Source organism: Rutidosis leptorrhynchoides, chromosome 6, assembly GCF_046630445.1.
Source record: "Rutidosis leptorrhynchoides isolate AG116_Rl617_1_P2 chromosome 6, CSIRO_AGI_Rlap_v1, whole genome shotgun sequence".
NCBI classification, from domain to species: domain Eukaryota; kingdom Viridiplantae; phylum Streptophyta; class Magnoliopsida; order Asterales; family Asteraceae; genus Rutidosis; species Rutidosis leptorrhynchoides.
This window is the reverse complement of record NC_092338.1, coordinates 363,571,267-363,643,355: the sequence shown is the minus strand read 5'-3', so window position 1 is coordinate 363,643,355 and position 72,089 is coordinate 363,571,267. Positions and strand designations below refer to the sequence as shown.

At 32.0% G+C, this 72,089-nt stretch overlaps 1 long non-coding RNA gene across 1 annotated transcript; it reads right to left on the bottom strand.

Moving 5' to 3' along the window:
* Positions 1 to 30,849: 30,849 nt before the first annotated feature.
* On the bottom strand, positions 30,850 to 31,689 carry LOC139852210 (uncharacterized). Its single transcript, XR_011760965.1, has 3 exons — positions 31,471 to 31,689; positions 31,289 to 31,374; positions 30,850 to 30,957 (listed from the first exon to the last, which is right to left on the bottom strand). It is a non-coding gene; the product is annotated as an uncharacterized lncRNA (long non-coding RNA).
* Positions 31,690 to 72,089: the final 40,400 nt, after the last annotated feature.

Genomic DNA, 72,089 nt, shown 5'->3' with positions numbered 1-72,089 from the left:
TAATATTTTGGGATGAGAATACATGCAGTTTTATAAATGTTTTACGAAATAGACACAAGTAAATGAAACTACATTATATGGGTGAATGATCGAAGCCGAATATGCCCCTTTTTGCTTGGTAACCTAAGAATTAGTAAACCGATCTACTAATTGACGCGAATCCTAAAGATAGATCTATTGGGCCTAACGAACCTCATCCAAAGTACCGGATGCTTTAGTACTTCGATGTTGTTTTTATCATGTTCGAAGGATTTCCCGGAATGATAGGGGATATTCTTATATGCATCTTGTTAATGTCGATTACCAGGTATTCACTATATGAATGATTTTTATCTCTATGTATGGGATGTATATTGAAATATGAAATCTTGTGGTCTATTATTATGATTTGATAATATATAGGGTAAACCTATAACTCACCAACATTTTTGTTGACGTTTTAAGCATGTTTATTCTCAGGTGATTATTAAGAGCTTTCGCTGTTGCAAACTAAAATAAGGACAAGATTTGGAGTCCATGCTTGTATGATATTATGTAAAAACTGCATTCAAGAAACTTATTTTTTTGATGTAATGTATTCTTATTGTAAACCATTATGTAATGGTCGTCTGTAAACGGTATATTTTAGATTATCATTATTTGATAATCTACGTAATTCTTTTTAAACCTTTATAGACAAAATAAAGGTTATGGTTATTTTAAAAATAAATGCAGTCTTTGAAAAACGTCTCATATAGAGGTCAAAACCTCGCGACGAAATCAATTAATATGGAATGTTTATAATCAATATGAACGGTACATTTCAGTTGGTATCCGAGCGTTGGTCTTAGAGAACCAGAAATTTGCATTAGTGTGTCTTATCGAGTTTGTTAGGATGCATTAGCGACTCTGGACTTCGACCGTGTTTTTCTTCAAAAACGATTGCTTAACATTTTTTTGTTGAAAACTATATATTATTAACATGTAAATATTATGTGATATATTAATCTCTTAACGTGTTTGATATTGAGTGATAGATGTCTACCACTAGTACAAATCCCATCGATTCACCTAATAATAATGAAGAGTCGAATATATTTTGGGAAGATTCACAAATTCTCGAAGAGGAACCGGAAGAAGAGGAACCGGAAGAAGAGGAACCGGAAGAGGAGGAACCAGAAGAAGAGGAACCGGAAGAGGAGGAACCAGAAGAAGAAGAGGTTCCGGTGGAAGAAATATTGATACCTATAGTAAATCGATTAAATAAAAGAAAATCCTCAACCAACGGATCAAAGTTAATAATTATCAATAGTGTTTCCACCGAGGAAACAAAATATTGGGAAGATTACCAATTTTCCGATGAATCGGATCCCGATGAGGATTCCGATGATGTTATAGAAATTACCTTGACCCAATTTAATAAAGCGAAAGAAAATAATAAGGGAAAAGGTCTAAAAATAGAGAAACCCGATTCCAACCCCGATGAACTTTATATGTATCGACAACATCCGTATTTCCTAAAATGTAACAATCACCCGGGAACCTCTAAACCACCAGGTTTCTCTAAACCATTGTGGAAAACGACGGCTCGTATTAGAGGAACACCATATATTCCTAGAAAATTAGAAAACGAACCAAGTTCGAAGAAGAAGAAACCAGTGATTCAGATTAGAGGGTTGTAATCATGTTGTATATTATATGTATTGTAGTGTGCTTGTACTTTTATGTTCTATGTAAAAATTGCTTGTATTGTTTGTTAATTATCTTTTACGAATCTAATCCTTGTCTATTTTACAGTATAAAAACAAAATGGATGTTAAGGGTAGACAACCGAATATTTTAGAAGACCTACCAGAGGATATGATTGAGAAAATCTTGTCTAGAGTCGGTCAGAATTCATCAGCACATTTAGTTATGGCAAAATTAACTTGTCAAACATTTGAAAGACTTTCCAGAAATGCCTTAGTTTATAAAAGGCTTTCCTTTGATAGGTGGGGTATATCACATTAGGGAGACCGTAAGTTACGCCGTGTTTTCTTTAAAGCATTAAATGCGGGGAACCCAAATGCAATTTTAAGCTACGGGTTAAGAACCTATTTTGACTCAACATATCCCAACATAGGATTTCGTGAATTAGAAAGAGCTTCTAACATGCAACATAAAGAAGCATGTTATGCTTACGGGTTAGTGATGTTCGCTTCTTACCAAAGTGAGAAAAAGAACATCGGATTGCAGCTTTTAAATAAGACCTTCCCACAAGTGACGGATTCAGTAGTTGGGGTGAGAAACAAGGTTTTTAGATTATTACGGGGCTGTTGGACATTACGAAACCCTCGTCCTTTTGACAACATTACAACATGCTGCCTAGCCAATGGTCATAACGGTTATTTTCCACAAGACCAAGGATGGGAAGTCGTCTTAGTAAAACCAGAATGCATGACTTGTTTCTGGACTTATGAATTACGTGTCTTTATTTCCTTTGCTGAACAACTTGCGTATTAACTAGATTTATCTTCAAAACTGTCCTGTATCAAAGTGTACTATATTTCATGTTATATGTAATATAGCGAAGTTGTAAGTTTGAAGAATATTTGTATGTGATATATTATTATAATTAGTTTTTCATATGGAATTGTAGTAGTTGAATTGTATATTAGCTACTAAGTATGAACTTAACGGGTAGGTAGTACCCGAATTTAAACTTATAAAACGCTAATATGAAGAAAAAGCTTTTATAAATGAGTTCATATTATGCTACGAAATACTATTGACTTCTCTTAATATTCTATATGATTAACTCGATTCAGTTGGCTATTTTGAAGGAAATGGCACCGACTACTCGACACACCTTGAATATGAGCGATACCGCTAATGGCGCAAGAAATCGTGTAGGATGCTCCTACAAAGAATTCACTGCCTGCAAACCTTTGGAATTTGATGGAACTGAAGGACCAATTGGATTGAAACAGTGGACCGAGAAAGTCGAATCGGTGTTTGCCATAAGTAAGTGTACTGGAGAGGACAAAGTTAAGTACGCTATGCATACCTTCACAGGTACTGCGTTAACATGGTGGAACACCTATCTTGAACAGGTAGGACAAAATGCTGCTTACGCACTACCGTGGTCGGCATTCAAGCAATTGATGAACGAGCAGTACCGTCCTAGAAACGAAGTCAATAAACTCAAGGCAGAACTTAGAGAGTTACAAACACAAGGGTTCGACGTTACCACATATGAACGACGATTCACAGAGTTGTGCCTATTGTGTCCGGGAGCATTCGAAGATGAAGAAGAGAAGATCGACGCATTTGTAAAAGGGTTACCAGTAAGGATTCAAGAAGATGTGAGTTCACACGAGCCCGCTTCTATACATAAGGCAAGTCGAATGGCTCATAAACTCATAAATTAGATTGAGGGAAGAATTAAAGAGCAGGCAGCCGAAGAAGCCAACACAAAACAACTCAAGAGGAAGTGGGAGGAAAACGGTGACAAGAGTCACCAGTACAACAACAACAACAACAACAACAACAATTACAATCACAATCGCAACAACTATCCCAACAACCGAAACAACAATCGCAACAATAACTGCAATCCTAACAATAACTACCACAAACATCCCAACAACAACAACAACAACTACAACAACCGTTTCAACAACAATAACAATCCCAACAACAACCTCAATAACAACAACGGCAAAAAAAACCAAAAACAGCCATGTCATAGGTGTGAAGAAAATCATCAGGGGTTTTGCACAACATTTTGCAACAGGTGTAAAAGAAATGGTCATAGCGCGACAAAGTGTGAGGTCTACGGACCAAAGTTTAACAGAACTAAAGGAACAAATAATGTCGGAACAAGTAATACCGAAATGAATAGTGTCGGAGCAAGTAATACCAACTCTGTTTGTTATAAATGTGGAAAACTGGGCCACATTATTAGAAATTGCCCGAATTAGGGGAATACTAATGGGCAGGGCCGTGGAAGAGTTTTCAATATTAATGCGGCAGAAGCACAGGAAGACCCAGAGTTTGTTACGGGTACGTTTCTTATTGACGATAAATCTGCTTATGTTTTATTTGATTCGGGTGCGGATAGAAGCTATATGAGTAGAGAATTTTGTGCTAAATTAAGTTGTCCATTGATGCCTTTGGATAATAAATTTTTACTCGAATTAGCAAATGGTAAATTAATTTCAGCGGATAATATATGTCGGGATAGAGAAATTAAACTAGGTGATGAAACGTTTAAGATTGATTTAATACCAGTCGAGTTAGGGAATTTTGATGTAATAATTGGCATGGACTGGTTGAAGAAGGTGAGAGCAGAGGTCGTTTGTTACAAAAACGCGATTCGCATTATGCGTGAAAAAGGAAAACCTTTAATGGTGTACGGAGAAAAGAACAACGCAAAATTAAATCTTATTAGTAGTTTGAAGGCGCAAAAACTGATAAGAAAAGGTTGTTACGTCATTCTAGCACACATCAAGGAAGTTAAACCTGAAGAAAAGAACATCAGTGATGTTCCCGTCGCAAAAGAATTTCCCGATGTATTTTCGAAAGAATTACCGGGATTACCCCCACATCGATCCGTTGAATTTCAAATAGACCTTGTACCAGGAGCTGCACCAATAGCTCGTGCTCCATACAGACTCGCACCCGGTGAAATGAAAGAATTACAAAGTCAGTTACTGGAACTTTTAGAGCGTGGTTTCATTCGACCAAGCACATCACCATGAGGAGCTCCTGTTCTGTTTGTCAAGAAGAAAGATGGTACATTCAGGTTGTGTATCGACTACCGAGAGTTGAACAAACTTACCATTAAGAACCGTTACCCACTACCGAGAATCGACGACTTATTAGATCAATTACAAGGCTCGTCAATTTATTCAAAGATTGATTTACGTTCTGGGTATCATCAAATGCGGGTGAAGGAGGATGATATTCCAAAGACCGCTTTTAGGACGCGTTACGGTCATTATGAGTTTATGGTTATGCCGTTTGGATTGACTAACACACCAGCTGTGTTCATGGACCTCATGAACCGAGTGTATGGGCCATATCTTGACAAGTTTGTCATTGTTTTCATCGATGACATACTTATTTACTCGAAGAATGATCAAGAGCACGAAGAACATTTGAGAAAAGTGCTAGAGTTGCTGAGTAAAGAAAAATTGTACGCTAAGTTTTCAAAGTGTGCATTTTGGTTGGAAGAAGTTCAATTCCTCGGTCATATAGTGAACAAAAAAGGTATTCAGGTGGATCCAGCAAAGATTGAAACCGTTGAAAAGTGGGAAACCCCGAAAACTCCGAAACACATACGCCAATTTTTAGGGCTAGCTGGTTATTACAGGAGATTCATCCAAGATTTTTCCAAAATAGAAAAACCCTTGACTGCATTAACGCATAAAGGGAGGAAATTTGAATGGAAGAATGAACAAGAAAAAGCGTTTCAATTGTTAAAGAAAAAGTTAACTACGACACCTATATTGTCATTACCTGAAGGGAATGATGATTTTGTGATATATTGTGATGCCTCAAAGCAAGGTCTCGGTTGTGTATTAATGCAACGAACGAAGGTAATTGCTTATGCGTCAAGACAATTGAAGATTCACGAGCAGAATTATACGACGCATGATTTGGAATTAGGCGCGGTTGTTTTTGCATTAAAGACTTGGAGGCACTACTTATATGGGGTCAAAAGTATTATATATACCGACCACAAAAGTCTTCAACACATATTTAATCAGAAACAACTGAACATGAGGCAGCGCAGGTGGATTGAATTGTTGAATGATTACGACTTTGAGATTCGTTACCACCCGGGGAAGGCAAATGTGGTAGCCGACGCCTTGAGTAGAAAGGATAGAGAACCCATTCGTGTAAAATCTATGAATATAATAATTCACACTAACCTTACTACTCAAATAAAGGAGGCGCAACAAGGAGTTTTAAAAGAGGGAAACTTAAAGGATGAAATAACCATAGGATCGGAGAAGCATCTTAATATTCGGGAAGACGGAACCCGGTACAGGGCTGAAAGAATTTGGGTACCAAAATTTGGAGATATGAGAGAAATGGTACTTAGAGAAGCTCATAAAACCAGATACTCAATACATCCTAGAACGGGGAAGATGTACAAGGATCTCAAGAAACATTTTTGGTGGCCAGGTATGAAATCCGATGTTGCTAAATACGTAGGAGAATGTTTGACGTGTTCTAAAGTCAAAGCTGAGCATCAGAAACCATCAGGTCTACTTCAACAACCCGAAATCCCGGAATGGAAATGGGAAAACATTACCATGAATTTCATCACTAAATTGCCAAGGAATGCAAGTGGTTTTGATACTATTTGGGTAATAGTTGATCGTCTCACCAATTCAGCACACTTCCTATCAATAAGAGAAGATGACAAGATGGAGAAGTTAGCACGACTGTATTTGAAGGAAGTCGTCTCCACACATGGAATACCAATCTCTATTATCACTGATAGGGATGGCAGATTTATTTCAAGATTCTGGCAGACATTACAGCAAGCATTAGGAACTCGTCTAGACATGGGTACTGCCTATCATCCACAAACTGATGGGCAGAGCGAAAGGACGATACAAACGCTTGAAGACATGCTACGAGCATGTGTAATTGATTTCGGAAATAGTTGGGATCGACATCTACCGTTAGCAGAATTTTTCTACAACAACAGCTACCATTCAAGCATTGAGATGGCGCCGTTTGAAGCACTTTATGGTAGAAAGTGCAGGTCTCCGATTTGTTGGAGTGAAGTGGGGGATAGACAGATTACGGGTCCGGAGATAATACAAGAAACTACCGAGAAGATCATCCAAATTCAACAACGATTGAAAACCGCCCAAAGTCGACAATAGAGCTACGCTGACATTAAAAGAAAAGATATAGAATTTAAAATTGGCAATATGGTCATGCTTAAAGTTTCACCTTGGAAAGGCGTTGTTCGATTTGGTAAACGAGGGAAACTAAATCCAAGGTATATTGGACCATTCAAGATTATTGAACGTGTCGGACCAGTAGCTTACCGACTTGAGTTACCCCAACCACTCGCAGCTGTACATAACACTTTTCATGTCTCGAATTTGAAGAAATGTTTTGCTAAAGAAGATCTCACTATTCCGTTAGACGAAATTCAAATCAACGAAAAACTTCAATTTATTGAAGAACCCATCGAAATAATGGATCGTGAGGTTAAAAGACTTAAGCAAAACAAGATACCAATTGTTAAGGTTCGATGGAATGCTCGTAGAGGGCTCGAGTTCACCTGGGAGCATGAAGATCAGATGAAGAAGAAATACCCGCACCTATTTCCAGAAGATTCGTCAACACCTTCAACAACTTGAAATTTCGGGACGAAATTTATTTAACGGGTAGGTACTGTAGTGACCCAAACTTTTCCATAATTATATATTAAATGAAAACTATATTTGCATGATTAAGTGTTTCAACATGTTAAGCAATCAAACTTGTTAAGACTTGATTAATTGAAATAGGTTTCATATAGACAATTGACCACCCAAGTTGACCGGTGATTCACGAACGTTAAAACTTGTAAAAACTATATGATGTCATATATATGGATATATATATATATATATATATATATATATATATATATATATATATATATATATATATATATATATATATATATATATATATATATATATATATATATATATATATATATATATATATATATATATATATATATATATAGTTAACATGATATTATGATAAGTAAAAATATCATTAAGTATATTAACAATGAACTACATATGTAAAAACAAGACTATTAACTTAATGATTTCGAAACGAGGCATATATGTAACGATTATCGTTGTAACGACATTTAATTGTATATATATCATATTAATATATATTAATACATCATAATATCATGATAATGTAATAATTTAACATCTCTTTAGATATAATAAACAATGGGTTAACAACATTTAACATGATCGTTAACCTAAAGGTTTCAAAACAACACTTACATGTAACGACTAACGATGACTTAACGACTCAGTTAAAATGTATATACATGTAGTGTTTTAATATGTATTCATACACTTTTGAAAGACTTCAAGACACTTATCAAAATACTTCTACTTAACAATACAGTATGCACCCGTATTCATACTCGTACAATACACAGCTTTTAGATGTATGTACTATTGGTATATACACTCCAATGATCAGCTCTTAGCAGCCCATGTGAGTCACCTAACATATGTAGGAACCATTATTTGGCAACTAGCATAAAATGTCTCATAAAATTACAAAAATATTAGTAATCATTCATGACTTATTTAAATGTAAACAAAATTACACATCCTTTATATCTAATCCATATACCAACGACCAAAAACACCTACAAACACTTTCATTCTTCAATTTTCTTCATCTAATTGATCTCTCTTAAGTTCTATCTTCAAGTTTTAAGTGTTCTTCATAAATTCTATAAGTTCTAGTTTCATAAAATCAAGAATACTTCCACATTTGCTAGCTTACTTCCAATCTTGCAAATCCATTTTGAGTGATCATCCAACCTCAAGAAATCTTTCTTATTTACAGTAATATATCTTTCTAATATAAGGTAATACTCATATTCAAACTTTGATTCAATTTCTATAACTATAACAATCTTATTTCGAGTGATGATCTTACTTGAACTTGTTTTCGTGTCATGATTTTTCTTCAAGAACTTTCAAGCTATCCAAGGATCCTTTGAAGCTAGATCCATTTGTATCTTTTCCAGTAGGTTTATCCACAAAACTTTAGGTAGTAATGATGTTCATAACATCATTCGATTCATACATATAAAGCTATCTTATTCGAAGGTTTAAACTTGATATCACTAGAACATAGTTTAGTTAATTCTAAACTTGTATGCAAACAAAAGTTAATCCTTCTTACTTGACTTTTAAAATCAACTAGACACATGTTCTATATCTATATGATATGCTAACTTAATGATTTAAAACCTAGAAACACGAAAAACACCGTAAAACCGGATATACGCTGTCGTAGTAACATCGCGGGCTGTTTTGGGTTAGTTAATTAAAAACTATGATAAACTTTGATTTAAAAGTTGTTCTTCTGGAAAAATGATTTTTTTTATGAAGATGAAACTATATCCAAAAATCATGGTTAAACTCAAAGTGTAAGTATGTTTTTCAAAATAGTCATCAAGACGTCGTTCTTTCGACTGAAATGACTACCTCTTACAAAAACGACTTGTAACTTATATTTCCAACTATAAACCTATACTATTTCTGGTTAGATTCATAAAATAGAGTTCAATAGAATCTCATAGCAATTTGATTCACTCAAAACGGATTTAAAACGAAGAAGTTATGGGTAAAACAAGATTGTATATATTTTTTAATTGTTGTAGCTACGGGAAATATTGTAACAATTCTATACAAATCATATCCTAGCTAACTTATATTGTATTATATATGTATTCTAATATATTATGTAATCTTGGGATACCATAGACATGTATGCAAATGTTTTGACATATCATATCGACCCATGTATATATATTATTTGGAACAACCATAGACACTCTATATGCAGTAATGTTGGAGTTAGCTATACAGGGTTGAGGTTGATTCCAAAAATATATATACTTTGAGTTATGACCTAGCCTGAGACGTGTATACACTGGGTCGTGGATTGATTCAAGATAATATATATCGATTTATTTCTGTACATCTAATTGTGGACAACTAGTTGTAGGTTACTAACGAGGACAGCTGACTTAATAAACTTAAAACATAAAAATGTATTAAAAATATTGTAAATATATTTTGAACATACTTTGATATATATGTACATATTTGTTATAGGTTCGTGAATCGACCAGTGGCCAAGTCTTACTTCCCGACGAAGTAAAAATCTGTGAAAGTGAGTTATAGTCCCACTTTTAAAATCTAATATTTTGGGATGAGAATACATGCAGTTTTACAAATGTTTTACGAAATAGACACAAGTAAATGAAACTACATTATATGGGTGAATGATCGAAGCCGAATATGCCCCTTTTTGCTTGGTAACCTAAGAATTAGTAAACCGATCTACTAATTGACGCGAATCCTAAAGATATATCTATTGGGCCTAACGAACCCCATCCAAAAGTACCGGATGCTTTAGTACTTCGATGTTGTTTTTATCATGTCCGAAGGATTTCCCGGAATGATAAGGGATATTCTTATATGAATCTTGTTAATGTCAGTTACCAGGTGTTCACTATATGAATGATTTTTATCTCTATGTATGAGATGTATATTGAAATATGAAATCTTGTGATCTATTATTATGATTTGATAATATATAGGTTAAACCTATAACTCACCAACATTTTTGTTGACGTTTTAAGCATGTTTATTCTCAGGTGATTATTAAGAGCTTCCGCTGTTGCATACTAAAATAAGGACAAGATTTGAAGTCCATGCTTGTATGATATTATGTAAAAACTGCATTCAAGAAACTTATTTTTTTGATGTAATATATTCTTATTGTAAACCATTATGTAATGGTCGTGTGTAAACGGTATATTTTAGATTATCATTATTTGATAATCTACGTAATGCTTTTTAAACCTTTATAGATAAAATAAAGGTTATGGTTGTTTTAAAAATGAATGCAGTCTTTGAAAAACGTCTCATATAGAGGTCAAAACCTCGCGATGAAATCAATTAATATGGAACATTTATAATCAATATGAACGGGACATTTCATCAACGGTCACAACGGTTATTTTCCACAAAACCAAGGATGGGAAATAGTCTTAGTAAAACCAGAATGCATGACTTGTTTCTGGACTTATGAATTACTTGTCTTTATTTCCTTTGCTGAACGACTTGCGTATTAATTAGAATTACTTTTATAGCTGCCGTGTAGCAAAGTTATTATGTGTTATATTTCATCCTATATGTATAATAAGTGGTATTGTATGTTTGTAAAATATTGTATAAAAGTTTGAACGCAAAATATTATTGTAATAAGTTTTTCATATAGAAGCATAGTAGTTGAGTTGTATAGTAGCTACTAAGTATGAACTTAATGGGTAGGTACTACCCGAATTAAAATTATAAAATGCTAATATTAAGAAAAAGTATTTATAAATAAGTTCATATTATGCTACAAAATACTATTGACTACTCTTAAATTCTATATGATTAACTCAATTCTTTTGACTATTTTTGAAGGAAATGGCACCGATGACTCATCAGAACTTGAACATGAGTGAGGAAGACTTCCATGTTTTCCTTGCTGCGAACATAGCCGCAGTGCAGGCTGAAATGTCCCGTTCATATTGATTATAAATGTTCCATATTAATTGATTTCGTTGCGAGATTTTGACCTCTATATGAGACGTTTTTCAAAGACTGCATTCATTTTTAAAACAAACCATAACCTTTATTTTATCGACAAGGTTAAAAAGTCACCACCAAGATTATCCAGAAATGATAATCTAAAATATCACACTCACACACTACCAATACATATTGGTTTACAATATTAATATGTTACAACAAAGTAAATCTCGAATGCAATTTTAAACAATATTATACAAGCATGCTGACACCAAATCTTGTCCATATTTTAGCATGCAACAATGAAAGCTCTTAATAATCACCTGAGAATAAACATGCTTTAAACGTCAACAAAAATGTTGGTGAGTTATAGGTTTAACCTATATATTTATCAAATCGTAATAATAGACCACAAGATTTCATATTTCAATATACATCCCATACATAGAGATAAAAATCATTCATATGGTGAACACCTGGTAACCGACCTTAACAAGATGCATATAGAATATCCCCTATCATTCCGGGACTCCCTTCGGACATGATGAATTCGAAGTACTAAAGCATCCGGTACTTTGGATGGGGCTTGTTGGGCTCAATAGATATATCTTTAGGATTCGCGTCAATTAGGGTGTCTGTTCCCTAATTCTTAGATTACCAGACTAAAAAGGGGCATATTCGGTTTAATAATCCAGCCATAGAATGTAGTTTCATTTACTTATGTCTATTTTGTAAAACATTTATAACACTTCATGTATTTTCATCCCAAAATATTAGATTTTAAAAGTGGGACTATAACTCACTTTCACAGATTTTTACTTCGTCGGGAAGTAAGACTTGGCCACTGGTCGATTCACGAATCTATAACAAATATGTACATATATATATCAAAGTATGTTCAAAATATATTTACAACATTTTTAATACGTTTTGCTGTTTAAGTTTATTAAGTCAGCTGTCCTCGTTAGTAACCTACAACTAGTTGTCCACAGTTAGATGTACAGAAAATAAAGCAATATATATTATCTCGAATCAATCCATGACCTCATGTATACTAGCCTCAGGCTAGATCACAACTCAAAGTATATATAATATTTTGGAATCAACCTCAACCCTGTATAGCTAACTCCAACATTAATGCATATAGAGTATCTATGGTTGTTCCGAAATATATATATAGATGGGTCGATATGATATGTCAAAACATTGTATTCGTGTCTATGGTATCTCAAGATTACATAATATATTAGAATACATGTATAATACAATATAAGTTAGCTAGGATATGATTAATATAGATTTGTTACCAATTTTCACGTAGCTACAACAAGAAAAATTATCCAATCTTGTTTTACCCATAACTTCTTCGTTTTAAATCCTTTTTGAGTGATTCAAGTTGCTATGATTTCATATTGAACTTAAGTTTATGAATCTAAACATAAAAAGTATAAGTTTATAGTCGTAAATACAGGTTACAAGTCATTTTTGTAAAGGTAGTCATTTCAGTCGAAAGAACGACGTCTAGATGACCATTTTGGAAAACATACTTCCACCTTGAGTTTAGCCATGATTTTTGGATATAGTTTCATGTTCATAAGAAAAATCATTTTCCCAGAATAACAGCTTTTAAATCAAAGTTTATCATATTTTTTAATTATCCAAACCAAAACAGCCCCCGATTTTACTACGACGGCGTATATCCGATTTTACGGTGTTCTTCGTGTTTCCAAGTTTTAAATCATTAAGTTAGCATATCATATAGATATAGAACATGTGTCTAGTTAATTTTAAAAGTTAAGTTATAAGGATTAACTTTGTTTGCGAACAAGTTTAGAATATACTAAACTATGTTCTAGTGATTACAAGTTTAAATCTTCGAATAAGATAGTTATATATATATGAATCGAATGATGTTATGAACATCATTACTACCTCAAGTTTAGTAGGTAAACCTACTGGAAGTGACAAGAAATGATCTAGCTTCAAAGGATCTTGGATGGCTTGAAAGTTCTTGAAGTAGGATCATGACACAAAAACAAGTTCAAGTAAGATTTTTACTCGAATTAAGATAGTTTATAGTTATAGAAATCGAATCAAAGTTTGAATATGAATATTACCTTGAATAAGAAAGATAACCTAATGTAAATAACTAAGGTTTTTTGATCTTAGATGATTACTTGGAATGGATTAGAAAGCTTGGAAGTAAACTAGTAAACTTGAAAGGATTTTTGAAGTGTTCTTGAAGTGTTCTTCCTATGATGATTATAGCTTGATTCTTGAGGTAATTTTTGATGAAGATGATGATCAGTTTACTGGAAAAAAAATTTCATAAGTGTGTGTAGGTGTTGAGAGAGAGTTAGAAAGATAATTGGAAGTGAAATAGATTGATTGGTGAGTGGTGAATGATGAGTGGTGAGTGGGGTTAAAAGGAGTTCTAGTTAGTTGACTAGTTCATGGTAGAAGTTAAATTTGATTAGTCATGCATGACATAATCAAGAGTGGAATCCCATGCTAGTTCCTATTGGTATATACTCACAGTAAGTACGTCTAGAAGCTGTGTATAATACGGATACGAATACTGAATGACTACGAGTAGAATGGTTGATGAAAATGAATGATGATGTAATTGTAAGAATTTTTGTTAAGTAGAAGTACTTTGAAAAGTGTCTTGAATTCTTTCGAAAGTGTATGAATACATATTAAAACACTACATGTATATACATTTTAACTGAGTCGTTAAGTCATTGTTAGTCGTTACATGTAAGTGTTGTTTTGAAACCTTTAGGTTAACGATCTTGTTAAATGTTGTTAACCCATTGCTTATTATATCTAAATAAATGTTAAATTATTACATTATAATGATATTATGATATATTAGTATATCTTAGTATGATATATATACAGTTAAATATTGTTACAACGATAATCGTTACATATATGTCTCGTTTCGAAATCATTAAGTTAGTAGTCTTGTTTTTACATATGTAGTTCATTGTTAATACACTTAATGACATGTTTACTTATCATTTATCATGATTAACATAGTGTATCAATATCTTAATATGATTCATATGTATTTAGTAAGACGTTGTTATAACGATAATCGTTATATATATCGATTTCGAGTTTCTTAACTCAATAGTCTCATTTTTATGTATATAACTCATTGTTAAAATACCTAATGAGATACTTACTTATCATAATATCATGTTAACTATATATATAACCATATATATGTCATCATATAGTTTTTACAAGTTTTAAAGTTCGTGAATCACCGGTCAACTTGGGTGGTCAATTGTCTATATAAAACCTATTTCAATTAATCAAGTCTTAACAAGTTTGATTGCTTAACATGTTGGAAACACTTAATCATGTAAATATCAATTTTATTTAATATATATAAACATGGAAAAGTTTGGGTCACTACACAGGCCGCAATGTAAAATAACAACAATAACTCTGGTTCTAGCAGTGGAACAAATTCCACAAGAAATCGTGTAGGATGTTCCTATAAAGAATTCACTGCCTGCAAACCTTTGAAATTTAATGGAACCGAGGGTCCAATCGGATTGAAACGGTGGACCGAGAAGGTTGAATAAGTGTTTGCCATAAGTAAATGTACTGAAGAAGACAAAGTAAAGTACGCTACGCATACCTTCACATGTACGGCGTTAACATGGTGGAATACCTATCTCGAGCAGGTAGGACAAGATGCTGCTTACGCACTACCGTGGTCAGCATTCAAGCAATTGATGAACGAGCAGTATCGTCCCAGAAATGAGGTCAATAAGCTCAAGGTAGAGCTTAGAGGATTACGAACGCAATGTTTCGATATCACTACGTACGAACAATGATTCACAGAGTTGTGCCTATTGTGTCCCAGAACGTTCGAAGACGAAGAAGAGAAGATCGACGCATTTGTAAAAGGGTTACCGGAAAGGATTCAAGAAGATGTGAGTTCACACGAGCCCGCCTCCATACAAAAGGCAAGTCGAATGGCTCACAAACTAGTGAATCAGATCGAAGGAAGGATTAAAGAGCAGTCAGCCGAAGAGGCTAACATGAAACAAGTCAAGAGAAAGTGGGAAGAAACCAATGACAAGAGTCACCAATACAACAACAACAACAATCACAACCACAATCGCAATAACTATCCCAACAACCGCAACATCAACCGCAACAACAACTTCAACAAATGTCCCAACAACAACTACAATAACCGTCCCAACAACAATAACAACAACAACAACAACAATAATAATAATAATCCCAACAACAATCTCAATAACAACAATGGCAACAAAAACCAAAAACAGTCATGCCAAAGGTGTGAAGAGCATCACCCGGGGTTCTGCACAACATTTTGCAACAGGTGTAAAAGAAATGGTCATAGCACGACGAAGTGCGAGATCTATGGACCAATGCATAACAGAACTAAAAGAACAAATAATGTCGGAACAAATAACACCGCCATAGTTTGTTTTGGATGTGGAAAACTGGGCCACTTTAGTAGAAATTGCCTGAATCAGGGGAATACTAATCGGCAGGGCCGCGGAAGAGTTTTCAATATTAATACGGCAGAAGCACAGGAAGACCCGGAGCTTGTTAAGGGTACGTTTCTTATTGACAATAAATCTGCTTATGTTTTATTTGATTCAGGTGCGGATAGAAGCTATATGAGTAGAGATTTTTGTGCTAAACTAAGTTGCCTACTGACACCCATGGATAATAAATTTTTACTCGAATTAGCAAACGGTAAATTAATTACAGCAGATAATATATGTCAGAATCGAGAAATTAAACTGGTTAACGAAACATTTAAGATTGACTTAATACCAGTAGAGTTAGGGAGTTTTGATGTGATAATCGGTCTGGAGTGGTTGAAAGAAGTGAAAGCAGAGATCGTTTGTTACAAAAATGCAATTCGCATTATACGAGAAAAAGGAAAACCCTTAATGGTGTACGGAGAAAAGAGCAACGCGAAGTTAAATCTTATTAGTAACCCAAAGGCACAAAAACTAACAAGAAAAGGTTGCTATGATGTGCTAGCACACATCGAGAAAGTCACTTCCGAAGAAAAGAACATCAATGATGTTCCCGTCGCAAAAGAATTTCCCGATGTATTTCCGAAAGAATTACCGGGACTACCTCCACACCGATCCGTTGAATTTCAAATAGACCTTGTACCAGGAGCTGCACCAATAGCTCGTGCTCCATACAGACTCGCACCCAGCGAAATGAAGGAACTTCAGAGCCAATTACAAGAACTTTTAGAGCGTGGTTTCATTCGACCAAGCACATCACCATGGGGAGCTCCTGTTTTGTTTGTCATGAAGAAGGATGGTACATTTAGGTTATGTATCGACTACCGAGAGTTGAACAAACTTATCATCAAGAACCGTTATACACTACCGAGAATCGACGATTTATTTGATCAGCTTCAAGGTTCGTCATTGTACTCGAAGATTGATTTACGTTCTAGTTATCATCAGATGCGAGTGAAGGAGGATGATATTCCAAAAACTGCTTTTAGGACGTGTTACGGTCATTACGAGTTTATGGTTATGCCGTTTGGGTTGACTAACGCACCAGCTGTGTTCATGGACCTTATGAACCGAGTGTGTGGACCATACCTTGACAAGTTTGTCATTGTTTTCATCGATGACATACTTATTTACTCAAAGAATGATCAAGAACACGAAGAACATTTGAGAAAAGTGCTAGATTTTTTGAGGAAAGAAAAACTGTACGCTAAGTTTTCAAAGTGTGCATTTTGGTTGGAAGAAGTTCAATTCCTCGGACACATAGTGAACAAAGAAGGTATTCAGGTGGATCCAGCAAAGATTGAAACCGTTGAAAAGTGGGAAACCCCGGAAACCCCGAAGCATATACGCCAATTTTTAGGACTGACTGGTTACTACAGAAGATTCATCCAAGATTTTTCCAAAATAGCAAAACCTTTGACTGCATTAACGCATAAAGGGAAGAAATTTGAATGGAAGGATGAGCAGGAGAAAGCGTTTCAATTGTTGAAGAAAAAGTTAACTACGGCACCTATATTGTCATTGCCTGAAGGGAATAATGATTTTGTGACATATTGTGACGCCTCAAAGCAAGGCCTCGGCTGTGTATTAATGCAACGAACGAAGGTAATTGCTTATGCGTCCAGACAATTAAAGATTCATGAGCAAAATTATACGACTCACGATTTGGAATTGGGCGCTGTTGTTTTTGCATTAAAGACTTGGAGGCATTACTTATATGGGGTAAAAAGTATTATATATACCGACCACAAAAGTCTCCAACATATATTTAATCAGAAACAACTGAACATGAGACAGCGTAGGTGGATTGAACTATTGAATGATTACGACTTTGAGATTCGTTACCACTCGGGGAAGGTAAATGTGGTAGCCGACGCCTTGAGCAGAAAGGATAGAGAACCTATACGAGTAAAAGCTATGAACATAATTATTCATACTAACCTTACTACTCAAATAAAGGAGGTGCAACAGGGAGTTTTAAAAGAGGGAAGTTTGAAGAATGAAATACCCAAAGGATCGGAGAAACATCTTAATATTCGGGAAGACGGAACCCGGTATAGGGCTGAAAGAATTTGGGTACCAAAGTTTGGAGATGTGAGAGAAATGGTACTTAAGGAAGCACATAAAACCAGATACTCAATACATCCCGGAGCGGGAAAGATGTACAAAGATCTCAAGAAGCACTTTTGGTGGCCGGGTATGAAAGCCGATATTGCTAGATATGTGGGAGAATGCTTGACGTGTTCTAAGTTCAAAGCTGAACATCAGAAACCATCAGGTCTACTTCAAAACCTGAAATTCTGGAATGGAAATGGGAAAATATTACCATGGATTTTATTACTAAATTTGCCAAGGACTGCAAGTGGTTATGATACTATTTGGGTAATAGTCGATCGTCTCACCAAATCAGCACACTTTCTGCCAATGAGAGAAGATGATAAAATGGAGAAGTTGGCACGATTATATTTGAAGGAAGTTGTATCCAGACATGGAATACCAATCTCTATTATCTCCGATAGGGATGGCAGATTTGTTTCAAGGTTTTGGCAGACATTACAGCAAGCATTGGGAACTCGTCTAGACATGAGTACTGCCTATCATCCACAAACTGATGGGCAGAACTAAAGGACAATACAGACGCTTGAAGACATGCTACGAGCATGTGTTATTGATTTTGGAAACAGTTGGGATCGACATCTACCGTTAGCAGAATTTTCCTACAACAACAGTTACCATTCAAGTATTGAGATGGCGCCGTTTGAAGTACTTTATGGTAGAAAGTGCAGGTCTCCGATTTGTTGGAGTGAAGTCAGAGATAGATAAATTACGGGTTCGGAGATAATCCAAGAAACTACAGAGAAAATCATCCAAATTCAACAACGGTTGAAAGCCGCCCAGAATCGACAAAAGAGCTACGCGGACCTTAAAAGGAAAGATATAGAATTTGAAATTGGAGAGATGGTCATGCTTAAGGTATCACCTTGGAAAGGCATTGTTCGATTTGGTAAACGAGGGAAATTAAATCCAAGGAACATTGGACCATTCAAGGTTATTGATCGTGTCAGACCAGTAGCTTACCGACTTGAGTTACCTCAACAACTCGCGGCTATACATAACACCTTCCACGTCTCGAATTTGAAGAAATATTTTGCTAAAGAAGATCTCACTATTCCGTTAGACGAAATCCAAATCAACAAAAAACTTCAATTCATCGAAGAACCCGTCGAAATAATGGATCGTGAGGTTAAAAGACATAAGCAAAACAAGATACCAATTGTTAATGTTCGATGGAATGCTCGTAGGGGACTCGAGTTCACCTGGGAGCGTGAAGATCAGATGAAGAAGAAATACCCGCACCTATTTCCAGAAGATTCGTCAACACCTTCAACAGCTTAAAATTTCGGGACGAAATTTATTTAACGGGTAGGTACTGTAGTGACCCGAACATTTCCATGTTTATATATTTATATATTAAATGAAATTGATATTTACATGATTAAATGTTTCTAACATGTTAAGCAATCAAGCTTGTTAAGATTTGATTAATTGAAATAGGTTTCATATAGACAATTGACCACCCAAATTGACCGGCGATTCACGAACGTTACAAATTTGTAAAAACTACATGATGTTATATATATAGAAATATATATGGTTAACATGAGATTATGATAAGTAAGTATCTCACTAAGTATATTAACAATGAGTGATATACATAAAAATGAGTTTATTGAATTAAGAAACTCGAAACGATATATATAACGATTATCGTTATAACAACGTTTTACTAAATACATATGAATCATATTAAAATATTTTTACACTATGTTTAAATATGATAAATGATAAGTAAACATATCATTAAGTGTATTAACAATGAACTATATATGTAAAAACAAGACTACTAACTTAAGGGTTTCGAAACGAGACATATATGTAACGATTATCGTTGTAACGACATAAATGTATATATATCATATTATGATATATTAATACATCATATTATTATGATAATATAATAATTTAACATATCATTAGATATAATAAACAATGGGATAACAACATTTAACAAGATCGTTAACTTAAAGGTTTCAAAACAACATTTACATGTAACGACTAACGATGACTTAACGACTCAGTTAAAATATATATACATGTAGTGTTTTAATATGTATTCATACACTTTTGAAAGACTTCAAGACACTTATCAAAGTACTTCTACTTAACAAAAATTCTTACAATTACATCCTCATTCATTTACATCAACAATTCTACTCGTATGCACTCGTATTTGTACTCGTACAATACACAGCTTCTAAACGTATTTACTATTGGTATATACACTCCAATGATCAGCTATTAGCAGCCCATGTGAGTCACCTAACCATGTGGGAACCATCATTTAACATCTAGCATGAAATATCTCACAAAATTACAAACTAATGAACCTATATGTCAAGCCTAACTTTCACGTGAATGTGCACACATACAAACACATTTTGATCACAACTTTCATGCATCAAACAACTCTCTCTCAAGTGTTCTTCCATTGTTCTAAGTGTTCTTCATCATCTTCATCAAAATCTAGCTCAATCTAGTTCATAAATTCATACATAAACCAAGTTACAAAACAACTACTCAAGAACACACCAACAACACTTCCAAGTTTGCTAGCTTACTTTCAATCTTGGAAATCCATTTTGAGTGATCATCCAACCTCAATAAATCCTTCTTATTTACAGTAACATATCTTTCTAATACAAGGTAATACTCATATTCAAACTTTAATTCAATTTCTATAACTATAACAATCTTATTTAGAGTGGAAATCTTACTTGAACTTGTTTTCGTGTCATGATTCTACTTCAAGAACTTTCAAGCCATCCAAGGATCCTTTGAAGCTAGATCTATTTTTTTCATTTCTAGTAGGTTTATCCACAAAACTTAAGGTAGTAATGATGTTCATAACATCATTCTAATAATATATATAAAACTATCTTATTCGAAGGTTTAAACTTGTAATCACTAGAACATAGTTTAGTTAATTCTAAACTTGTTCACAAACAAAAGTTAATCCTTCTAACTCGACTGAAATAACTACCTTTACAAAAACGACTTGTAACCTGTATTTCCGACTATAAACTTATACTTTTTCTGTTTAGATTCATAAACTTAAGTTCAATATGAAACCATAGCAACTTGAATCACTCAAAACGAATTTAAAACGAAGAGATTATGGGTAAAACAAGATTGGATAATTTTGCTTGTTGTAGCTACGTGAAATTTGTAACAAATCTATACAAATCCTAACTTAACTAACTTATATTGTATTATACATGTATTCTAACATATATTATGTAATCTTGGGATACCATAGACACGAATACAATGTTTTGACATATCATATCGATCCATCTATATATATATTTCGGAACAACCATAGACACTCTATATGCAGTAATGTTAGAGTTAGCTATACAGGGTTGAGGTTGATTCCAAAATATTATATATACTTTGAGTTGTGATCTAGCCTGAGACTTGTATACACGAGGTCCTGGATTGATTCGAGATAATACATATTGCTTTATTTCTGTACATCTAACTGTGGACAACTAGTTGTAGGTTACTAACAAGGACTGCTGACTTAACAAACTCAAATCATTAAAACGTAATAAAAAAATGTTGTAATTATATTTTGATCATACTTGATACATATGTACATATTTGTTATAGGTTCGTGAATCAACCCGTGGCAAAGTCTTACTTCCCGACAAAGTAAAATTTGTGAAAGTGAGTTATAGTCCCACTTTTAAAATCTAATATTTTTGGGATGAGAATACATGCAGCTTTATAAATGTTTTACAAAATAGACACAAGTACGTAAAACTACTTTCTATGGTTGAATGATCGAAGCCGAATATGCCCCTTTTGCTTGGTAACCTAAGAATTAGTAAACCAGTATACTAATTGACGTGAATCCTAAAGATAGATCTATTGGGCCCAACAAACCCCATCCGTTGTAGCGGATGCTTTAGTACTTCGAGTTTTTATATCATGTCCGATGGATGTCCCGGAATAATGGGGATATTCTTATATGCATCTTTTTAATGTCGGTTACTAGGTGTTCACCATATGAATGATTTTTATCTCTATGTATGGGATGATGTTAACGAAAAATGGAAATATGAAATCTTGTGGTCTATTATTACGATTGATAAATATATAGGTTAAACCTATAACTCACCAACATTTTTGTTGACGTTTTAAGCATGTTTATTCTCAGGTAATTGTTAAGAGCTTCCGCTGTTGTATACTAAATTAAGGACAAGATTTGGAGTCCATGCTTGTATAATATTGTTTGAAAATTGCATTCGAAGACATATATTGTTGTGTAATATTATTGTAAACCATTATGTATTTGTCGTGTGAGAACGCTATATTTTGATTATCATTATTTGATAATCGTCGTAATATTTTAAACCTTTATTGATAAAATAAAGGTTATGGTTGTTTTAAAAATCGAATGCAGTCTTTGAAAAACGTCTCATATAGAGGTCAAAACCTCGCAACGAAATCAATTAATATGGAACGTTTATAATCAATATGAACGAGACATTTCACGTGTAACATATGTTTTGAAGTTGAAAGAATTGGTCATTCATTCAGAAGTATAAATATGATTTGGCAATATCAAGCTGTGTCCCTGGTATGGTTGTTATCAATATTCTCGAAGTTTTCGGATGGCAACAAGGAATAATAAAGTCATGTACATGGCACATGGTGGTGATTAGGTTGATCGAATCCAATCACCATCACAAGTCATTAGAACTTTGGTATGACTTACCATAATATAACTACGTTGATCGAGTGTCGTTATATTATGGTAACTCATACCTCCATTCCTACATCATTCCATAGAATCAAGTTCGTGTAATCGTGAAGATTTAAAATGAACAAAGTGTAACGGCATATCTAACGTGACTCGTATTAAATCGAAAGAATTAGTGCAACTCTGAAGATGCGTTTCCCGAGGGAAGTATATAACTGGTTGTTCACGTCAATGCGGTTCAAGTCAAATGATAATGTCTTTAGGTATGAAAAGATTAACGAATTATGATAACGAGTAGTACGCAACCTTAGTGATAAGCAGTGATGACGATACTCACCTAGAGTAGTGGTGATAGTAACAAGAAGTGGTAGATAGTGAAGATCACCGGTGTAACATCGGTAGTGGTTAATGATTTCCATAGTGGTGGAAACTTTATAGTACTCGTGGATAGTAAGCTGGGACAGTGGTGAATAACAACCTGGGAGACAAAGTTCCCGAACTAGTATAACTAATGAAGTCGTCGTTATCCTTACGTGTATGAATCTTGAATTTACGTGTGTTACCAGGAAGTAGCAGAATACGGATTCGCATGACGAGAGTTAGGTACAATTAAGAAGTTACCTAAGAAAGTTTCAAGTATAAATGCACAAGTAGTCAAGTAAGTGCTATCTATAGCAAATGCAAGTCAGAATGCAATGATTAACTATCCGGTTGTAGTCTAGATTCACTAATGCGTCCTAACGACTCTGTCAGACACACTAATGCACATCCTAGATCCCTACAACCAAGGCTCTGATACCAACTGTGACGACCCCGCAAAAATCGCCATTGACGGCACCATCAACGTAGGTCCCGTTACGTGGTCATAGTCCCTAAATGAGACGCGTTTGACCAAAATTATGTCGCACTCATTTGAAACGTGTATGACTTGCAAAGTTTTAAGTTACCAAACGGTTCTACAACGAGTTTAAGTTTACAAAAGTTGTAAGGTATAAATGAAATAACTTGCGACATAATATAAGTTGAAAATCACGAATGCTATCAATAGCGTATGCATGTAAACATTAAGTTTGAATCCAAAGGTGCTATCACTAGCGTATGCATGTAGGCTTAACCCCAAGCAAGTAATCAAAGTGTGCGGAAGCATGTATCAAGTAGCCAAGTGTGAACCTGAGAAACATATAGAAAACTGTCAACGAAAAACGTTGGTGAAATCATAGGTGTATTTGTAAACGTTGCTTTTGAACCACAAGATTTTGTATGAGTTGATTATCCAAATTGTTTGCATTCCAAAGTTGTTGTACGTTCGCGAGCACCCAGTTATCAAGACTTAACTGTTTATACCCTGTTACGTAGTGTTAGAACATACACTATACCCGAAAATATATTTCAGCCGCTAACGGTAGCGAACCGTCCGAATGAGAGCGCGTCAAGCCCGTATGGATCCACACAACATAAGTTCACGTTTACACCCTACAAGTGTAACTAATGATAAATGAATTGAGGCTTTTTGTTCTAACTCGCTGTGGAATGTTTGTTTTCGTACTTGTGTTCAAAGCATAAAAGTATGATACGTATATGTTTCTCATCCTATAATTTAAAAGTATAAAAGTTGTTGAAAAGATGGGACTATGATCTCACCTTGAGTGCACGAGTATAAAGGTACTTCACAAAGTAAACGTGTGCATGAAAGTTGTTTAGTCTTGACCTAAACAAGTAAGTTGTATCAATACCGGGTAAGACACAAGGTCGGTCGAAATGTGTTCAATTAGTCATATGGCTCGTTACGACTCGATTATATAGCATGTGAATCAAGTTGTCAAGTTTCATGCAAAAATAAAGTATAGGTGAAAGGTTATAACGATTAAACGAAGTATTGGTTAAGTTTGAATAAAAGTCAACTTTGGTCAAGTCAAAGTCAATGAAAAAGTCAACACGTTCGGGTCGGGTCTCGGACAATTTTCTGAGCTAATTAATCATATATGAGCATGTTAGAACAAGTTACATGTTAATCGGAGGTGCGTAGCATATTTAGAATTTAACGTGAAAAAGGAAAATTGAACAGCCCACAAACGCGGCAAACGCCGTGCCGCGCCAAATGATGGCCGCGCCGCGCTAATGGGCGTAACCTGATTCCTGGGTTGTTTCAAATGTTTAAGTCTCGAACCAAAATTCACCAATTCACAAATAACGAACCGTAAACATTCAAAACACGTATCTCATATCGTTGGAAAGGTAATTTAACGAGGAATACAACTAAACCATTTCATCAACCAAAAACAACATTTACGATAACCGAAAACTCGTCGAATGATCATTTATATGTTCATCATTAAAATTTCAAGTTCATAAAAATGCATAAGATGATTCGGGCATCCAATTTACACATACGATATGCCGTTTCGAAGGTAATTAAACATGTATTGCAACTAAACACTTACTAACAATGTTTCATAGCATTCAATGCATCAGAAGTTCGTATTTACGTCTATCAAACCCTAACCAAAAATCACAAATTCATTAATCATGTTAATGAAGTTTTTCCAAGTCAACCTACATACCAAAATGAAGCTAATGATGCTAGTAACACTTTTAATACATGAGCTTTAACATTTAACAACATTAAATCACCCAAAACTCAAGATTAAACACACTTATTTTCAAGTTCATGCTAGTTACTCAAAATAACAAGATCGAGCAAATAAATCACATATTCATGTTAGACTCGAGCCATAGACACTAATTAACACTTTTATTGGTCAAGAACACCAAAAACAAGAAATCTAGAGTTTTAGAAAAGTTACCCAAAAGAGATGAAATTAGTATCAAGTTGTAGAGAAAGATGCAAGGATTCCAAATATGCAATTTATTTTGTTGTAAGCTTGCTAGTTTTGATTTAGATGATAAATCTTTGATTTGGGTGGAAATGGGTTCCTTGAAGTAGAGAGAAAAAGAAGAAATGGAGGTGGGTGATGAATGAGTGGAAGAGATGGGGTTGACTAGTTGACCTAGTCAACTAGTTTAGCTCCTTGGCAACTTTGATCCCTCGAGTTTAAAAGCGGGTGCGTGAATTAACCAAACGAATTATTTTAAATACGCGAGAGTAAACGGAAGACGTTATAATCCGATAACGGGAAAATATTAAGAACGTTAGTTAACGGAAGGTACGAATTTAGATAACGAAAGATATTATCTAAAAAAAGACGGGCGTTAAAATAAATTAACGGGAAAAGGCGGGTTATTACATCTTGCATAAATGAATATTATGTTCATATGCTGTGAATAAATTCATAACCATTTACATAGGAACACATCAAGATATAATCAATACCTGAGCAATAATCAAACAATGAAAACATAATGCCTATAATTTTCCTTCATTACAGTGTAGATTAAGCTACCCCTTCAATTTTTGAATCTATGATGTATGAAGCAAAACTACCTGCCTGTTATTCCGACCAATTTTGCTAATGTATCTATGTCCTTCGGAAAAAACTAATCCTTCAGCAAAATCGTCTAACTCATTTGTACCTCCATAATACATAAAAGTGACTTGATTTAATATCATTTAACCATAAAATATCATTACATATTAGTTAGTTATGATTCCCATGATTAACTTTGTGGGAATGACCGTGATAATGTAAATTCAAGCATCAGTTAACCATGATATTATACGGCTTTTATCAAAGGATTAGATTGGCTGATCAACTGATCTATCCCGTGATCCAACTAAATCAATTTTCATTTGACTCATTAGTTAATAGATCATGATACCCATGACCTAAAAATTGTAGATAGACAAACAAACTTCTAAAGTAATTTGTTACCTGGATTTGAAGCAAATGTCTCTGTAGGAAGGTTCCAAAGTACTTTCAATTAATCATTTTAATCTGACAATTCAAGCGATACAGAACCCTATATTAATCAACTACAAAAATTAAAAAACCTTGCTATGAATCGGCTTTGTTAATCGCACTATCGTAGATGGTCACCACAAATCTTTAATCCCAAGATGTAAAATTATACGATCATTAAGAAAAGATTAAAACAAAGAGAGTATACCAATTCGAATAATAAAATACGCTTAGGGTTAAATCCGAATATGCGATTTGAGCTGGGAAATACGATTGAATACGGTGAAGTGTATTATGATCGATTTAAAACATAGATCTGAATGCGGTGAAGTGTATTGTGGTTAAGAGAACTACGATCTGAAATCTTGATTGATAAGAACCCTAATTTTATTTTGTTCAAAAAACGAATACTGGCGTGTATTTTTTTAATTTTGGGTTTAAATTTTGTTAGATATAATTAAATTATTCTTAATGACATGAAAAACAGAAAAATTACGGAGTAATAATTTATTTAAGTTATTAAATAGCTAGTTACTATAAGTACAATTTTTTTTAATTATAAAATACTTAGGATTAATGACATCGTCTAAGTGACCTAATTTTTTTTTTCTTAACAAATAAATTAGCCTAATAATGACATCATCGTTATAAAATTTTAATAGAAATATAGATATATCTACGTCGTTAATTATAAGAAGCAAAAGGTGTAATGTATGCAACTAGTCCGGATCCGGCCCGCGCGATGCTGCGGGGGCTTTCAGCCTATGTATTCATATTTAACGTAGCGTCGTGTATTTACAGAGGGGAAACGGTGCATGTCTTAAGCGCCGTTTTAGATGTCGTTGTCTTAAGCGTTTTTTAAAAGTGTCTGTTTCGAACGTAGTTAGTTTCGTTTTGTTCATAAAAAAATTTCGAGTGTAACGGTGCTGTCGAAAAAATTTAACTTGCGGCGAACAGAAAGATACGGGTTGTCGTTGTGTTAAGCGTTTTTTAAAAAGTGTCCGTTTCGCGTATAGTTTGTCACGTTGGGTTCGTGAGACATTTTCGAGTTGAACGGTGGTATCGAAAAAATTTAACTCGCACCGAGCGAGAAGATAGAGCCCGTTATAAATTTGGGAGAAAATTAGTTTCTTTTATTTAAAAAAAATTTGATAGAGCCCGTTATAAATTTGGGAGAAAATTAGTTTCTTTTATTTAAAAAAAATTTATATGTTTACACTTTCTATCCCTGAAAAAGTGTAAACTTGAGGGACTGTTGTGTAAATTGAGGCGAATTTGAGGGACCGATTGTAATGTAAACGTAAACTCAAAACTACAATCAAAATCAACTGAAACTGCATAAATAGTCATGACTTTTAGTATATAAGGGTTAATAAAAACTTTATGTGATTAAAAAAAGATATATGCATGTGACCTTCAACTTAGTAGTGGAGGTTATAGTATAAAATGAAGTGGTATTAAAATTATAACCAAAAATGAAGCGGTGTCTAAAAAACGACCAAAATCGAAAGTCACATACATATATTTATTTAGATTCACGTGTTTTTTTATCGTGTCCTTTTTTGTCATATTACACTTTTTAAACAACTTCAATTATTTTTTAAACACCTAAATAGATCTAAAAAACTACGGACACCAATTACCAATTACCAGCTAATTTTGATAAACATACCCTATGTACACTAGCTTAAACATAGATGAGCTTTTGACTTTTACATTACTTTAATGCCCTCTCAAAATAATACGAATACAAATTTCCTCTCACGTAAATTCAACAATATTGGCGCATTCCATTTTTTAGTATACTGTTACATCAATTTTTAATATATCAACTAGTCTAAGACCCGCGAATTCGCGTGATCTTAGAAGAAAATTTGTCGTGGTTTAGTTATAAATTTAAGTAACTATGTATCTATCATTTAGTTACATACGGAGTACTACACAAACAACTTTAGATTGATAAAAAAAAAAATCACAATCTCTAAACATATTTCTTATAGTGTTTCAGCTAATCCTTTTAACTTGTCTCGATTATGACTTCAAAGATCCACTTGTAAGAAGTTTCACATAGGATGCGCAAATCAGATTAAATCTATTCGCTCACTTAACTTAGTTTTTACCAAACATTACAACTCCCTACATTTGTAAATCAGCGCATACGTTTTACACTCCATGTAGATGCTACTAATGATTTGGCAAGAGATCATACTTTTTCTCAAAGGATGCGACTTAAAGATCACACTACCTACTATCCTACATGTTCTCTATTATGACCTACGTTAAGCCACTTATTCCTGATTTTGCTACCAGACTAAAAGAGGAACCATAATTAGGATATCAAAGCACCACTAATTGTTCTTGAGGTGAAAGGTTACATTGCTCATGTCTACGCACTTGTGTACTGTACCTCTTAAATCCTTTAATAATAATAATTCCCTATTGGCCTAAAACAATAATAATTTTTGTTTCACGTGGTTACTTCATAAAAGTAACAACGGGTGCATCTATAACATAAACATTGTAGGTATGCCATTGATCTTGGTGGAGCTTCATTGAATTGATAATTACGCTCTTTATATAAACCCGCAAAATAGAAAACTAACGTACCTGGTAGGAAATTTATAGTGGATAAATATTTCAAGTTTTTGGACATCCACAAACTAATTATAGCCATAACACGTGTGTAGTAGTAACATAAATTATTTGCAAAAAGGAAAAAAAAAAAAAAGTCATGCGCGTTGTTAGTCTGATAATTTTCCTTTATTTGGAACCCAGGGCATACAGAGCTATCAAATCACTTATCTTGCTATTAAGTATTAACCATGCTAATTTTTATTACAAAGGTTTACCAACACGTTGTCTGTCTAAATCTCAGGTCACGGAAGGCATAATCAAGCTTTCAACCCATCCTATGAGTTGGCCAAGACTGTTGTACGGACTTTGAATCAGGGTTTGAGCACGGATTTTCTTGACTTCATGTGCCCTCCAACCTTTGCATTTGATCCTAATGCCAAAATAGCATTTCCTAAATTTGTATCTATCAGCTTTGTATATATTAACTTTGATATCTTGACGGTATTATTATCATACAATGATAAGAAAATGGATATATATATATATATATATATATATGTATATATATATATATCCTTTAAATGCGTCATTATATTAAAGATGTGGCAATTTCACCCATATACTTATGAACAGGTTGGACGGGTCGAACAGTTAGATAAGGGACTAATTAGAGCCATAGTCATAATTTTTGTTTAAGCATTTTTTAATATAATAAAATGTATCAGAACTATGTATAATCCAAATATTGATCTTATTGATGTCTCGGTTCTAAACTATGGTACTTTACACCCAAAAGAGGTGCAATTTCGACCCATTAATTTATCAATTGGTTGATTATGATTATGTTTCATCTCAAACAATCAAAAGGGCCAGCTTAGAGATTACCTTAAAACGGGAATAGGTCAAGTGGGTCATCAATTGCGTTGTAATGGTTATAGACGATGATAATATTGCAGTGTAATTTTGACTTATACAAATTTAGAACCACCAAAACTCCTTATTTCAGATATCTTGATCATTAGTGCAACAAAATAATAATATTATGTTTAGCTATATGTTCATATATTGTGCGTTAAATCTTTATTGCAAAAATAAGTGGTAAGGGTTTCAAAGTAAAGACAGACAAACTAAAATACTAACTGATTTGACCTGTTAAACAACCCGCCACACCGACAAATGGATCAAAATCCCCAACCGAAACACAAAAGCAAAGGTAAGATTGAAGCATGTACCAACTTTCTAAAATATTTAATTCATCTTTATGCCATCAAAAAATATACTTATGACTATTATCAGAATACTCACCTTCTAAGAACCAAACATGATGAGACAAAATTTAAAAATCGCGCAGCAAACCATACTCTAGGAGTATAAATATGCTAGCTATAATCTGGAACATGTAACTTGTATTTATCGAAATATATATATTACACAAACTCAAAAGTGCAAAAAACTCAAGCCTCCTCAACTGATTCTCTTAGAGCATCTTCCTCAACCGTCAATCTGAATTCCATCCTCACCATTAGATAAAAATTACAAACATGTGTTAATCAACATTCATGATTATTGAAATGGTCAATTAATAGCTTATATGTTACAAAATCGGTTCAAAATTTTAAATCATAATCATTGGGCCAAAATTCCGACATATTATTTAATCATCCCTCCTAAAAATGAAATAAAGTTTAAATGAATTAACATACCGTATGGAACAAAATCCCTGTGCCTTTTCTTTGTGCACTGATGCAATAACTTTTGATGTATCTTCTAAATTCATCAATGTAGTACTTTTTATTCTATATGTGATACATCTGCAATAAAATCAGAACATTATTTCACAAACTCTAAAAATATTTCAAGCCATATTTGGGACATTTCTTCGAACATCTGAAAGACATTCTTTATTTTGTGGTCTTTTTAGAACGGGTAATGATTACGTATGTTTTTTATCAAGCAATTTCATAAGAATAATGTTGAATTTACGTTATAATTATAATGAAATGACATATAATCATACTTAAAATGATTTGTTAATAAAAGGTGGACCACATACCATCTAGGTGAACCACAAATGATTTGATAAAAAAGGAATCAAAAACCAAAACGCTAACGAATAATTTTAATACTTTGCCTACTACATACAATCATCAAATGAAACGACATATAAGCATCCTTTAAAAGCAACAGCAGACGATCATTAATCAGTGAAGAACTTATTATTCTCATACCTACATAGAAAAAGCTAATTAGTTAGCATCAGTCTGTACCAGGATACAATCTGTTGTAATTAACAGTGATACAATAATCGAATGAAAACTTCATACCTCGAAATCAATCCGTTGTGATTCAGGATTAACAACCAAACAAACTGAAACCCTAAATTTTAAAAGCATAACCTCTTTTATCAGATGGAATTATGTTTATCAATTGAAAAAATATAACTCAATTGAAACCCTAAGTTTTGAAAGCATAAACTCTTTTATCAGATCAAAGAACCCTATTTTCGTAGAGCGTAATGGAATTTTGTGATTCAGATCGTCATATGGTTATTGGCCCGCTAGATCGTCGATAACTTGAGAACTATTTAGGTCATATGTTTCAATGGCAGCTGTTGTAGATTATATTTTTGTAAGAGGGTATTTTAGTCTTTTTAATGGATGATTAGCTAATCTGGTTTTTTTGTTAGCTAATAGGTAAAATGGATGGATATGATTAAAAGTTAGTAATAATCATATGGTCATAAAGGTGTAAGCTGCTTTAATTATGAGAGATAATGCTCCTCTTATAATGTTTAAAAGATATACTATAATCTATGTATTTCCTTTTATAGAGATATATCGATATATTGGAGCATTTTTTTTTATATATAAAGACCATGCATGAATCTCTATGCATGAAGTAAGTGTTGTATCTTTGATAACCAAATATGAATATTTCTTTGCTTTTCAACAAAAATAAAATAAAATAATGTATATATGTTGTAATTTAGTAGTTTATTACTACCTTTTGCCTAAGCTTATACAATACTTAAATATTAAAGAGTAGTAATGGAGAGAGAGAGGAGTATATATTTCATATATATGTAAGAATGGTGCACCTCATGTAGAGACCCGTCCTAATACATCCGGACGAAGTCCATATTGATTATAAACGATTCACAACTGTTGGTTACATCGCGAGGTACTTGACCTCTATATGATACATTTTACAAACATTGCATTCGTTTTTGAAAAGACAATCTTTCATTACATCGAAAGTTGACGGCATGTATACCATTTCATAATATATCTAACTATAATTGACATAATAATAATCTTGATGAACTCAACGACTCGAATGCAACGTCTTTTGAAATATGCCATGAATGACTCCAAGTAATATCTTTAAAATGAGCAATTGCATAGCGGAAGACTTCTTTCATACCTGAGAATAAATATGCTTTAAAGTGTCAACCAAAAGGTTGGTGAGTTCATTAGTTTAACATAAATAATCATTTCCATCATTTTAATAGACCACAAGGTTTTCATTTCCAGTTCTCATAAATAAGCGTCCCAGGCATAGAGACAAAAATATCATTCATATGGATTGAACACCTGGTAACCCACGTTAACTTAATGCATAGAATATCCCCAAACAGAACCTCTCGTCTGTATATTAATAATCTCGAAGTACTAAAGCATTCGTACCCCAAATGGTACTTGTCAAGGTCCATAGATCTATTTTTAGGATTCGCATCAATCAGGGGCCATTTCCCTAAATTCTTAGGTTACCAGACTTGAAGGGCGATATTCGGTTAATAATCCAACCATAGAATGTAATTTTAAGTACTTGTGTCTATTTCGTAAAACATTTATAAAAGCAGCGCATGTATTCTCAGTCCCAAAAATATATATAGCAAAAGCATTTAAAAAGGGAGCAAATGAAACTCACTATACGATATTTTGTAGTAAAAATATATACGACGGTACTGAACAATGCAGGGTTGGCCTCAGATTCACGAACCTATATCAAGTATATATATTAACACATCTAATTGTAATCGAACAAATTTATATATTATTAGTGATATAATTGTTATTTTAATTATGTGTTTCATTAATAACCTAATTAATCACATTTATTAATATTTATCATAAAAATATTAATATAGTTATTAAACATGATTTTATATAACTAATAGTTATTTGATAAAATAATATTGATAATAATATTAAAAAGTTGTTTCATCATATAATAATAATAATAATAATAATAGTTATAATAATAAAAATGATAATTTTTATAAAAATGATACTTTTAATAATAATAATAGAAATAATGATAATTTTGATAATATTTTTAATAATAATAATAATAATAATAAATTTACTGAAAATGATAATTTTAATGAATACTAATAATAATAACTATAAAAAATAATGATTTTACTAATAATAATAATACTAATATTTATATTAATAACTATGATGATAATAATACTACTAATAATAATAACTTAAAAAATATAATAATTTTACTAATAATAATACTAATACTTATGATAATAATAATAAAAATAATAATACTTGTATTAATAGTGATAATAATAATAATATAATTAAATGATAAGATTTATACCATCCGATATCATCATCATCTTTAAGTGATCATCGTCATCAATTAACGGGTCATCATTCGATTATCATTTCATGCATCGTTTTTTTTAATATCATTCATCAAAATCATACAACCGTAATCATCATCTAGTCCATCATCTAATCTCATCAATATCGCCATTTTTCATTCCATCATCATCTTTATTCCTATATTATTATTATGATCATCTTAGTACCCTCATTATCATACATCATCATTGTTACGCATCCTGATTATCATCATCATTCTTAATCAACTTGGGACTTTCGGTTCATCCAGAAAAACTGGATCATAATCGGCCCAACAAGTATAATCATAATAGCCTGCTTATCAACTAAAGTTCACGGCCCAATAATAAATTCAATCTTGGCCCAACAAAATCTCACGGCCCAATTTTCATTAGAAGAAGTTTGAATTGTGCAATTTGATCGAATATGAAATTCATCCAGCTTTAATCATTTTATTCACTCTAAACCCCACCAATACTTTGACACTTTAATCATTTTATTCTTATCTAATCACTTACATCTTTATCTATTACCTATCTTTGCATAACATGCTTTTTAAATCTCATCATCATTGTCGTTAATGTAGCAGAAAATAGAAGAGCAGATAGTAGCAGCAAAACAGTCCACGTTACTATTACATGAATGAGAATAGGATCGGTACTGCAGTAGTAGCTACTATGGTTCGAAGGAGAAAAGAAAAAAAATATAAAAAAACCGAAAGAATATTGCAGCGGTTGTTACAGTGATTGATGATGGTTCGTGATGGCTGCTCACGGTCCAAAACAGTAGCAGCAAAGAGTATAAATATTAGCTGCGAACAACGATAATAAAGCAGTTAAAATGGGTCCTTGGTGGTGATAGTTTTGGTTTTGTGGGTTTGTGGTGATTGGCTTCGAATAACAATAGTAGATAGAGAGAGATGGTGGTTCCAACAAGAGACTTAAGAAAGTTGCAGGTCTCTGTGGTGTGGTCGTGGTTTAAACTCGCCAGAACATAAAATCAACCAAAACAATTTGGTTTTCCCGTTTCCTAGTCTTGCTCCACAGAAAACAATAATATAAATATAAGTGATGGTTAAATAATGGTTAACAAGAGACTTAAGTTGGTAGCTGAGATCACAAGTGGTGAATATATGGGTGATGGTTGTGGGGCTGTAAACGAAACAAAGAGAAAAAAAATGGAAGAAGGTGATCGTTCTCATGGTTGAAGGTGGTGGCTAGTTATCGATTAAAAGAAAAAAAATGAAAGAAGGTGGTGGTTGTTCACTATGGTGGTCGGAGAAGGAAGCCGGTGGTGCAAGGTGGTTTGAAAGGTGGGACTATGATGGTGGTTGATCGTCTGTGAAACAAGAAGAGGAGAGTGATGGTGAGGATAGATGAAAATGAGGGTTGGCGTTGATTCAGTTAACAAAGCAAGAAGGAGAGGAAATTAAAAACATAAGTTTTCTACTTTCATAATCATATGCATATGCATATATTATTATATATATAGAATGAGACAATGGAAAAAAAATAATGGATTGACATCTAACAAGAAAAGTATCCGTGATATATATATAAATTAGATGCTAGGTTTTTATATTGAGCAATTGGGTGTGGATATTTATCTATGTCTCTGCAACATTTGAGATAGTGGGGAACAAATGATAAAACCCACACAGTAACGCATAGTATTAAATCTAAAACAAACACAGTACCCAATTATAATTCTAACATTCACGGATATCTATAACTATTACACTGCCGACAGTTTTTTGGGGATAGTAATTTGTACTCCGTTGTTAATCAGCGGCGGATAAAAGTCTTCTGAAAAATCCTAAATTCTTAAATTAATTATATTTATTTATTTTGATCATTATGGTATAAAATTTGGTCACTAATTATTAAATAAAAATTACATTAATTATTTACTCCCAACCCCTAAGTAAAATAATAAAAAAGTTTTAAAATTTGACAAACAAGTTCTACATATATTATTATTAAGTCTAAAATTTATAAAACTCATTTTCGAATCACCGTTTATTTTAAAATTACATAAGTTTCTTTTATGGTCAATATGACAATTGAGCGTACCGTTGTTTACTAAATAACTTCGAAATCACAAAATATATATTTAATATACGTTTTGTGTATATATAGATTTATTTTAATAATACATTTTATTATCTCTTATATCATTTTATAATTTAATCATATATTATATCAAACTATATTTCAAACTATTATATATATATATATATATATATATATATATATATATATATATATATATATATATATATATATATATATATATATATATATATATATATATATATATATAAATATATATGTATCTATTTATTTAGAAGTAATGGTTCGTGAATCGTCGAAAATAGTCAAAGGTCAAATGAATAAATAAAACAGTTCAGAATTTTTGAGACTCAACATTAAAGACTTTGCTTATCGTGTCGAGTTCATATTAAAATCAAGTTTAAATTTGGTCGAAAATTTCCGGGTCGTCACAGTACCTACCCGTTAAAGAAATTTCAACCCGAAATTTGATTGAGGTCGTCATGGCTAACAATAAGAATGTTTTCCTGACGAATATGAGTTGATAAATAGAGTTTTCTCACCGTTGAGTAATATGAATAAGACAATTCGATTACTCGAAGCGTATGAGTGAAGATATCATAAAAGATTGAGATAGAGATTAAACTTTTGACGTAGTCGCGGTGGGTTTCCGAAATTTAAGGAATTAAAGAAAATCTTCGAAATCTATAAGATTTGATTCTTCGGTGAGTAAGGAAATTAAGATCTCTATGATTAAATACTGTGATCTGCCTCGATTATTATGTCTGATATTTCCTTTATAAATTAAACTCTTCCGTTCCATTATTCTCACCATTTCTATACTTTCTTTCTTAGTACATACATCCAAAAGATTATGAAAATGCTTAATCCCGTTCTGATCCTTGTCTTCATCCTTACTATCGCAACAATCATTCTCCTTTTCCAACTTCCACCAGAGGAATCTGCTTTCTTCTACTTCGCCCTTGGGGTTATAACGTTTTAAATTTTCCCGTGTCTTTATGTTGCGATAAACATTTATATACATGGTTTGTAATTTATGTGTTGTTATCGGGCTTTATATTTTCTCTTATATTTTGAAGCTCTATGCTTTTGTTTTCTCTTTCCAACTTCAAGTCAAGCGAATAATGATCCAGAATTTGAAGCTATAGAGGTTTCGAATGATTATAATGTTTTAAGCAGGAAGGAACGTGATAGCACGATTTGATTTTCAAATTTATCAACATCACGGAAGATAGAACCATCAAGAATACATTTTATTGATATGTTCAGGAGTTAAGTAGAATGAAAGAGTTAAGTATAATGATTTAACATGGCACACGATGATGTTATGGTTTGTGAATCATCACGTTTCATTAGAAACTCAGCATGTCTTACTGTAATATAATCACGTCGATCAAGTGTCATTATATTATACTAACTCATGCATCAGTTCCCAACACTACTTCAAAAACATTCATAATTTAAACTCGAAGGTTTCAGAATTTAGAAACTAAAATAGTTTCTTTTATGATGTAACACAGATAACGCGAAGAGATAATTAATATTGGATGAGAATATTTATGAAGATGTCTTCAGAAATATTTGAGGATATTTATACAGAAAGGTACGATGATATCTTAGGATTTCAGAATCAAATTGTGATGAAGAAATTCATTCACGATGATTTAGAGTGGTTAAGGAGTAAGGTATTCGCTAAAGATTTCATCAGAAACAGAATCATATGGATTCTTTATGTACAAGTTTAGTCCTTGTAATTTGTTCAGAGTCTCCTTCATGGTTTGCTCAATCCAGTTTCCAGTTCCAACTCTTCTGAGCTTTGCCAACATACTATTCTTTATCTTTATACCCTCGACGGTTAAGGTCATGTACAGTTTTTGCTATTGTATTCAACTTTTTCAGAATTTAGAGTATTGAGTTGTAGACTGGGTGCTTTTCAAAATTTCAGAGTGGAAGATCATATTTCTAAGAGATAAGGATTATATGTATACTTATAACTGTTGATGTAGACATGCTACGAGATTTCAAAATACTGATTGCTAATTCCCGGTAGTTGGTATAGTAATCCTCGTTATAAGATGTAAATGAGTAAATGATAGGGTTTCACTGAATATAGTGATTTTTCGCAAAGTCAAAGATCAACGGAGTTGTTGATAAATTTACTGCTAATGTGGTGAGATATAAACGGTTTCCCGAAAGACAACTTATATATCAGGGTTATAATAAGCTAATCTGAGTGAAAAGTCGAAGTTGACTTGTTGGAGCTGTGACAAAATTGGCTAATTTGGAAAGGGATTGCAAAGTTATTTTGGGTAATAATAACACTAAAGGAATTAACACAGCTATGTGTTAAACGTTTATTCAGTTTCCGAGAGTTTTCAGGTGCATAACTATATGCGTCAATCTCTTATTCCGTAGATGAAGTGCGGTTGGTTCACCCTCTCGATTGAGGTGTTTTTAAGAATCTTGATAGATTTGATCGCTGATTGTAATCGTCAAGATACAATTGAGGTTTAAGATGAAATCAAGTGGAAAACTTGAAGAATTGTTTAATTTCATATGTTATAATCAATATTTTAATTCATTTTAATAGTCCAAAGTTGGCAGTCCACAGTCGATAGTCCACAGTTAACAGTCTAATAATTCATAAATAGTTTAATATATAATATTCGAATTAATTAATACGTATCGTAACCCGTGTACATGTCTCAGACTCTATCACAACTCAAAGTATATATATTATTATAGAATCAACCTCAACCCTGTATAGAGAACTCGATCATTACTACATACAGAGTGTCTATGGTGATTCCAAATAATATATATAGATGCGTCGATATGATATGTCAAAACCTTGTATACGTGTCCCGATATTTAAAGTACGTAAAATAAATAACAGAAATTAAATGACGATAAATAAAGTGCGTAAAGTAAATAACAGAAATTAAATGACGATAAATAAAATTGCGATAAATAAACTGTGGTAAAATAAATTGTGATAATTAGATTGCGATAAATAAATTGCGATAATTAAAATGTAATACGGAATTAACAGTTAGCTAGGAACAGTTAGCTAGGATTTCGTTAGCGTGGATTCTTAACAAAATTCTTCTCATAATTAAATCGTTTGTTTCTAACAAATTTTATTTTGTCAAATGTTTTCTTCATTATGCCACTTGTTGGATTCATTTTAATTCATTTTATTTGTCCAATGTTAGTAGTTCATAGTTAGCAGTTCAATAATTCATATATAGTTTAATATATTATATTCGAATTAATTAATACATGCCGTGACCTATTATATACATGTCTCAGACTCGATCACAACTCAAAGTATATATATTATTGTAGAATTAACCTCAACACTGTATAGCTAACTCGAGCATTACTGCATATAGAGTGTCTATGGTTATTCTAAATAATATATATAGATGCGTCGATATGATATGTCAAAACCTTGTATACGTGTCCCGATATTTAAAGTGCGTAAAATAAATAACAGAAATTAAATGACAATAAATAAAATTGCGAGAATTAAAATTGCGATAATTAAATTGCGATAATTAAATGTAATAAGGAATTAACAGTTAGCTAGGAACAATTAGCTAGGATTTTATTAGCGTGGTTTCTTAACAAAATTTCTCATAGTTAATTTATTTGTTTCTAACAAATTTTATTTTTGTCCAATGTTTTCTTCATTATGCCACTTGTTGGATTCTGGTAAGTCAAAATCCAAATATGAAATTGAATGAAAATGGTTATTCTGCGGTAAACGGATACGTATATTTGTGGATGTAAGTAGGATAGTAAACGACTGTTGAATCAGCTTCGAAGAATGTACAGTGTAACTTTTTAATGTGAAATCTGAATATTCCTCGTTAAAATATTTTCACCATTAACAATTTGTACAAAAGATTTTTTTTTTAATTACAATCTTTATGAAAACATATATACATATATATTTTCTTCAGATGTAACCATGGGTTTAATGAGTCAATATAATATTAGACTCATTTGATTTACCGTTAGAATAAGAATATATAATCTCTAAAACATTAGAGATTACATAATCGCCATGTCGAACGAAGTTAAATGAGGTAGAACAATACGTAGAACGATGATTATACTCGAGGTACAGAATGAGATGTTGAGGCATGGATTGTTGATGTTACTGGTGCTGTTACTGATGGTACTGTTGGTGCCGGTGATGTTGTTGAAGCTGGTAAATTTTGCACCATATTCTCTAAATTTATTTTTCGAGTGCGAAGTTTGTTGACTTATTCTATTATTCCGGGGTGATTGTCGGTTGGTACGAGCGAATGAATAAGGTTTAGAATTTTAAATAGAATATAATCTTGGCGAGATATTCGGGAAATGAGAGAGAAAATAGTATTACAAACAGGTTCGCCGGTAAGTGTTTCAGGTTCATCGTCAAGAGGTAAATTCGGTTGGTGAAATGGAAAAGATCACTTTCATCTTGTCTCTGTTGGTTTAGTCGACTACGAACCCATCGCCAATTCATCCCGAATTGGTGATGACTGATTTTGTTGATCCATTCAAGTTATACTGCTTTCGAAGCTCGAGTGTGTTTCCATATCAGAATAGCTGTCGGAATTCGAGGAACTTGAACTGGTTGATGTGACAACCCGAAAATTTCCAACCAAATTTAAACTTTAATCTTTATATGTTTCGGACACAATAAGAAATATTTGTTAAGTTAAATTTCAAGAATTTTAAACTATGTTCATACATTCATTCAACCTCGACCAAGTTCCAACGATTCACGAACCATTAACCGAATATGATTATATATGTATATGTGTACATATATTATAACTTGAAACGTAAACAAAATATTAGATTAAATACTTTATATGATTGTATCTGTTTCAAAATGTTTATCAATGGAATTAGAAGATAAGATCAAATGATTGAATTATCAGATATATTGAATTATGATTACAAGTCTCTGTTGAAAGGCCCACGTTGATTTGAGAAATCTTTCCATTTTAACAATATTCGGAAAATGGTAAAGTGATTTATAAATAAGAACAAATTGTCAATCATTGAGAACTAGACAAAGGATAGTGGAAGATTGAATCTCATAAAGACTCGATTGATCTATTTAGTTTCAAACGTACAAAAACGTTTTCAGTTTAAAAAGAACTTTATTATTAAAACGTATATAACTTTTATAAATATCTAGAACCACTTTTGACAACTCATTACTTAACTAGTATGATAAAGATAAAGATAACGATATTTATATTTTATTTTATTAAATATATATAACGATTTAAATTAATATTATATATATTTATACGCGTATTATACGTATATAATTTTATACTTTTACTATACTTAAACTTTACCTTTACTTTATTTTTACTTTACTTTAACTTTAATAATTCACTTTAATAATTCATACTTTAATAATTCATACTTTAATAATTCACTTTAATAATTCATACTTTAATAATTCACTTTAATAATTCATACTTTAATAATTCACTTTAATAATTCAAAAATCTATTATAAATAGAATTCAATAGGTTTCATTATTTCATAGAAACTTGAAAATATTTTTCTCTAAACTCTCTCAATCGATTTACGTATATATATTTACTCCGTATTATTTCAAGATATTATTAGTATACATAAAATATTACGACGGAGTGCTGTCCGAGTGATTTCGAAATTGTTTTTCGAGTAGGATAGGATTAAGGAAATTATGGGTTATAGCTATGGAGGTGATTGAGTATGGTTCATGGGTATGCTCGTGAGGTCAATATAGTGTTTATCATTTCCGTTGCATCTACGTACCTTTCCTGCAATATTGAATCTCAATATTGATACGTGAGTACTCATAATTTAACTTTTACATACTAATAGTGTATCCCTGACTAGTGCTCGAGTATTTAGGATTATGCATGCTTGTACTTTTGATATTGCCCTTTGACAGGTTAGGTTGAATCTTGAATTAGTTACACTTGCGGTTGAGATAAGGTATAAGATATGCATGTCCTTGGAAAGCTAGTGAAAAATTAAGAACTTTTCCTTTAGATATCGAATGGTTTCGAAGAACGGATTAGAAGTTATAATCAATTGAATTTTCGATATTTTTATTAAAAATGATTATTAATATCGTCGTTTTTATTGTCGTTCTAGTTTTATCTTATTATTATCATTATTATTATCTTTATCAATAAAAGGGATTTATCATTAAAAATTGTTATTTTTATTATTATTACTATCGTTATTATCGTTAAAGTTATAATTAGTATTATTATTATTATCCAATTATTATTATTATTATTATTATTATTATTATTATTATTATTATTATTATTATTATTATTATTATTATTATTATTATTATTATTATTAGTATTATTATTATTATTATCATTATTAATATATATATATCATTATTTAAAAATGGTTATTGTTATTGTTATTATTATTATTACTATATTATCATTAAGATAATTATTAGTATTATCGTTAATAATGTTATAGTAACTATCATTATTAATATTAGTGTAATTAAAACAAATATTTGTAACACCTAATTATTTTGATTACTATTATTATCATTATTATGAACATGATATAAAAGACGATTAAAAGCTATTAAACGAAACGATTAGGAAATAATGAGTAAGAGTATCATGATAAAATTAAAATATTATAAGATATTGATTTAGATAAAATTATCGTTCTTATTATTTTTATCATTACTATTATTATTAAAAGTATCGATAGTATTAAAACTATCATTTTAACAAAAATTATCATTTTAATAGAAATGTCATTGTTACTATAAAATATCATTATTATTATTATTTTAAATAGAATTATTATTTTAAAGATAATATTAAAAATTATCGTAAATATTAAAGTTATCATAATTAGAATTATCGTTTTATCATAATGTCATCTTAGTAATTATAAATACTGATATTTTTATAATAATAATTATTATTACAAAATAATACAACTTTTAATTACTATCATTATAGATATTATTTTATCAAATAAATATGTGATACAAACATATTTTACTACGTGTAATAACTTACTTTAATAATACCTATCATATTATCTTTATGATATTAAATGAATACTATAAATTTTATTACTTAATATATATAAAAGTATATTTTATTATATAAATTTAATATAAAATTTTATTTATTAATAAATAAATTATATTATTTACTCTAATAAATCTTTTAAAAATATAAAACGACGATATTTAAACTATATATTAATCATGTATAGATTTTTGGAAATTATTTTGAGTCAAATTTACTTTTGTTGACTTTTGCATATTTGTCTCGAGCATTAGGATTGTGGTACACTATGACTTGACCTAATTTGTTAGACAAATATTGACCAACACATAAATTTATATAATTAATTTAGGTTCGTGAATTCGAGGCCAACCTTGCACTTGTTCAATGACGTTATATGTATTTTTACTACGAAATACAGTATGGTGAGTTTCATTTGCCTTTTTACCCTTTATATTTTTGGGACTGAGAATACATACGCTTTTATAAATTTTGACGAAATAGACACAAGTAATTGAAACTACATTCTATGGTTGAATTATCGAAATCGAATATGCCCCTTTTTATTAAAGTCTGGAAATCTAAGAATTAGGGAACAAACACCCTAATTGATGCGAATCCTAAAGATAGATCTATTGGGCCTAACAAACCTCATCCAAAGTACCGGATGCTTTAGTACTTTGAAATTTATATCATGTCCGAAGGAGGATCCCGGAATGATAGGGGATATTCTTATATGTATCTAGTTAATGTCGGTTACCAGGTGTTCACCATATGAATGATTATTTTTGTCTCTATGCATGGGACGTATATTTATGAGAACTGGAAATGAAATTCTTGTGGTCTATTAAAATGATGGAAATAAATGATTATGATAAACTAATGAACTCACCAACTTTTTGGTTGACACTTTAAAGCATGTTTATTCTCAGGTGTTAAAGAAATCTTTCGCTGTGCATTTGCTCATTTTAAAGATATTACTTGGAGTCTTTCATAGCATATTTCGAAGAACGTTTCATTCGAGTTATTGAGTTCATCAAAGATTATTATTAAATCAATTTATAGTTGGATAGTGGATATTATGAAATGGTATGCATGCCTGTCAATTTTTCGATGTAAAGAAAGTTTGTCTTTTAAAAACGAATGCAATGTTTGTAAAATGTATCATATAGAGGTCAAATACCTCGCAATGTAATCAACTATTGTGAATCGTTTATAATGTATATGAACGGGTCCTTTCAGTTGGTATCAGAGCGGTGGTCTTAGCGAACCAGGTCTGCATTAGTGTGTCAAACTGATAAGTCTATAGGATGCATTAGTGAGTCTGGACTTCGACCGTGTCTGCATGTCAAAAGTTTTGCTTATCATTTTGTGTCAAAAACTAACTACTTATCATCCGCAGGAAATTACCTGCTTATCATTTTAAGACACGTCTTGCTGCATTGATTGCATGAATAGTGTATAGACAAAAATTCATATCTTAGCATATCTGCTAAATCATATCTTATCGTATCTGTTACTTTAAACTTTGCCTGACATATCCCGCAAAGTCCTCCGTAATCTACGAAATCTTTTCATATCGAAAAAAAAATGATACGAAATGCTATATATATATATTCTATGTAATTAGAATACCATTCGTTAGCCAAAATCATTTCATATCGGAAAAAAAAAATCCTTTATCCAATCGTACGAAATGGAATTCGTCATCAGTTCAAGTCACTCAGATTCCGAAATTGAATCCCATTCAAGCTCTGAAAGCAGTGTGACCGGAATAGATCAACCAATCAGTCATCAAATATTCTGGATGAATTGGGGATGGGTTCGTAGCCTCCTCAATCATTGGAGACAAGAAGAATGTGATCCCTTCCATCCACCACATTGCCCTCTTGACGAAGAACCTGAAGCACTTACCGGCGAACCTGTCCGAAACACCATTTTTTCGCTCATTTCCAGAGTATCTCGTCACGATTATATATTACATCATTTTTTAGATTTTATTTATCCGCTCGTCCGAACCGACAATCACCCCGGTGTAATAGAAGGAGTCAACGAGCTTCGCGCTCGGGTAGTGGCTTTGGAAAATATGGTGCAGAGATTACAAACACCAGCAGCAGCATCAGCAGCATAACCAGTACCACCATCATCAACGCCAACAGTACCATTACCACCTCCAACCACAACCGCGTCGTAAACCTCAACTTCACAATCTGTCCCACGAGCATCAACGTCATACGCACCATAGATACCAAGGAGTACCAACAACAATAACTGACGAAGTATTAATTCATAACTTCATTGGAGAAACATTCCGCGGCGATTATGTAATCTCTAAAGTCTTAGAGATTATCTAATCTAGCCCTAACCATAAATCAGTTAAGCGAACCAAAATGATAGAAGGAAGAGTAGAAACCCTGACAAAAATGGTGTGTGATTAACAAGCTAAACTTGCTTTACCAACAGCATCAACAGTACCGTCAGCGTTACCAGCATCGTCAGTACAGTCAACATCCGAATCAACAACACCGATAACATCACAAACTCCGTCAGTTCAAGAATCACTGTGGACATCATTACGAATCAATAACGTGTATATTGTATCAACGAGTTATGAAGAATTAACTCATTCCCTCTGAAGAAATTATATGTATATTATATATATATATATATATATATATATATATATATATATATATATATATATATATATATATATATATATATATATATATATATATATTTTGAAATAAATCTTTCCGTGCTAAGCTATTGTGTGTGAATCTTAACTACTCAGTTAATTCATATTACAAATATGCAATAATGTATGTCCTTCGGCCGCAACTTAACCAGCGTTAACTACAATCTCTGTCGCAATTCAACAAATTCCAATTCATAATAAATCAAGTATATATTTGATTTTACACTTTCATCATCGATGTACCCGAAACTTTTCAGATAACATCATTCGTACTTTGCGAAATTCACAAGAATTCCACGAACCGAACATCATACATCAACAAATAACGAAGTATTGATTCATAATTTCAATGTCATTAAAGAAATACTGCGTAAAAGTTATGTACTTTTTAAAGCCTTTAGGGATTATTCAATTCTAGTTTCAACCGTAAATCAAATGAGTTTAATTTAACATTAACTCATTAAATCTATGTTACATCTGAAGAAAATATACATATATATATATTTTCATAAAGACTGTAATAAAATTCTTTTGTACAAAATATTAATTGTGAAATTTTTTTTAACGGGTAGGTAATACCCGAGAGATATATAAATTCACAATTAATATGTTACGTTCTTCGAATCTGATTCTGCAAATCATCCATTATACTCCCTACTTTCACAACAATATACATTCTTTTATAGAAATCAAAACAACCATACTCATTCAAAATTTAATTACATATTATGATTTTGAAATCTTAAAATTTAACTTGAGATATGACCAAAATCATCACTCTTAGATCCTTACATCTTTCACAAGCTATATTTTGACTTCAAAACTGTGTTAGAACTTCAAATGTATGTTAACAATTACAATCTGTGTTCAAACCCTTCGAAAATTTCTGAAGACACTTCGAATGATGAGCAATCGAGATGATGATCCAACCACATGTTACCCACAGTTATGTACCCGAAAAACTCTTGAAACCAAAGTAAAAGTTTAAACAGCGTATCCGCGTCAGATTCTTTGGCATTTATTAGCAAAAATAACTTTGCGACTCCTATTCAAAGTAGCCAGTTTTGTCACAGCTCCAGCAAGTCAACTTTGACTTTTCAGTCAGACTAACCTTATTATAACCTTGAGATATACACCATCGTTACCAGGGAACCTTTTACATTCCACCACATTATTAGCAGATGTACCAACAACTTCATTACCCTTTGACTTTAGCCTCTCCAAAAAGTCATTATAATTATTCATTGAAACCCCATCATTTACTCATTCGCATCTTGTAATGAGAATTGCCATACGAATCATTGAGAATTAGAAATCAGTATTTTGAAATCTCGCAGCATGTCTACGCCAACAGTTATATGTGTATATATAATGTCTATCTTCTGGACTTAATTTGAATGTGAAGTTTCTGAAAAACACTCCGAACTACGAATTGGTTCTCCGAAAATGGAAAAAATGCTGATGAAGCAGCAAAAACTATAAATGACTTTAAACGGTAAAAGCTGGATGATAATGATGAAGTGTGCTGGCAAAGCGCAGAAAAAGAGAAGTTTTGGAACTGGAAAATAGATTGAGCAAAGTAGGAAGGAGGCTGTGGACAAATTACAAAGACTGAACCTGACTTCAAAGGATCCAAATGATTCAGTACCTGCTGAAGTCATTAACGAATACCTTGCTCCTGACTCTAAACTCCTGCGGACAATATTCTTCATCATCCTCTGATATTAGAAATTTTAAAATATCATCATATCTTTCATTATAAATATCCTCCATATTTCTGAAGATATTTTCTTAATTTTTCTTATTTGAAATCATTTACCTCTTCGCGCTATCTGTATTACATCATAAAAGAAACTATTTTAGTTTCTAAATTTTGAAACATTCAAGTTTAAAATAGGAATATTTTGAAGTAGTGTTGGGAACTGAAGCATGAATTAGAATAATATAATGACACTTGATCAATGTAATTATATTACAGTAAGTCATGCTGAGTTTCTAAATGGAATGTGATGATTCACAGATCATAACATCATCATGTGCCATGTTATACGACTCTTGTATTCTATTTAACCTCTAAAATATCAAGAAAATATTTCTTGATGATTCGGCCTTTTCCAAGGTATTCTAGTAATTTGACAAGTCAAGATCGTGCCATCACAATTTCCTTCCTAGAACATTAACAATGTTCATTCCGAAATTCATATCTGTGAATTCTGGACCATTACAAGCAGTGTTTAATCGCAAGAAGAAGAAACGAAAGGACAAAACTCCGAAATAGAAATTGGGGTATAAATTGCAGCAAATAAAAGAGAGCATTAACTGTGAATGATAATGATTATAGAAGACAGAAGCAGAGACTTTGAAATATAAGGGAACATATAAAGCCCAACGACAAACCAGAAATTATAAACCATATATATCGATGCATATAGCAATATAAAGACACGGGAGAACTAGAAACACTATAAACCCAAGAGTATAGTAGAAGTAAATAGATTCTTTCGGCGGTAGATGAAAAAGAAGAATGACCGATATGAAAGTTAGAAGTATATCGAGAATCAGAACTGGATGGAGCATATTGATGAATACTTTAAAATATGAGTTGGGGGGGAAAGAATAGAAGGTGATGAAACATGACTAGAAACTTAGAAATCAACAGATTTAACTCACACAATGGCGAAATAAGTGAATCAAACCCTCTAGTGAATAGATTAAGTTTTTTTTTGATTAATTTAGTCAAACCACAACTAAATCAAGTGTGATTAGATCAACACCTAGAGCTATTATTCACCACCTGGGTGATTTGGACTGAGAGAGAATCGGAGGAGCTCACTATATCTGAGTGTGTGTAACAAATGAGAGGCTTAACCTAAAATGAAGAACATAAGACTTTATATACCCCTGCTGTTGACTCACCCATACGATTCATTCATCACACGTACGAGTTGGCTTCATCAGCTACGGGTGATCACTCACTCGTGTCTTCTCATTTAGGTTGTAATTGTGACTTAGCTCAGCATCAACCGTGCCTATGAGCCTGTCAGCCGTACTAGTGAGGCTTCACTCGTACGTCTGACTAAGTCTAACATAGTCAAACATCTAAATCTCGTTCCTGCAGTTCCTGTAACCACATACAAACACGGATAGGATAATAACGAGCAATCATGGTGGCCAGTAAATTGTTGTACCTGTAATGGACGTGGGTAGATGTCTAGGGACTTGCATAAAATGTGATGTTTCGCGAGGTGTATATAAAATACTATTAATTTTAGCAGGAAAATACTATTAAATACGATACAATTTTACACAAGATATTTATTTATTTAGAGAATGGATATACTTAAACCTTGCTACAACACTTATAGGCAGTGTACCTAATCGTACAGTAGTGTAGTTTTTAGTAAGTCCGGTTCGTTCCACAGGGAATCTTTTTAAACAAAGCTTAACGCTATATTAGTTTACTTTTATAAAAATACAAATATATATATATATAAGTAATATTATTATTATAAAGGGGGGTTTTTACCGTTTAATGACCGGTTTGTCGATTTTAAAACTTTAGTCGCAGTTAAAACCAAATGTAAAATATTAAAAATAAATACAAGACTTAAATTAAAGCGTAAAGTAAATAACGATAATGAAATTGCGAATAATAAAAGTGCGATAAAATAAAATTGCGATAATTAAAAAGTACGATAATTAAAAGTGCAATTAAATACAATAACAATAAAAATGCGATAATTAGAAGTGCAATTAAATATAAAATAAAGGAAATTAAATATGAAATAAAAGAATTATGCTTATTTAAACTTCCGTAATCATGATGTTTGACGTGTTGATTTTAATTTTATGCCCATGGGTTAATTGTCCTTTGTCCTGGATTATTTAATATGTCCGTCTAGTTTTTGTCCATAACAGTCCATCAGTCATAAATATAAAGTGCGAGTGTCCTCGTCAAATTATCCTTATACCCGAAGTTAAATATTCCAACTAATTGGGGACTTAAACTGTAACAAGATTTTAATACTTTGTTTAATAATTACACCACGATGTCGACTGAGTGTAACCCAAGGTTTTAATATTTTGTTATCAATTATACCAAGTGTCCTTGTACATAATTTCACCCCTGTTTTAATTATTCTAGTGGCTATTAATCCATTCCCGTGTCCGGTTAAATGAACGATTATTCGTACATATAAATACCCCGCCCATCGTGTCCGATCGAGTGTATATGGTAATTTATAGGGACACCCATTTGTAAATCTTTATATTAACATTAACAAACTATCATTTAGTTAAACAAATATAAAGCCCATTAATAGCCCATAGTCTAATTTCACAGGTGTCGTTCTTTTGTCCAAACCCCAATTATGGTACAAAGCCCAATTACCCAATTTTAGTAATTAGCCCAACATCATGATTACTTCGGATTAAATAAGCATAATAATAACTTAGCTACGAGACATTAAATTAAAAAGGTTGAACATAACTTACAATGATTAAAAATAGCGTAGCGTTACACGGACAGAATTTCGACTTACACCCTTACAACATTCGCTAACATACCCTTATTATTAGAATTATAATTAAAATTAAAATTAAAATTAAAATATAAATATAAATATGTACGTATTATGAGAGAAGAAGAAAAAGGATGATGAAAATGATCAGAATTCGGTTGGCTTTATAGGGAATTGAGTTCAGGTATACTCCGCGACTCGCGGCATTTTTTGCCTTCAAACTCCGCGAGTCGCGGAGTTTGAAATTACAGCTCACACACTTTGGAGTCTTTCTTGCCGACGGATTTTTTTATTTATATAATATATAAATAATTATAAGAATTATTTAAATATTATATTATATTTATGTGCATAGTTGACTTGTAATTTTTAGTCCGTTGCGTCGAGCGTTGAGAGTTGACTCTGGTCCCGGTTCCGGATTTTTGAACGTCCTTGCATACAATTTAATATCTTGTACTTTGCATTTTGAATCTTGTACTCTTGTAATTTCGAGACGTTTCTTATCAATAATTGGAACCTCTTTGATTGTCTTTTGTACTTTTGAGCTTTTTGGTCATTTGCGTCTTCAATTCGTCGAATCTGTCTTTTGTCTTCACCTTTTATTATTTAAACGAATATCACTTTTAAATAGAACAATTGCAACTAAAAGCTTGTCTTTCTTGAGGAATAATGCTATGAAATATATGTTCGTTTTTAGCATTATCAAATATTCCCACACTTGAGCGTTGCTTGTCCTCAAGCAATATCGTCTTGAAATACTAGAATCACTTCTTTATTCTTCACACTTTGTACATCAGTAATTTCTATACGACGGTATAAACAATGGTAGTAACGATATAGTTTACAGTCCCACATGACTATAAAAATTTAGATCCATTAAGGAAATTGGATCTTTATGAAAACATTTGATCTTTTGAAAATTAAATCTAGTTTTTACCCTAGATAAGTTTTCCGGAATAACCCTTTACCGGTGTTTGCAAAATATTTTTGTGGGTTTGGTGGGTTTCAGATTTGAAAATTTTAGCTCAAAACTTGCGGTTTTGTGTCACCCACTTGCTAACCTTGTATTTGGAAAGCAACACGTCCAGTTTACTTGTCCCGTATATTACCTTTCGGTAAACTACCGTCCGGTTGTAAAGGAAAGCGTTGAACAAGCAACTGTTAAGGCAATGTCCCCTGACATGCTTTTAATTATGGTCTATAACGTGTCGGATGCTATTACTATCCTTTGTAGGAGCAATAGTAAAGCTCATCCTTATAATTTTTCGGTCTGGCACAAGGTCCTGTCTTTGACCACTATGCAACCACCGTTCTTACGGTTGACACCCGATTTAGTTCAGGTGACCTAATGAATTCCAGGTGAATTCCTAGGATTTTACGTTCAATGGTAATGAACGCATTGAAAATAGGGTTTTCAGAAAACAAATCGGTTTGTAATTTTGATCAAAATATTTTCTCGTTCAAGCTCGAGTTTAGATATCATTGAATTCCATGAGTTTGTAATTCTCAATCTTTAAGGTCAATCTTAAGGATTGAGTAATATCAGGCTTAAAAGCTGATTTTTAGTCTTTAAGGAGGTTATCCTTTCTGGGGATCTGATTCATTAGTCTTATCAAGCTAATTTGCATGGTGCCCCCCATTGTACGAGATAAATCCTTCTCATGGTTAGGATAAATCTGACCACTTGGCGACCCTGTTTAATGCTGAGGTCCGTGGATTTCCTGCTGATTTTAGTGATGACTTTTCTAGATTTTTCGTCAACCTACAGCTGGTCTGGACGACAACTTCCTGACTTAAATCAAGAAGCGCGTTTCTTTTTCGGAAGACTTTACTTCCTTTTAATGATGGAATTGATTCATCGTGTAGATCCATCTTTCTTACAGTAAATTAGGTAAAACTTTTTAGTTTAGTCCAAAGCAAAAGTATTTTCGGTTATTTGTACAAAAATATGTGATATATGTTTTGAATAACTTGGAGAATTTTCCCACACTTGGCTTTTATTTTCCTTTTTATTGTCCTCTATTCCATTTTAAATGAATTTTAACATTTTGGTTTGTTTCTCAATTTATGTCCTTTCTGAGGTAACAATAATTTCGGTGTTAAAACCTAGTTTTATCGTTCATAAATATGTATAAACATGATTTTGAGTTCATTTAATTGAAAATTTTGAAAATTTTTACTAGAATTGGGTAGTCAGTATATAAGACTAGGGCTGTTCTTTATTATCAGAGAGCACTAGATTCTAATACAACTACTACTTTACTAGTATTTTTAATGGTAACCAAGTGTTTAAGATAAAAATTTTTAAAATCCGAAAGAATTTAACCCCTTCCCACACTTAAGATCTTGCAATGCCCTCATTTGCAAGAAATCAGTAACAATTTAAATTATTGAGGGTGATTTGTGTGAAAATGATTAAATTTTTACCAAAGTTTCCAAATATATTGGCGTTTGTTTGCTGAATGATAAATGGTGCACATCATTTGTTCATTCCGTCTTGTTGTTATTTCACATATATTTTGCATCTTGTCTTCAAAATTAGTTGCTTTTGCTGAACTTAATGCCAGTCTTTGAAAATGCGTTGTTTTACCCTGTTGTGTACATAAGATAAACTGCAAACATATATACATATTTTTGAAGTTTGGTATATTACCCCACATTCAAAAATTATTAAAATCTAAGAATAAAAGTTAGAAAATTATAAACAATATTACAATATTAACATAAGTATTAAACGTATCAACATTATAAATTACAAAATAAATAAAATTAAGTAGACTAGGGATGATACTGATACCAATAGGGGTTCCAAGCATAACCATAGGTGCTATAGAATGCTTCGGCTGGGTTATACGTAGGATACGGTGGTTGCATCTCTATAGACCAGGGAGGGAATATGGGTTTTGGAGTAGGAATATAGTTTCTACCTATATGTTGGCAATGAGCTATGATTTGGTTTTGATGAACTTGCCAATCTTCAAATGCTCTCTGTCTAGCATTTTCGTACTCCTGTGAAGCTATAAACCTTTGCATTTCTTGCATTTCATTTCCCCCTCCTACATTACCTTGCTGTTAGTTTCTCTCAACCTGTGGATGTCTACCATGGTATTGTACTGCGGCGTTATTTCGCCTCTTCAAAACTTTCGCACCATGGTATACATTTAAACCTAGAGTATCGCGGGGTTCTGGTTCTTCGACTAATAATCCCCCCCGACTTATATCCACACCGAGATATTCAGCAATCAAAGTAATAAAAATACCACCTCCTATTATGCTATGCGGTCTCATCCCCCTAACCATAGCTGATAAATAATAACCCACACAATAAGGTATACTTACAGCGCTTTGTGGGTCTCGAATACACATATGATAAAACAAATCCTGTTCATTTACCTTTTCCTTGTTCTTACCTCTTTGTGTAATCGAATTAGCTAAAAACCTATGAATCACTCTTAATTCAGCTCTATCTATATCCAAATAAGAGTAATTTCCCCCTTTGAATCGGTGATGGCTTGTCATTTGACTCCATACACCATGTGTATCAAAATTTTCATCTATCTTTCTACCATTTAGTATCAACCCTCTACAATCGGCAGATGCTAACTCCTCAGGCGTATATATACGTAAAGCCTGAGCCATGTCTAGTAAAGACATGTGGCGCATCGAACCTCCTAACAAAAATCTAATAAAAGATCGATCGGTTAAACTAGCTACCCGATCATTTAATTCTATACTACACAACAAGTCTTCACACCATACTTTATATACAGGTCTACGCATGGTGAATAAACGTACCCAGTCGTTAAAAGTAGAATTACCATACCTCTGTGCAAGTAATTCCCTAATTGGCCCGGCCAATTCTACAGCTTCTAATGGTCCCCATTCTATGACCCTCGGTACCTCAACAACTTTAGAATGAAGAGTATGCAAACCCCTTTGGTATTTTGGATAATCTATCCAAAGTCTGTCAAATCTCAGGTTCGGATGCAAATCTTCCAAGTGCATATCAGAAAATGTCATGACTGGATGAGGTATATCTTGCTTGTAGTAGTTATCCACCTCCTGTTGTTCCGCATTCTCAGCAGGAGCATTGCGAGCTTGGGATGAAGATTCACCCCTTTCAGTCTGCAAAACACATCAAACACAATTTTTTGTGCATCCAAATATGCATTAGTGTCAGCAAAATCATCAATCAAAATAATTACAATGACATGATCAATTTATATCAAACTTAAGCTCATTTTCATATTTTCATCAAATCTACACTTTTTCAAATAAGCATATACGAAAATGTTCGCCAAGTTTATAAGCATTCAACTCAAATAACATGTCAAAATAATCATTACTAGCAATTAAACAAGTTTCAAATGGCATTATCTCTCAAAAATCAAGTTCATGAATTTTAGACTTGAAAAAGTCCACTTTAATTCTCAAAATCATGTTTAGGCTCAAAGTTTGGATCATTTAACTACCTAAACATGTTACACTACTTAATTTAGTAACAATTCATGACAAAAATCGGCCATAACCTGTTTATATCAAAAAGCCCCAAATTTGCTCAAGAACACAAACTCTAGATTACTCTAAATTTGAAGTTTAAGGCTTCTAATCATGTTAAATAGCATCAATCTAGGTTATACAAGCATAATACATAAACAATTTAAGAATAATTACACTAAAAAGCATCAAAATCAAATTGGGGAAAAAATTGCTCAAGAACACTAATTTTCGGATTAAATGGTGTTTAGGTGTAGAAATTTACCGTTTTTCTTGAGTAATTCCTTGATAGCATCCTTCTCAACATGATTTTAGTAAAAGATTTGATGATTAACGGTTAAAAATTGTGATTTTGGGGGTTTTTTTCGGGTTTTTGCGGCTGTTTTTCGCAGTGTTTTCTGTTTTTGTGGTGTGGACTGATCAGTTCTGCGTTTATATTTTTTTCTGTATTTTGGTCCTCCCGCGAGTCGCGGGGTTTTTACTCTTCAAACTCCGCGAGTCGCGGAGTTTGGTTTTTTTTTTTTATATATATCTTATACTAATTAAAACAATTGAGTAATTAATTTTAAAATTTTGTTTCCCTTATTATTTAGGACGAGGTCGTTTCGGATCGATGTCCTAGTCCGTCCTTCGACAAAATTTTAAAATTTGTTTTTTTGTAGCGATTGTTTTAAAAGCTAAGATTTTTGGGTTTTTTTTAATATTTTTGGCATACTTTAATTCAATAAGATTAAAAATAATGATAATAAAAGTTCTCGTCCCTCTCTCGGGTAAAGCAATTTCGGTTCAAAGACCTAGTCTTCAACTTACGACGAATTTTAAAAATCATATTTTTAACTTAATGAGATAAAGTAAATTTTTGTTTTTAAATTCACACAATTTAAATATAAAATTCAAAATTAATATTAAAAATTCACACCAAACTTAAAATTTGAAATGCATAAAATTAAAAATTCATATTTTAAAAATTAAAAATTCACACCAAACTTAATTTAAAAATTCATATTATAAATTCACACCAAACTTATATTAATTTTTCAAATATTTACAATTTTAAATATATTGTTTTTACAAAGTTTACAATATTAATTTAAGATTTATATATTAATTTTAAAAACATGGTAAAAATAAAATTAAAAATCTTTTTGGCTTTTTATCCCACTTTAATCAATCAAATATTATCAAAAATATGCGCCCCTCTTTTCGGTAAAGTAATTTCGGTTCCAAGACCTAATTTAACTCATGACGAATTTTTTGAAATATTTTTGGTTGATTGATTAAAGATATTTATACCTTAAGAATAAACGTTAAATTTCGCATTGATGTAATAAATTTTTGAATGATATCAATAATTTCGGTCACCAAATCTAATTTTATTCAATACCAATTTAATACTTTATAGCGAACAAATTAGCGTTTATTATCAAAAGGTAAAAAAAAAAAACTGTACAATCATACTTGTGAAATAGATTTCTTAGTTATATGATCTATCCCATTCATAAGATAGTCGGTTTAATTGGTTTTCCATGGCTACATAGGCGTAACCTCGAGCATTCAGTGTCTTTTCTTCTAAACATATGAACGGTCCGTCTCTACATAAAGTAACAAATTCGGTGTTTGAATAGGTTTGATTATTTGAACATTTACCTCCATGTGACCATTTTCCGCATTTGTGACATCTTTCTAGGTGTCGTGCTCTTCTTTTCGCTGCGGATTTTGATTTTCCTTTACCAAATTGTAACTTATTATCTTCGCATCTGGATTCTTTTCTAACTTCGTCCAATCTTTCTCTGATTACTGATACTATTTCACTCGGTAGTGTGTCATTATTACGTTTAGTGATCAAAGCGTGTAGCATTAGACCATGGTTTAGTTCACAGGCAGTCTTCATTTCCTAAAAAAAATAAAAATTCAGAATGGGGGGAGAAGACTAGTTCTTTAGGGTCTGCTAGGAAAAGACCATTCGGGTTCCATTTTCGAGAACTACACGAAAACAGACAATCTAACTCTAACAGAAATACATATTATCCTTTAAAGACTTGATTCTCCCCACACTTAGTTAGCTGTGGTGTCGAAATTGTGATTAACTTCGTTGTCGACTTCCATCGGACTATCTATGTAGTGTTTAACTCTGTGACCATTAACTCTAAATTCAATCCCATTTGAATTTATTAATTCTATCATTCCGTATGGGAAAACTCTTTTGACTATGAATGGTCCAGACCATCTTGATTTCAATTTTCCAGGAAATAGCTTGAATCGTGAATTGAAAAGAAGAACTCTGTCTCCTTCCTTAAATTCTTTTGAACTTCTGATTCTTTTATCATGCCATTTCTTCGTTCTTTCCTTATAGATTAACGAATTTTCGTATGCTTCATGTCTTAATTCTTCTAATTCGTTTAGTTGACTTAATCGTAGACGTCCGGCTTCATGTAAATCAAGATTACATGTCTTCAAAGCCCAAAATACTTTGTGTTCAATTTCTACTGGAAGATGACATGCTTTTCCATAAACAAGTCTAAAAGGTGTGGTTCCAATTGGAGTTTTATAGGCTGTTCTAAAAGCCCAGAGTGCATCCTCCAATTTAATGGACCATTCCTTCGGATTTGATCCTACGGTTTTCTCTAGAATACGTTTTAAAGCTCGGTTGGTATTTTCAACTTGTCCACTTATTTGTGGATGATATGCGGTGGAGATTTTATGAGTTACTCCATATCTTTTAAGAACTTTCTCAAGTTGATTATTACAGAAATGAGTTCCCCGATCACTTATTAAAGCTTTCGGTGTTCCAAACCTTGCAAAAAGACGTTTTAAAAAGTTGACTACAACTCGTGCATCGTTAGTTGGGAGAGCTTGTGCTTCCGCCCATTTTGATACATAATCAATGGCTACGAGAATATAGAGATTATTATGAGATTTTGGAAATGGACCCATAAAGTCAATACGCCAAATGTCAAATACTTCACATACTTGTATGACATTTTGTGGCATTTCATCACGTTGACTTATTTTTCCGGCCCTTTGACAAGCATCACAGGATTTGCAAAGAAGGTGTGCGTCTTTGTAAATTGTAGGCCAATAGAATCCAGCATCATAAACTTTTCTTGCTGTTAGTTGAGGCCCATAATGCCCTCCTGTTGGTCCTGTGTGACAATGGTTTAAAATTTTACTAGCTTCATCTCCAAATACATATCGGCGTATTATTCCATCGGGACAACTTTTAAACAGATGTGGATCTTCCCAAAAATAGTGTTTTATATCACTGAAGAATTTCTTTCGTCTTTGGTACGATAATCCTTTTTCAAGGAATCCACAAACTAAGTAGTTTGCATAGTCTGCAAACCATGGAATTTCTTTATAATCTATCTTCAATAGATATTCATCAGGAAAGTTGTCTTGTATGGCCGATTCATTTAGAACTTCTAATTCGGGATTTTCAAGACGAGAAAGATGATCAGCGGCGAGATTTTCTGCTCCTCTTTTATCTCGGATTTCAATATCAAACTCTTGTAAGAGTAAGATCCAACGGATTAATCTTGGTTTAGCATCTTGTTTTGAAAATAGGTATCTAAGAGCAGAATGGTCGGTATAGACCACCGTTTTTGCTAGAACGAGATATGATCGAAATTTGTCAAAAGCAAAGACAATAGCAAGGAGTTCTTTTTCAGTAGTTGTATAGTTCGTTTGTGCTCCTTGTAACGTCTTACTAGCATAATATATAGGTTGAAATCGTTTTTCAATCCTTTGTCCTAAAACGGCTCCCATTGCAAAATCACTTGCATCGCACATTAGTTCAAATGGTAGATTCTAATTTGGTGTTATCATGATCGGCGCATTAGTGAGTTTCTCTTTAAGAATATTAAAAGATTTGATACACTCATCTGAAAAGATGAATGGAGCATCCTTTTCTAGGAGTTTATTCATAGGAGTGGCAATTTTAGAAAAATCTTTTATGAAACGTCGGTAAAAATCGGCATGCCCTAGAAAACTCCTAACTCCTCTAACATTGGTGGGATGTGGAAGTTTAGCAATTACATCTACTTTAGCTCTATCCACTTCAATTCCTTCTTTTGATATTTTATGATCAAGAACAATGCCTTCTTTAACCATAAAATGGCATTTCTCCCAATTAAGTACTAGATTTGATTGTTCGCATCTAATAAGCATTCGTTCCAGATTAACTAGACATGATTCAAATGTATCACCGAAGACTGAAAAGTCATCCATGAAAACTTCCATGCATTCTTCTATCATGTCATGAAAAATCGCCATCATACACCTTTGAAAGGTTGCAGGGGCGTTGCAAAGTCCAAATGGCATGCGTTTGTAAGCAAAAGTACCATAAGGGCACGTGAATGTGATTTTCTCTTGATCTTCGGGTGCTATTGGAATTTGAAAATATCCGGAAAATCCATCTAGAAAACAATAGTAACTATTTCCGGCTAATCTTTCCAACATTTGATCAATGAAAGGTAAGGGAAAGTGATCTTTTCTGGTGGCGTCATTTAATTTTCTATAATCAATACATACACGCCATCCTGTTACAGTCCTAGTAGGAATAAGCTCATTTTTCTCATTTGTAATGATAGTCATGCCACCCTTCTTAGGTACGCATTGAACTGGGCTTACCCATGGACTATCAGAAATTGGATAAATTAGACCTGCATCTAGCAGTTTAATAATCTCTTTCTTAACTACATCTTGCATATTAGGATTTAGTCTTCGTTGACGTTGCACATACGTTTTATGACCTTCTTCCATAAGAATTTTTTGTGTGCAATACGAAGGACTTATTACTTTAATATCATGAATCTTCCATGCAATGGCTGGTTTATGAGCTTTCAACACAGAAATGAGTTGTGATTTCTCATTTTCAGTAAGAGAAGACGATATTATTACAGGTAATTCAGATTCACCATGTAAATAAGCGTATTCCAAATGGTTTGGAAGTGGCTTTAACTCTAATTTCGGAGGTTCTTCTATCGATGATTTGTATCGATATCTGTCTTCTTCTTTTAGCATTTGAATTTCTTCTGTTGTTGGTTCATATCCATTAGCTATAAGTGTAGCTAACATTTCAGCTTCATCAATTGGTTCATTACCTTCTCCTAAAGAACATTCTCCTGTTCCTTGTAATTCTGGAAATTCTTCTAATAATTCTGCATGTGCATCTATAGTTTGAATATAATAACATGTATCATCTGCAGATTGTGGTTGTTGCATTGCTCTATCAACTGAAAAGGTAATACTCTCGTCCTCTATACTTAGGGTCAATTTCTTACCGAACACGTCTATCATTGCTTTAGCCGTGTTTAAGAATGGTCTTCCTAATATGAGAGGAACTTGAGAATCTTCTTCCATGTCCAAAACAACAAAATCTACTGGAAATACTAAAGTACCAACTTTAACTAGCATGTTCTCCATTATCCCTCTAGGATATTTTATTGATCTATCGGCTAGTTGTATGCTTATTCTGGTTGGTTTCAATTCTCCAAGGTCTAGTTTAGCGTATAGTGAATACGGCATTAGATTTATACTAGCACCTAAGTCTGCCAATGCTTCTATTGAACTAAGACTACCCAGAAAATATGGAATTGTGAAACTTCCTGGATCAGATAGTTTTTCTGGTATCTTATTCAACAGCACTGCTGAACAATTAGCATTCATGGTAACAGCCGAGAGTTCTTCCATTTTCTTTCTATTTGAGATTAGATCTTTCAAGAATTTAGCATATCTAGGCATTCCTGAAATCACATCAATGAAAGGAAGATTTACATTTATCTGTTTAAACATATCCAAGAATTTGGATTGCTCGGCTTCAAGTTTCTCTTTCTTCATTTTACTCGGGTAAGGAAGTGGTGGTTGGTATGGTTTAACATAAGGTTTATCCTTAGCTGTGTTATCTTCATTAACCTTTTCAACTACCGGTTCTTTTTCCTTATCTTGATCAGGTTGTGGTTCTTGTGGAGTAGGAATAGCTTCATCAGAAGTTACAGGTATTTCAGGTGGTTTAAGTGTTGTACCACTTCTTGTGGTAATGGCTTTAGCTGTTTCATTCCGGGGGTTAGCATTTGTATCACTAGGTAGACTTCCCGGTTTTCTTTCACCTATTAACCTTGCTAGGTTACTTACTTCTTGTTCCAGATTTTGAATAGAAGCTTGTTGATTTCTAAATGCTTGAGCATTTTGTTCATTAGTTTATTTCTGAGATGTGAAAAATTGCGTTTGAGTTTCAACTAGCTTCGTCATCACGTCTTCTAAATTCGGCTTTTTATCATCGGTTTGTTGTGGTGGTTTGTTTTGAAAATTAGGTCTTTGCTGGTTGTAAGTATTATTGGATACTTGTTGATTGCTAGGACCTTGTTGGTTGTTGTATGGAATATTTCGGTTATAGTTCTGGTTTTGATTGTAAATTGGTCTTGGCGGTTGATAATTATTCTGATAATTATTTCCAGGCCTTTGGTTTATGTATGAAATATTCTCTCTTTGTTCCATTGTTAATTCAATACTGAGACAATCTTTTGTCAAATGTGGTCCTCCACACTACTCACAACTAATTCGTATTGAGTGAATATCTTTAGTCATCTTTTCCATTCGTCTCTCGACAGCATCTATCTTTGCGGAAATGGAATCTAAGTCATGGCTAGAATCGGCTCTAGCTGCTTTAGATGATCTAACGATATCTTTTTCTTGGTGCCACTCATGTGAGTGGGAAGCAGTGTTATCAATAATTTTGTAAGCATCAGTTTCGGTTTTCTTCATAATAGAACCACCAGCTGCTATATCTATGTCTTTCATTGTAGTGATGTCGCATCCTTGGTAGAATATATGTACTATTTGACAGGTGTCTAAACCATGTTGCGGACATCCTCTTAACAACTTTCCAAATCTAGTCCACGCTTCATATAGAGTTTCATTCGGCTTCTGTGTGAACGTAACAATTTCTGCTTGAAGTCTTACGGCTTTAGATGCAGGAAAGAATTGTTTAAGAAAATTTTCAACTAAAACATCCCATGTATCAATCGCCCCTTCAGGTAATGATTCCAACCAATCTTTGGCTTCTCCCTTTAAAGTCCAGGGAAATAACATGAGATATATCTGTTCATCCTCCACTTCTCTTATTTTAAATAGTGTGCAGATCCTATTAAAGGTACGTAGATGTTCATTTGGATCTTCCTTCGACGCACCACTAAATTGGCATTGATTAGTCACCATGTGTAGAATTTGTCCTTTGATTTCATAATCTGGCGCATTAATGTCTGGATGAGTAATTGCATGACCTTGCCCAGTGCTTTTAGCTCTCATTCGGTCTTCCATACTTAAAGGTTCCAGATTCTCCATAATTGAATTTGTTGAATCGGAATCACTAGAGGATTCTGATTTAATGGTTCGTTCCTCAACAATCTCTGTTTGAATGATTGGTGGTTCCGGAGGAAAGTTTAGTGGTTCAGGATCTACGAATCGTTCCTGAATATTCTCCGGATTCTCAATTGTAAGGTCGGGTTCAAAAAATGGATTATCGGAAATTTGAACTGGAGTACTTGGTCGAATGGATGATGATTCTAAAGAAAAATCAACGGTAGTAATATTTGCTAAATCTCTTGATCTAGTTACAGGTGGTGAACGTACAAAAGGTGGTGAACGTCTTGCTCGGTGCATTCACTGAATATCCTATTAGTTTTTAAAAGGAAAGGAAAATTATAATAAGTTATCCAATCAATAGACTTTTCTGATTTTGCCCACGTTTCAAATAGCCAAAAGATGCAGCAGAGGGGCAGGATTCGTTTGGTCTCATTATATTTGAGGACTGTTTGGCTCCAATAACCCGGTCCACGTACAAATCCAACTATTACTACAAACCAGAAAATTTTGATGTCTATCAATTTAATTACTTAAAATAAATTTTCGTAATTTTAAGAAATTTAGATAAGAAGTAGAATAAAAATCTATGTCCTAAAACTAGAATAGCGAGAAATAAGAAAGAAAAAGAGTTCGTCGGAAAAAGGTCGAAAAAGAAAAATGGTTGAAAAATAAAAGGTGACGGAAAAATAAAAGAAACTTATAAAACTTAAAAACACTTGACTAACCTAACCTTATTACTACAACTAACTTAAAATTATAATCGCAAATTGAGATTACTAATTGGAATGATAATTGATACATGGGTAAAAGGTGTCTAAAAATATTAAAGCTTACAGGAAAAACTAAATCCCAAATGGAAATAACTTAAAAAGAAACTAAAACTTAAAAAGGCGTCGCAAAATTCTAAAGTACTTAAATCTTAGTCTAAAGAAAAAGCACTTAAGGGATTCTACGGCAAAGCCTAAAAATCTAGAAGTAAAAATAACTATGGCAAAAACTAAGTTTAAAACTAAATATGAGCTAAAAATACAAATATTACGCTAAAACAATTAAAAAGGGACAAAATATAAAAATATACAAAAAGTTGTAAAAATTACAATTTTTATAAAAATATTATTTTTATATTATTTATTTATTAAAACTACTAATTTTACAATTTAATTAAACTAATTTAACTAAATAAAACAAATTAAATAAAAAGAAATTTTAAAATAAAACTAATTATAATAATAATAGGTAATTAGGGTTTATAATAATAATAATTAATAAATACCCCGTAATTAATGATGTTTAGGGTTTCTGTCGGTGCGTCAGAGAAACTCCGCGAGTCACGGTATTCGAAGCAGCAAACCCCGCGAGTCGCGGGGTTCCAGTTTTCAACTCTGGAACAGTTTAAAACTTGACGTTTTTTTTTTATTTTTATTTTTTTATATTTTTTATTTTATATTTTCTGTTTTTATATCAAAATATTTGTATAATAAAAACTTATATTTAAAAACTTAAATAAAAATAGAACTTCTTTATAATTTTAAAAATATCTTAAAAATAGATTAATATATATAAAAAAAATTTTTTTCGGTTTTTTTTATGTTTTAAATAAAAACAAAATACTTAAATAAAACTTATATAAAAATAAAGAAACTTTATAAAACTTAAATATTTAACAAAATCTTAAAAATACTTATATTTTTGTTTTCTTTTTATATTTTTGAATAATTAAAAATGTATTTTTATAAAAACGAATTTTAATAAAAGTAAACTAAAAATCTTTTTTTTAATTAGCGTTGCGCTTCCGGCATTTAAGCTAGATTGTTCCCCGGCAGCGGCGCCAAAAATAACTTGATGTTTCGCGAGGTGTATATAAAATACTATTAATTTTAGCAGGAAAATACTATTAAATACGATACAATTTTACACAAGATATTTATTTATTTAGAGAATGGATATACTTAAACCTTGCTACAACACTTATAGGCAGTGTACCTAATCGTACAGTAGTGTAGTTTTTAGTAAGTCCGGTTCGTTCCACAGGGAATCTTTTTAAACAAAGCTTAACGCTATATTAGTTTACTTTTATAAAAATACAAATATATATATAAGTAATATTATTATTATAAAGGGGGGTTTTTACCGTTTAATGACCGGTTTGTCGATTTTAAAACTTTAGTCGCAGTTAAAACCAAATGTAAAATATTAAAAATAAATACAAGACTTAAATTAAAGCGTAAAGTAAATAACGATAATGAAATTGCGAATAATAAAAGTGCGATAAAATAAACTTGCGATAATTAAAAAGTACGATAATTAAAAGTGCAATTAAATACAATAACAATAAAAATGCGATAATTAGAAGTGCAATTAAATATAAAATAAAGGAAATTAAATATGAAATAAAAGAATTATGCTTATTTAAACTTCCGTAATCATGATGTTTGACGTGTTGATTTTAGTTTTATGCCCATGGGTTAATTGTCCTTTGTCCTGGATTATTTAATATGTCCGTCTGGTTTTTGTCCATAACAGTCCATCAGTCATAAATATAAAGTGCGAGTATCCTCGTCAAATTATCCTTATACCCGAAGTTAAATATTCCAACTAATTGGGGACTTAAACTGTAACAAGATTTTAATACTTTGTTTAATAATTACACCACGATGTCGACTGAGTGTAACCCAAGGTTTTAATATTTTGTTATCAATTATACCAAGTGTCCTTGTACATAATTTCACCCCTGTTTTAATTATTCTAGTGGCTATTAATCCATTCCCGTGTCCGGTTAAATGAACGATTATTCGTACATATAAATACCCCGCCCATCGTGTCCGATCGAGTGTATATGGTAATTTATAGGGACGCCCAATTGTAAATCTTTAGATTAACATTAACAAACTATCATTTAGTTAAACAAATATAAAGGCCATTAATAGCCCATAGTCTAATTTCCACAGGTGTCGTTCTTTTGTCCAAACCCCAATTATGGTACAAAGCCCAATTACCCAATTTTAGTAATTAGCCCAACATCATGATTACTTCGGATTAAATAAGCATAATAATAACTTAGCTACGAGACATTAAATTAAAAAGGTTGAACATAACTTACAATGATTAAAAATAGCGTAGCGTTACACGGACAGAATTTCGACTTACACCCTTACAACATTCGCTAACATACCCTTATTACTAGAATTATAATTAAAATTAAAATTAAAATTAAAATATAAATATAAATATTTACGTATTATGAGAGAAGAAGAAAAAGAATGATGAAAATGATCAGAATTCGGTTGGCTTTATAGGGAATTGAGTTCAGGTATACTCCGCGACTCGCGGCATTTTTTGCCTTCAAACTCCGCGAGTCGCGGAGTTTGAAATTACAGCTCACACACTTTGGAGTCTTTCTTGCCGACGGATTTTTTTATTTATATAATATATAAATAATTATAAGAATTATTTAAATATTATATTATATTTATGTGCATAGTTGACTTGTAATTTTTAGTCCGTTGCGTCGAGCGTTGAGAGTTGACTCTGGTCTCGGTTCCGGATTTTCGAACGTCCTTGCATACAATTTAATATCTTGTACTTTGCGTTTTGAATCTTGTACTATTGTAATTTCGAGACGTTTCTTATCAATAATTGGAACCTCTTTGATTGTCTTTTGTACTTTTGAGCGTTTTGGTCGTTTGCGTCTTCAATTCGTCGAATCTGTCTTTTGTCTTCACCTTTTATTATTTAAACGAATATCACTTTTAAATAGAACAATTGCAACTAAAAGCTTGTCTTTCTTGAGGAATAATGCTATGAAATATATGTTCGTTTTTAGCATTATCAAAATGCATCAACAGAAGGTGTGAGTTGTAAGAAAACGAAGGAGGTGAATTTATAAGAAAATCTCCGACAGAACAATTAAAATGGACGATCGCATTTAAAGCAGATCCTAATTCCCTTGATTACCGGAGAGTCAAATCTTATTAAGAAGATTTTCTTCAAATCCCTTGAAATCTGGGAATCAATCATAACTACGTCAAATGATAAGATGAATCTACACTTACTCATTTCACTCTTCTATGTTAGCTTCATTCGTACTCTTCATATAAATGGATTGTTTATCCAAATTATTCGCTGATGATAATTTTCAGCCCGTATGCATCATGAAAACATACTTATTATCATTCACGACCTTTCCACTCAAATTTCGGGACGAAATTTCTTTAACGGGTAGGTACTGTGACAACCCGAAAATTTCCAACCAAATTTAAACTTTAATCTTTATATGTTTCCGACATGATAAGCAATATTTGTTAAGTTAAATTTCAAGAATTTTAAATTATGTTCATACATTCATTCAACCTCGACCAAGTTCCAACGATTCACGAACCATTAAACGAATATGATTATATATGTATATGTGTACATATATTATAACTTGAAACGTAAACAAAATATCAGATTAAATACTTTATATGATTGTATCTGTTTCAAAATGTTTATCAATCGAATTAGAAGATAAGATCAAATGATTGAATTATCAGATATATTGAATTATGATTACAAGTCTCTGTTGAAAGGCCTACGTTGATTTGAGAAATCTTTCCATTTTAACAATATTCGGAAAATGGTAAAGTGATTTATAAATAAGAACAAATTGTCAATCATTGAGAACTAGACAAAGGATAGTGGAAGATTGAATCTCATAAAGACTCGATTGATCTATTTAGTTTCAAACGTACAAAAACTTTTTCAGTTTAAAAAGAACTTTATTATTAAAACGTATATAACTTTTATAAATATCTAGAACCACTTTTGACAACTCATTACTTAACTAGTATGATAAAGATAACGATATTTATATTTTATTTTATTAAATATATATAACGATTTAAATTAATATTATATATATTTATACGCGTATTATACGTACATAATTTTATACTTTTACTATACTTAAACTTTACCTTTACTTTATTTTTACTTTACTTTAACTTTAATAATTCACTTTAATAATTCATACTTTAATAATTCACTTTAATAATTCATACTTTAATAATTCACTTTAATAATTCATACTTTAATAATTCACTTTAATAATTCATACTTTAATAATTCACTTTAATAATTTATACTTTAATAATTCACTTTAATAATTCAAAAATCTATTATAAATAGAATTCAATAGGTTTTATTATTTCATAGAAACTTGAAAATATTTTTCTCTAAACTCTCTCAATCGATTTACATATATATATTTACTCCGTATTATTTCAAGATATTATTAGTATACATAAAATATTACGACGGAGTGCTGTCCGAGTGATTTCGAAATTGTTTTTCGAGTAGGATAGGATTAAGAAAATTATGGGTTATAGCTATGGAGGTGATTGAGTTTGGTTCATGGGTATGCTCGTGAGGTCAATATAGTGTTTATCATTTCCGTTGCATCTACGTACCTTTCCTGCAATATTGAATCTCAATATTGATACGTTAGTACTCATAATTTAACTTTTACATACTAATAGTGTATCCCTGACTAGTGCTCGAGTATTTAGGATTATACATGCTTGTACTTTTGATATTGCCCTTTGACAAGTTAGGTTGAATCTTGAATTAGTTACACTTGCGGTTGAGATAAGGTATAAGATATGCATGTCCTTGGAAAGCTAGTGAAAAATTAAGAACTTTTCCTTTAGATATCGAATGGTTTCGAAGAACGGATTAGAAGTTATAATCAATTGAATTTTCGATATTTTTATTAAAAATGATTATTATTATCGTCGTTTTTATTGTCGTTCTAGTTTTATCTTATTATTATCATTATTATTATCTTTATCAATAAAAGGGATTTATCAGTAAAAATTGTTATTTTTATTATTATTACTATCGTTATTATCGTTAAAGTTATAATTAGTATTATTATTATTATCCAATTATTATTATTATTATTATTATTATTAGTATTATTTTTATTATTATCATTATTAATATATATATATCATTATTTAAAAATGGTTTTTGTTATTGTTATTATTATTATTACTATATTATCATTAAGATAATTATTAGTATTATCGTTAATAATGTTATAGTAACTATCATTATTAATATTAGTGTAATTAAAACAAATATTTGTAACACCTAATTATTTTGATTACTATTATTATCATTATTATGAACATGATATAAAAGACGATTAAAAGCTATTAAACGAAATGATTAGGAAATAATGAGTAAGAGTATCATGATGAAATTAAAATATTATAAGATATTGATTTAGATAAAATTATCGTTCTTATTATTTTTATCATTACTATTATTATTAAAAGTATCGATAGTATTAAAACTATCATTTTAACAAAAATTATCATTTTAATAGAAATGTCATTATTACTATAAAATATCATTATTATTATTTTAAATAGAATTATTATTTTAAAGATAATATTAAAAATTATCGTAAATATTAAAGTTATCATAATTAGAATTATCGTTTTATCATAATGTCATCTTAGTAATTATAAATACTGATATTTTTATAATAATAATTATTATTACAAAATAATACAACTTTTAATTACTATCATTATAGATATTATTTTATCAAATAAATATGTGATACAAACATATTTTACTACGTGTAATAACTTACTTTAATAATACCTATCATATTATCTTTATGATATTAAATGAACCCTATAAATTTTATTACTTAATATATATAAAAGTATATTTTATTATATAAATTTAATATAAAATTTTATTTATTAATAAATAAATTATATTATTTACTCTAATAAATCTTTTAAAAATATAAAACGACGATATTTAAACTATATATTAATCATGTATAGATTTTTAGAAATTATTCTGAGTCAAATTTACTTTTGTTGACTTTTGCATATTTGTCTCGAGCATTAGGATTGTGGTACACTATGACTTGACCTAATTTGTTAGACAAATATTGACCAACACATAAATTTATATAATTAATTTAGGTTCGTGAATCCGAGGCTAACCTTGCACTTGTTCAATGACGTTATATGTATTTTTACTACGAAATACAGTATGGTGAGTTTCATTTGCCTTTTTACCCTTTATATTTTTGGGACTGAGAATACATACGCTTTTATAAATGTTTGACGAAATAGACACAAGTAATTGAAACTACATTCTATGGTTGAATTATCGAAATCGAATATGCACCTTTTTATTAAAGTCTGGTAATCTAAGAATTAGGGAACAGACACCCTAATTGACGCGAATCCTAAAGATAGATCTATTGGGCCTAACAAACCCCATCCAAAGTACCGGATGCTTTAGTACTTCGAAATTTATATCATGTCCGAAGGAGGATCCCAGAATGATAGGGGATATTCTTATATGTATCTAGTTAATGTCGGTTACCAGGTGTTCACCATATGAATGATAATTTTTGTCTCTATGCATGGGACGTATATTTATGAGAACTGGAAATGAAATTCTTGTGGTCTATTAAAATGATGGAAATAAATGATTATGATAAACTAATGAACTCACCAACCTTTTAGTTGACACTTTAAAGCATGTTTATTCTCAGGTGTTAAAGAAATCTTCCGCTGTGCATTTGCTCATTTTAAAGATATTACTTGGAGTCATTCATAGCATATTTCGAAGAACGTTGCATTCGAGTCATTGAGTTCATCAAAGATTATTATTAAATCAATTTATAGTTGGATAGTGGATATTATGAAATGGTATGCATGCCTGTCAATTTTTTGATGTAAAGAAAGTTTGTCTTTTAAAAACGAATGCAATGTTTGTAAAATGTATCATATAGAGGTCAAATACCTCACAATGTAATCAACTATTGTGAATCATTTATAATGTATATGAACGGGTCCTTTCAGTTGAGGGATTCATCTCGTACGATCAGATGAAGGATTTTCGATAAGAATTAGATTATAAGATGTAGATTAGTACCCTCCAATACATAATTTACATATGCATATATAATACTAAAATCCCATAAGTTACGGAGGAATCTACGGAAGTTGTCAAGAAAAGTCTACAGTAACAAATATGCTAAGATATGAATTAGCAGATACGCTAAGATACGAATTTTGTCTATACACTATTCATGCAATCATTGCAGTAAGATGTGTCTAGACTAAGAATGATAAGCAGGTAATTTTCTAAGGATGATAAACAGATGATTTCCGACAAAAATGATGAGCAAAACTTTTGACATGCAGAAACAGTCGAAGTCCAGACTTACTAATGCATCCTAACGACTTATCAGTTAGACACACTAATGCAGACCTGGTTCGCTAAGACCACCGCTCTGATACCAACTGTAGATACAGTGGGGACAACCATCGTCCCACCCAGTGCCTTCCCAGCTAACCGCCTGGTGACCACTGAGTGTACCTAAGATACTGATTTTAGGGCCTGCCTCTCAGCTACTGCCAACCCTCGTAAGGGATCACAAGGAGTAAGAGCCAATGCTTCGTCACAGGTAACAGTGTGAGAACCTCCTTTACGACTAACCCGCTACACATGGACGGCGTTATACCAGCTCTGATACCAACTGTAGAGACCCGTCCTAATCCATCCAGAAGAAGTCCATATTGATTATAAATGATTCACAACTGTTGGTTACATCGCGAGGTACTTGACCTCTATATGATACATTTTACAAACATTGCATTCGTTTTTTAAAAGACAATCTTTCATTACATCGAAAGTTGACGGCATGCATACCATTTCCTAATATATCTAACTATAATTGACATAATAATAATCTTGACGAACTCAACGACTCGAATGCAACGTCTTTTGAAATATGCCATGAATGACTCCAAGTAATATCTTTAAAATGAGCAATTGCACAGGGGAAGACTTCTTTCATACCTAAGAATAAGTATGCTTTAAAGTATCAACCAAAAGGTTGGTGAGTTCATTAGTTTAACATAAATAATCATTTCCATCCTTTTAATAGACCACAAGGTTTTCATTTCCAGTTCTCATAAATAAGCGTCCCATGCATAGAGACAAAAATATCATTCGTATGGATTGAACACCTGGTAACCGACGTTAACTTAATGCATAGAATATCCCCAAACAGAACCTCTCGTCTGTATATTAATAATCTCGAAGTACTAAAGCATTCGTATCCCGAATGGGACTTGTCAAGGTCCATAGATCTATTTTAGGATTCGCGTCAATCAGGGGCCATTTCCCTAAATTCTTAGGTTACCAAACTTGAAGGGCGATATTCGGTTAATAATCCAACCATAGAATGTAATTTTAAGTACTTATGTCTATTTTGTAAAACATTTATAAAAGCAGCGCATGTATTCTCAGTCCCAAAAATATATATAGCAAAAGCATTTAAAAAGGGAGCAAATGAAACTCACTATACGATATTTTGTAGTAAAAATATGCATACGACGGTACTGAACAATGCAGGGTTGGCTTCAGATTCATGAACCTATATCAAGTATATATATTAACACATCTAATTGTAATCGAACAAATTTATATATTATTAGTGATATAATTGTTATTTTAATTATGTATTTCATTAATAACCTAATTAATCACATTTATAAATATTTATCATAAAAATATTAATATAGTTATTAAACATGATTTTATATAACTAATAGTTATTTGATAAAATAATATTGATAATAATATTAAAAAGTTGTTTCATCATATAATAATAATAATAGTTATAATAATAAAAATGAAAATTTTTATAAAAATGATACTTTTAATAATAATAATAATAGAAATAATGATAATTTTGATAATATTTATAATAATAATAATAATAATAATAATAATAATAAATTTACTGAAAATGATAATTTTAATGAATACTAATAATAATAACTATAAAAAAAATAATTATTTTACTAATAATAATAATACTAATATTTATATTAATAACTATGATGATAATAATACTACTAATAATAATAACTAAAAAAAATATAATAATTTTACTAATAATAATACTAATACTTATGATAATAATAATAAAAATAATAATACTTCTATTAATAGTGATAATAATAATAATATAATTAAATGATAAGAT